The sequence below is a fragment of the Taudactylus pleione genome, unplaced genomic scaffold, assembly GCF_031769625.1.
Source record: "Taudactylus pleione unplaced genomic scaffold, aTauple2 ptg001091l, whole genome shotgun sequence".
Classification (NCBI taxonomy): domain Eukaryota; kingdom Metazoa; phylum Chordata; class Amphibia; order Anura; family Myobatrachidae; genus Taudactylus; species Taudactylus pleione.
In genome coordinates this window covers 2,315,572-2,387,660 of record NW_028285492.1, presented here as the reverse complement: position 1 = coordinate 2,387,660, position 72,089 = coordinate 2,315,572, and positions in this window count along the sequence as shown.

Here is a 72,089-nt window from a genome sequence, read left to right as displayed (position 1 = left end):
TATCATGGGCAATAACTGTTTCTTCCACTGGTGCCTGATTTACACAAACAACATCCTCATCAACAACATCCTAATTAGTGTCAGCTACACAAATATCTTGCTCATCTTGGTGCACTTCCACAGAAGCATCCTCGATTTCTATGTCAGCATGTTCACTTGCGCTTACATCATCATAAGAGGCAGAACCACCAGTCATAAATAAAGGCCAAGGCCTTAGCCTTTCCTTGCCACTTTATGTGTTGAAAGGCATATTGCCAATTTTATGTCTATCTGCAGCTAACTTTCCCTTTAATGTTTTTTTCTTTACCACTGTAAAAAAATGGTTCCTGACTTAAGCCCTGCATGCCCTTGAGCATCGGCTTTAGTAGATGATGTAGATGGACTAGTATTGTCATGACTGGTGGCACTGGCAGTAGCTCCAGCACTAGTATGTGGTTCCTGCTCTCTTCTCAACTGATCGTTCTCCATATCAACAAACACAAATGAACTGAAATGGGGTACAGCACACATGTCAATTTGTACCAATTTTAAATATTATACTGCGGTATCAATGACCTACAGTGTCACAAGATATTTTATGAATAAGAAAAGAATAACACACTGCGCTGCCACTTAGTGTCACAAGATTATTTATGAATAAGAAAAGGAAAACACACTGCGCTGCCACTTAGTGTCACAAGATTATTTATGAATAAGAATAACACTGCAATACCACTTACAGTATCACAAGATTTTTTTATGACTAAGAAAAGAATAACACACTGCGCTGCCACTTAGTGCCACAAGATTTTTTATGAATAAGAAAAGAATAACACACTGCGCTGCCACTTAGTGTCACAAGATTTTTTATGAATAAGAAAAGAATAGCACACTGCGCTACCACTTAGTGTCACAAGTTTATTTATGAATAAGAATAACACACTGTGATACCTCTTACAGTGTCACAAGATTTTTTCTGAATAAGAAAAGAATAACACACTGCGCTGCCACTTAGAGTCACAAGATTGTTTATGAATAAGAAAATAATAACACACTGCGCTGCCACTTAGTGTCACAAGATTTTTTATGAATAAGAAAAGAATAACACACTGCGCTACCACTTAGTGTCACAAGTTTATTTATGAATAAAGAATAACACACTGTACTGCCACTTACAGTGATGCCATTATGTTTTATATATAACGCATGTTATTTAGCACTTTGTTGCGGTCTTGTAGTTGGTGTGTAGACTAATCCTTTATTCACGATTGAGGAAAGAAGTGAAAAGTTGAATATTAGACTACGCTACCACTTACAGTGTCACAAGATTTTTTATGAATAAGAATAACACACTGTGCTACAACTTATAGTGTCACAATACGTGGACAATAAACGGCTGTCTGGCTGGCAGTGTCACCAAACAATAATAGTGCAGGTAAGTTGCTGACGCACACACACACAAAGTACTTTTATTTTTTTTACACTTGAACAACACAGATAGCACCCCTTTTTTATGGACAACAAAGCACCCCTGCCGAGTGCGGACAGACCACCTGCAGAGTCACAAATACATGGACGATAAACTGCGACACTGTCATCAAACAATAATAGCGCAGCTAAGTTGCTAACGCACACACACAAAAGAAAAGTACTTTAATTTTTTCTTACACTGGGGAAGAGCACCCCTAATTGACAGAGCACCCCCCTGGACAACACAGCACCACTTTATGGACTGCAGCCCTAGCTTGATGGACAGGACAACACAGCAACAGTTAATTGACAGGACAAATTAAGTGACACAGCAGCTGCAGTACCCACTGAAGGAAGCCCCCCTTTATATACTGCAGCCTAAGTCCCTTTATGGACAACACAGCAGCAGCCTTCAGCCCAAGCCCCCGACTGGACACACACACAGAGTGACTGACAGTGACTGACTACGTCTGCTAGCTTCTCTCTCCACAGCCGGAGTGAAAATAGCGCAGAGCGCGTGGACCTTTATATAATCCAAAACCCGTGGGAATCCGACAGCGGGAAGATGACCTTTTGCCTCGTTTTGAGATCCGAGTCATGCAGGAAAGCTCGAGCCACGTTCGGATCTCAGTAGAGATCTCAAGGTTCGGGTGAGTTCGGTTCTCGGAGAACCGGACCCGCTCATCTCTAATTGAAACATATGAAATGTTGTGAGTTGCTTAAATATTTTGAAAGGACAGTTACTTGGAGAAAGAGTAACAATCTGACATGAATAAGAAATACGTTTGAGAATTTTCTACTTAACAGTAGAACAGTGAGATTTGTTCTATATTTCTTATAAAATATATATCATAGTTTAAATATTAATTTTATAATAATATATTGATTAATGAATTGTAATAAATCAAACGATATGACAAATTGTCCAGAAGAGATCACATAGAGGAAGAACAGTTTGTACCACTATGTAACCTGAAAGCATTAGGACGATGGATTGAGCTATACCCTTATAGAATTCCGGTTCTGTTCTCACTGAGAATAAAAGTGGTATTGAAGTAATGTTGAACTTGTGCTTCTCGCATACATTGTATGCACTGCAGCTGATGTTTCTGGAAACAGTGATTTACCACATGAATTATTTGATTATAGTAAGTTGTTTATCCTAGGAAACTATATTTGTGATATATTATATACAAAAATTAAGATATAAATATTATATTGAAAATAATAAAAAGTGCTGATCATCAGAAAATTTATTAATATATATATAAATCAAATTCAGCTGATATTAGTGATATATAAATAAACTTCAAATATAATATATATATATATAGCTTGAGCACAAGTTAGTACAGTATATTGATAGCATATAAAAAACTCTATGCATAGGAACAGAAGCAAAGTGAAGCTTGTATATAACTGTGGGCCTGATTAAAAAATGGACGGATTTACAGAGCCGCACACAAGCAGCAGTGCATATCCGTCCATCTCAGATGTAAATACAGAAGGAGCTGTCAGACACCTTCTTGCTGCATTTGCGATCCCAGCACTGCGACTGACGTTGTTGCTTCTTTGGTCAGGCTGTGAGAGCTGAAGCTTACCGCAGCCTGATTGGGTGCTGGTCACTTAAGAGGCCAGGAATCTGCGTCATCTCTCCTGGAAAACGGAGGTGACATGCCCCCATTTCTGTAAACAGTGACCAGACAGACACGCCCCCACTCCCCTCCCCAAATGCTGCAGCATATTAATCATGCTGTGGCTTGGGGGGATCTGCGAGCAAGGCTCAGACCCCTAAACATCGGAGATGTACATTCATCGTTGGATGAACGTACAGTGCATCTCTAAATCAGGACCTGTGTTAGCAGATAATTGGTTAGTTACACATGCTCTCTATATCCAATTAGGCAGAGTAGTTTAGCTGGAATTTCCTTACATCCAGGGTTGGACTGGCCCACAGTGGTACAGGGGAAATCCCCGGTGGGTCCAATGCCTGTTGGCCCACCCCCCTCCTCTAGGTGTCAGGTTCCAGACCACAAATTATAAATTGTTACTCATTAGATCAGTGATTTCCAACCTCGGTCCTCAAGGCACACTAACAGTCCTGGTTTTAGTGATATCCAGGCTTAAGCACAGATGCTTAAATCACAATAACTACGGTACCTATGCTCAACTATGACTATCCTTAAAACCTGGACTGCTAGTGTGCCTTGAGGACTGTGTTTGGGAACCCTGCATTAGATGGGCAGTTACCAGGAAACTTGATGGGGGGCTGGTTCCCTTCTATAGAAACTACACCAAGATTTGCCCATTAGTTAGCCAAGCATCTGTGGTGGCTGGCCACACTCCCTCTGGTGGCTCACCACACCCCCTCTGGTGGTTCACCGCACCCTTTAAGCATGGGCCCCTACCACTGCATTCCACGTGGGCCCTTCATGTCCCAGACCGCCACTGCTTACATCTGTACATAGACCTTGCAAACCTGGCCAAGTATAGATATTATTATTATTATTATTAGAAAATCCAATGTACAGGCCACAGGCACACAGCATACATACAAACACACACATACATATACATAGCATACTTGCACACACATAACAACTTATCCTTCAATGTGTGGGCTCTGCTGCTAGCTGCAGACCTCCTCCACAACCCTAGGTGCCGGGCTGCTGTGCTACCGTGATCCTCGCTCTATCTCTCTCGCTCCATCTGGAAGAGCTGTGATCGCGAAGTGCTGCCTGGACACTGCCGGTTCAGCTGTCAGCGCTTCCACAACAGGTTGTATGAAAGCCACCAGACATGGAAGCACTGACAGCTGAATAGGCAGTGGCCGGGCAGTTCCGATCGTGGGTGGCCCATGGCTAGTGCAGAGACGGAGACAAAGCTGTCTCCGTCTCTGAAAAAAAAAATTTGGTCTGTCACGGGGTGTTTCTGGGTACTCAGAAGCCCCCCTGTGTGCTCCACTGTGACTAAATGCAAATGATCTGTCCAGCCCAGTCTTCAGACTATGTGATCCTGTTTGATATGTCTTTAGATACCACCATCGGTCGCACTATTGAAACTTGCACCTACCCTATTGCAGATGCATATTTTTGGTCAGAGTACGGCCTCCTATGTGATCAATGAAGAATCTGTGTACACAACAAATTTAGGCGACACGCCCAATACACTCCCATAACATTCCAGCAAGAAGGACCATCTCTGTGCATCTGAATAACCACCTCTCTGTCACCATCCAGGAACACCCAAGAATGCCCAGAACAGAGCTGTATTAAGAGATGAGGGGACCCGTGTGCATTCCCCGTCCGGGGCCCCCTACTCTCTCACCGGCGGCCGGCAGTGCACTGACCACAGCAGTAGACTCTGGAATCTAATCTGGCACTATTTCCCCACTGCGCATGCGTAAAACGCAAAGTACAACGCTGCTACATCTAACACGGGACTTTGGACAGGTAAGTATTACAAAATATGGGTGCAGGGTGTGTGATGTGGGCCCCCCCTGGGCCCAGGGACCCGTGTGAACCCATTATAAATACTCCCCTGGCCCAGGATATTTCCACTACATTGCTGATACCATGCAATCACTCAATCACAAGTGCGCCTCTGTGTGTACGCACAGTATAACGCATGCGCGGATCAGAAGCCTACCATCTGACCTGAATGGGTTCAAATAAATTATGTAGGAATATTGTGGTTTGGATTGCTCACTGGTGTTTGTTTCTGACACTGCTGACACCTGCACACAGGTATCTAACTTTAAATCCCATGGAGCCAAATTTGGTTAGGTCGTGGTGCTAAACCATGGAGGCAAAGCCATGGAAATAAGTTTTCAAGGAAGATCTAGACTTAAAATTCCCAAGCCCAGACTAGCTGCATGACAACTAAGAAATAAGGACAGGAGCAAAAGTTATCATTAAAATAGATATTTTACTTTGATAACAGGTTCACATATAGGTCAGACCACATCTCCAACCAAAACATTCAGTAATACGTCACATTCGTGATATCTTTGCGGTATGAGAGTCGTTGGACACCTGTAAGGTCCACTGGAGAAATTTTAAAGTGCTTCCACTTATCCAATTTTATATACTGTATAGAAAACAAATTCCATGGGATTTCTTCTAAATCAATAGAGTTCATAAACCTCCTTTGGCCATTACAGTGTTTGTCTGTGTCTATTTTTACAGTTACGTAGTGCAATATTAAACAAGATATTTTAACAACTTTAATAGCTGTAATAATATCTGGCTTTGTACTGATACAGTATTTATCATTACAGTTACTAACTGTAACCGCAGTGGTATGTGGCTTTGTACTGGTACAGTATTTATCATTACAGTTACTAACTGTAACTGCAGTGGTATGTGGCTTTGTACTGGTGCAGTATTTATCATTACAGTTACTAACTGTAACCACAGTGGTAGGTGGCTTTGTACTGGTACAGTATTTATCATTACAGTTACTAACTATAACCGCAGTGGTATGTGGCTTTGTACTGGTGCAGTATTTATCATTACAGTTAGTAACTGTAAATACAGTGGTATGTGGCAGAGTTGCCTACCCTCCCGATTTTCGCGGGAGTCTCCCGAATACAGGTGGGAGCTCCCGCTACCCCGTAAAGTAAGTTGAATCCCCCGCATTCCCTCTGCCCTGTCTAAAAATCCGGACAGCGCATGCGCGAGTCCGGAGGTAAAGGGGGCGGGGCCCGAGCTTAAGACGCAGGGGCGCACTCACCGGGTGCAGGGAGGCAGGAGTGTGGCTGCTGTGAGGTCTCCTGGGCACGCCTTCCCCTGCTCACAGACTGATGCTCCCAGCATTCCCTGGCCAGCCTGTGATGACAGAGGGGGGAGGAGCCGACACCGGAGGACACTGAAAACAGAGGAGCTGCCTGAGACTGTGAGTGTAGAGCTCACTGCAGCTCCTGCCACATGTATAACTCATGTCAGTGCCGTGGGGGAGGGAGGGAGATCTATTACTGTGTGTTTGTATGTGTGTGTGCGTGTGTGTGTAGTAATGTGATGTATGTGTAGTACAGTATGTGTGGGTGTAGTAATGTGATGTATGTGTAGTACAGTATGTGTGTGTAGTACAGTATGTGTGTGTAGTACAGTATGTGTGTGTGTAGTAATGTGATGTATGTGTAGTACAGTATGTGTGGGTGTAGTAATGTGATGTATGTGTAGTACAGTATGTGTGGGTGTAGCAATGTGATGTGTGTGTAGTAATGTGATGTATGTGTAGTAATGTGATGTATGTGTAGCAATGTGATGTGTGTGTGTGTAGTAATGTGATGTATGTGTAGTACAGTATGTGTGTGTGTAGTAATGTGATGTATGTGTGTGCAGTAATGTGATGTATGTGTGTGCAGTAATGTGATGTGCGTGTGTACAGTAATGTGATGTATGTGTGTGTAGTAATGTGATGTGTGTGTGTGTAGTAATGTGAAGTGTGTGTGCAGTAATGTGATGTATGTGTGTGTAGTAATGTGATGTATGTGTAGTAATGTGATGTATGTGTAGGTGTAGTAATGTGATGTATGTGTAGTAATGTGATGTATGTGTGTAGTAATGTGATGTATGTGTGTGTGTGTAGTAATGTGATGTATGTGTGTGTGTGTAGTAATGTGATGTATGTGTGGGTGTAGTAATGTGATGTGGGTGTAGTAATGTGATGTATGTGATGTGATGTATGTGTGTAGTAATGTGATGTATGTGTGTGTGTGTACTAATGTGATGTATGTGTGTGTGTAGTAATGTGATGTAATTGTGTGTGTGTGTGTGGGGAGGTGAAATCTTCATATGATGTGTGTGACTGACTGGGTGTCTGTGTGTGAGAGACTGTGTGTGTGTGTGAATCTATTCATTGGATGTGCTGAGACTGTCTGTGTGTGACTGTGTATGAGACTGTGTGTGTGTGACTGTGTGTATGAATCTATTCATGGGATGTGTATGAGACTGTGTGTGTGTGAATCTATTCATATAAATGAATGTGTGCGTCTGGGGGGGAATCTATTAATGTCAATATGGCAGGGTAGAGATGTATTAATGTCAGTGGGGGAGCTAGGGCGTCAGCTTATAGGAATATATACGCCCATAGGTGGAGTTAGACACGCCCTTTGGGTGGAGCAGACCACGCCCCCACAAAGGCGCGTCGCATTCTGCAGCCATCTACAATCTCCCTCAAAGTCATTTTCAAAAGTAGGCAAGTATGGTATGTGGCTTTGTATTAGGGGTGTGCACCGGCCACTTTTCGTGTTTTGTGTTTTGGTTTTGGATCTGGATCTTTCTTCGTGTTTTGGATCTGGATTGGTTTTGCCAAAACCACCCTTCCGTGTTTTGGATTCTGGGTTTTGTGTTTTGGATCTGTATTTTTTTTGAAAAAGCATAAAAACAGCTAAAATCACAGAATTTGTGTGTTTTTCTGCTCCTATGCTATTATTAACCTCAATAACCTTAATTTCCACTCATTTCCAGTCTATTCTGAACACATACCTCACAATAGTGTTTTTATGTCCAAAAGGTTGCACCGAGGTAGCTGGATGATGATGCTAATCGACACGAGTGGGCGGCACAAACACGTGGCCCATCTAGGAGTGACACTGCAGTGGCAGACAGGATGGCAGTTTGAAAAACTAGGCCCCAAACTGTACATAATGCAAAGAAAAAAAAGAGGTGCAAGATGGAATTGTCCTTGGGCCCTCCCACCCACCCTTATGTTGTATAAACAGGACATGCACACTTTAACAAACCAATCATTTCAGCGCCAGGGTATGCCACATGACTGTGGCTGAAATGATTGGTTCATTTGGGCCCCCACAAAACAAGCTGGCAATTAATCTGTCCCTGCACAAACTGGCTCTACGGAGGCAAGATGTCGTCCTCATCCTCCTCATCCACCAATTCCTAACCCTCTTCAGTGTTGTGTACATCCTCATCCTCACAGAGTATTAATTCGTCCCCGCTGGAATCCACCACCACAGGTCCCCCTGTACGTTCTGGAGGCTGGTCTCCCTGGAAGAGTTGATAATTCATTTTTATGAACATCATCTTCTCCACATTTTGTGGAAGCAACCTCCTACGCCTTTCACTGACAAGGTTCCCGGCTGCACTAAACACTCTTTTGGAGTACACACCGGAGGGGGGGCAACTCAGATAAAATAGAGCCAGTTTGTACAGGGGCCTCCAAATTGCCTCTTTTTCCTGCCAGTACAGGTACTGACTGTCTGACATGCCTACTTGGAAGCTGTCACCGATGTAATCCTCCACCATTCTGTCTATGGTGACAGTATCATATGCAGTGACAGTAGACAAGTCAGAAATTGTTGCCAGGTCCTTCAGTCCAGACCAGATGCCCAAACTAGGTCCTGCCTGCCCTGCATCACCACCAGCGGGTTGCTTAGGATACCTAAGTTTTTTCCTGGCAGCCCCAGTTGCGGGAGAAAATGAAGAAGGAGCTGTTAAAGTGTCACGTTCCACTTCAGCTGACAGTGTTTTCACCAGCAGGTCTTTGCACCTCTGCAGGCTTGTGTCGGCTGGAAAGAGAGACACCACATAGGCTTTAAACCTAGGATCGAGCACGGTGGCCAAAATGTAGTGGTCTGATTTCAACAGATTGACCACCCTGAACTGACTTCACGTGTGGCAAGTTCGAAGGGCAGGAGAACCTTGCACAACACGGAAATCATTCTCCACTGCGCTTGAGTCAGGTGCATACCCTCTCCTTTGCCTCTGTCATAGGTGGATTTATAGGCTTGAATGGCCTTTTGCTGCTCCTCCATCCTCTGAAGCATATAGAGGGTTGAGTTCCACCGCGTCACAGCCTCTTGCTTCAGGTGATGGCAGGGCAGGTTCATGAGTGTATGCTGGCACACCAGTCTTCAGCACGCAGTTGCTGAATGACGAAAGTGGCCAGAAATTTTTCGGGCCAACCCAAAGCGTCTCCTGCACGCCCCTGTCGCTTTTCTGAAAATTCTGCACTACCAAGTTTATTGTGTGCGCAAAACATGGGACGTGCTGGAATTTGCCCAGATGTAATGCCCGCACAATATTGGTGGCATTGTCAGACATCACAAATCCCCAGGAGAGTCTATGTGGGGTAAGCCACTGGGTGATGATTTCCCTCAGTTTCTCTAAGAGGTTGTCGGCAGTGTGCCTCTTACTGAAACCGGTGATACACAGCGTAGCCTGCCTTGGAACAAGCTGGCGTTTCTGAGATGCCGCTACTGGTGACGCTGCTGTTGTTGCTGCGTAAGGTGATACATCTACCCAGTGGGCTGTCACAGTCATATAGTCCTTAGTTTGCCCTGTTCCACTTGTCCACATGTCCATGGTTAAGTGGACATTGGGTACAACTGCATTTTTCAGGACACTGAGGACACTTTTTCTGACGTTTCTGTACAGTCTCGGTATCGCCTGCCTAGTGAAGTGGAATCTAGATGTGATTTGGAACCGGGGACACACTACCTCCAGCAATTGTCTAAATCCAACTGCACTAATGGCGGATACTGGACGCACATCTAACACCAACATAGCAGTCAAGGCCTCAGTTATACGTTTTGCTTCAGGATGACTGCTGTCGTACTTCATCCTCCTCACTAAGGACTGTTGGAGGGTCAATTGTTTAGTAAAAGTAGTGGTGTTCCTACTTCCTCTCTGGGATGGTGAATGACTCCCAGCAGCAGCAACAGCAGCAGCGGCAGCAGTAGGCGTAGCAATGCAGGATCCGTCGGAGGAATCCCGGAAAGGAGAGTCAGTCATGCCAGTGACATGGCCTGCAGGACTACTTCCGATCCTGACTAAGGAGGAAATTGACGAGAAGGGAGTTGATGGTGTGGTTTGCAGGTGCTTGGATACAACAGGACAAAGGGATTTAGGTGTCCCTGGACTGCTTACAGTCTTAGCCAAAGTTTCTGAACTTGACAGTAACTTTTTATGAAGGCGCTGCAGATGCCGTATAAGGGAGGATGTTCCTAGGTGGTTAACGTCCCTACCCCTACTTATTTCACCTTTACATATGGTACATATGGCAAGACAGTTGTTGTCCGGATTTGGATAGAAATATTGCCAGACCAAAGAGGTGGAATGTTTGGTCTTCTGCCCAGGCATGACCGTGCTTTTTCATCCCACGGACAATAACTGTCTCCCCTGGAGCCTGATTTAAACAAACCACATCACCATCAGAATCCTCCTCGCCAACTTCCTCTTCAGCGCCAGTTACACCAGTATCCTCATCCTGTTGTACTTCAACAGTGATATCTTCAATTTGCATATCAGCAAGTGGACTGTGGGTGCTCCTTTCAGCACTTGCAGGGGGCGTGCAAATGGTGGAAAGAGCCACCTCTTCCCGTCCAGTGCTGGGAAGGTCATGCATCGCAACCACCACCACACTTGGACTCTCCTTGGGGATTTGTGATATCTTCTTAGAATGCACAGTTCTTCGCTGTGCTTTTGCCAGCTTAACTTGTTTGATTTTTTTAGCGGGAGGAGTGCTTCCATTGTCATGTGAAGCTGAACCACTAGTCATGAACATAGGGAAAGACCTTAGCCGTTCCTTGCCACTCCGTGTCGTAAATGGCATATTGGCAAGTTTACGTTTCTCCTCAGATGATTTTAATGTTTTTTTTAAGGTCATTTTTCTGAACTTTGTCATTTGGGATTGTATGTGCCCTCTACTATGACATTGGGCATCGGCCTTGGCAGACGACATTGATGGCATGTTATTGTCTATGTCATGACTAGTGGCAGCAGCTTCAGCACTAGGAGGAAGTGGTTCTTGATCTTTCCCTATTTTATTTTTATCGGAGAAAGTTTGGTCCTCCATTTATGTTATATTGATATATATGTGCGGCTAAGGCGCACACAAACACAGAAAATAATTTTTTATTTTTGTTGGAGAGTAGTGCACTTTGTGGGTTACACCACCCTTTAAGAAATGGGCCAGCCGGCTCTTTACTTATGGGACACAGGCGCACGCTTGGCGCTGCTCCTTTGTTGATGCACGTGCAGCCACAGTGCACACAATTCACAAACATAGAAAATATTTTTTTATTTGGTTTGGAGTGCTCTTTGGGGGTTACAGCACCCTTTAACAGTCAATACAGCCAGCCCTTTACTTATGACACAGGCGCACGCTTGGCGCTACTTTGTTGATGCACGTGCGGCTACTGCGCACACAATTCACAAACACAAAGAAAGATATATATTTTTTTTGGAGTGCACTTTGGGAGTTACAGCACCCTTTAATGGACAAGCCAGCCGGCCCTTTACTTATGGGACACTGGCGCATGCTTGGCGCTGCTCCTATGTTGATGCATGTGCAGCCACAGTGCACACAATTCACAAACACAGAAAATATTTTTTTATTTTGTTTGGAGAGCACTTTAGGGGTTACAGCACCCTTTATCGGTCAAGCCAGCCGGCCCTTTACTTATGACACAGGCGCACACTTGGCGCTACTTTTTGATGCACGTGCGGCTACTGTGCACACAATTCACAAACAAAGAAAACATTTTTTTTTTTTGCACTTGGGGGGAGCACCCCTGATGGACAGAGCACCCCCTGGAAAACACTACAGCACCCCTTTAGGACTGGGACACTGCACAGGACTTTGGAGTGGACACAGCCCCTATGGACAACTGACTGCACAACACAGTCCAGCCAGCCCCTATGGACTTTGGAGGAGTGGACACAGCCCCTATGGACAACAGCAGCACAGCGCAGCACAGCACAACACTACACTGCACTACACTACATTACACAGCCCAGCCAGCCCTAACTCCCACCCTACCTCTTCACTGTCCACAGCCGAGTGAGAAAATGGCGCCAACACGAGTACCTTATATAGAATCCAAAACCCGCGAGACCCGGAAGGCGGGATGATGACATTTTGCCTCTTTTACAGATCCGAGTCAGGCGGGAAAAGTCGAGCCTGACTCGGATCGGTCTCGGATCGGGGTGGCTCGGGAGGGTTTGGATTTCAGAAATCCGAACCCGCTCACCCCTACTTCCAACCCCTTGCATGGTGCACAGCCGTGCATCAGAATTAGGGATGTGCGCCGGACCATTTTTGCCGGATTTGGATTTGGTTCTGATTCGTCGTCCGGCTTTGGATTTGGATTTGCCAAACTGCGGTGACTGGCTTTGGATTTGGATTTGGATTTTTTTTTACAAAAATTTACAAAAAAAAGCTAAAATCACATAAATTGGTCTTTTTGTTCTTCCTAGAGTATTATTAACCTCACTAATATTATCATTATAATATTGTTTTCAACATTATTGGCCAAAGGTTGCAGTGAGCTGACTGGTTACTAAGCGACAGAGCAGCGGCACAACGACACAGACACCACAGTATACACATCTATGACACATTGCCACACAGCAGTGAAAAGTAGTGCACCCACCCAGTGGGGTACGGCCAGCAGAATCACCGTAATTGTTTACAAAGTGGGCTACAGCCCAAGGAGTCACAGTGCACAATCTTATTCACATTACACCGCACATAGTGCCCCTGATTCACATTACACCATAAAGTAGTGTTTCTTATTTATGTTACGACACACCTTTTACACAATGCCCACAGTAGTGCCCCTTTTACACAATGCCCACAGTAGTGACCCTTTTACACAATGTCCACAGTAGTGCCCCTTTTACACAATGCCCACAGTAGTGACCCTTTTACACAATGCCCACAGTAGTGACCCTTATACACAAAGCCCACAGTAGTAATGCCCCGTATACAATGCCCACAGCAATAGTGTCCCTTACACAATGCCCCCAGCAGTGGTGTGCCTTACACAATGCCCCCAGCAGTGGTGTCCATTACACAATATCCCCAGTAGTGGTGACCCATATGCAGTCCCCTTAGTAGTAGTAGTAGGGCCCCCTATGCTGTGCCCCCAGTAGAAGTATGCCCCCCAGTAGTATGCCCCCCATTAGCAGGCCCCCAGTAGTATGTCCCCCAGTAGTATGCCCCCCCAGTAGTATGCCCCCCCAGTAGTATGACCCCATAAGCAGACCCCCAGTAGTATTCCCCCCATTAGCAGCCCCCCAGTAGTATGCTCCCCATTAGCAGGCCCCCAGTAGTATGCCCCCCATTAGCAGGCCCCCAGTAGTATGCCCCCCCAGTAGTATGCCCCCATAAGCAGGCCCCCAGTAGTATGTCCCCCATTAGCAGGCCCCCCATTAGCAGGCCCCCAGTAGTAGGCCCCCCCAGTAGTAGGACCCCCTAGTAGTATGCCCCCATAAGCAGGCACCCAGTAGTATGCCCCCCCAGTAGTAGGCCCCTCATTAGCAGGCCCCCAGTAGTGTGCCCCCCAGTAGTAGGCCCCCCCAGTAGTAGGCCCCCCATTACCAGGCCACCAGTAGTATGCCCCCCAGTATTATGCCCCCAGTAGTATGCCCCCCCAGTAGTAGCCCCCCCATTAGTAGGCCCCCAGTAGTATGTCCCCCATAAGCAGCCCCCCGTAGTATCCCCCCCAGTAGTAGGCCCCCCCAGTAGCAGGCCCCTCCATTAGCAGGCCCCCATACACACATAAAAAAAACAAACTTACCTGTATCCCCGCTCCAGCCGCCGTCCGATCTGCTGCCACGCAGATGTGGAGGGAGCCGGAAGACGGAGCTCCTGAGTGAGCTCCAGCCAGCTCCCTCCGTGCAGCAGCCAATGAGAGTCTGTGTGACTCTCATTGGCTGCTGTAACAAACACACAGCTGCCGCTGGCGACTGTGTGTTTGTTCTGTGTAGGGCAGAGCGCTATCACAGCGGTCTGCTCTACACTCGAGGAGCCCTGATGTCGGATTCTCTAGCGAGAATCCAACTTCAGGCGGGCGCCATTCGGCCCCGAACGGGGATCCGAGTCAGGCGGGGAACACCCGAAAAGGGTTCGGATGGACTCGGATCCCCTATGTTTGGAGCGGTTCGGATTCCACTGAATCCGAACCGCTCATCTCTAATCAGAATGTGCAAGGACTGAGACACCCACTTTTGCCTTTAGACATTACCATCAGACGCACCATTGGCTAGATTATACATCTAAGTATGGCCCCCAATATGAGCGATTCAGCGTCTCTGCACGCACCTACTTTCAGCAACACTCCTGTGTGTCACTCAGATAACACACCCATCATCGCAGTGATTTTATATATATATATATATATATAAGATTTAACTTCCTTGTCACTTTGCTAGGGTTGAGCTGCTAGGATTTTGTTGCAGGATCCACATGTTTGTGCTTAGAAGGGGGTGAGGGTCCTGAGGGAGGTCTTGTCTCATGGCTCCTCGTGCAGCAATTTACTGATTGTCAGGATGACAGGGAGCCGCAAGTACGGAAGCCCGGAACTTCCAAAAAGTTCTGCATGTGCGGCTTCACCTTTTCTGGAGGAGAGGATCAGGCTAAGCAGTTTAGAGCCACTTTAAAAGTGCCCGGAAATGGTTACTGGGGCACGCAAATACAAATCCTGAAAAACGACAGTGGGGTGGCACGGGTGAAACCTTCCACGCAACCCCTAATAGCTGTCCCTGCTGCAGTTTCAACCGGGCTGCCTGTCGGAGTGGGTGGGTCCGCAGAGCCTGGTCACTCGGGCTGCAGGCATGTGAACAGCTCAGGTAGGAGGGAAAGGACCATGCTGCTGCTGCTGCTGCCCAGCCCGATCGCGGCAGAGAGCTGGGCAAGCAGAGGGGTGGTTGAGGGAAGGGTGGCTGCCGGCAAGCGCAGAATCTGCAACGCTACCTGATCGGAACTGAACTCTGATCGTGGCACCTGGATCGGTACTGGGGTGGGCTGCCGGCCCCAAAAAGGCATAAAAAGGAGCCGACCCAGTGGGAAACGGCCCGGCGTCCCGGTGGCCCAATCCGGCCCTGGCTGCAAAGCATTTATGTTTTTCTAACACATTTTTTAATTAACATTATGGAGTAATTTCACTTGCCCTGTGAGTTTGTATGAGTATGTTGTACGCTGTATATCGCACTTACGGTAGCATACAAAAATCTGCGAGTGTTACAAGTCGCAGTCATGACTTGTTTCCCTCCAGCAATATACCTTAATCTTCCAGTGTTTCTCCTGGAGTCATTCCATCAGTTACTACGCAATCCGGATGCCGCAGGATGTCATGTGTGAACCACAACACAGCATGATTGGATCCTTTCCTTTTTTGTACACGCTGGTCTTTTGCAGCCTCGCCGACTATAGCATTTCTTTTTGGATCCCTCGGCTCTGTTGCATGATCTCTCTACCCACACCACCGGCTCTCAGGCCATATCCCTGGCTCACAAGCTGCACCACCGGCTCTCAAGCTGTGCCACCGGCTCTCAAAGCCGCATCACCTGCTTACTCTCAAAGCCGCATCACCTGCTTACAAGGCCTCATCATCGGCTCTCAAGCCACACCAGCTCTCAAAGCTGCATAAACTGCTCACAAGGCTGCACCACTGGCTCTCAAGCCACACCATCGGCTTGCATCGGCTCTCAAGCCACGCCACCGGCTCTCAGGCCTCATCCCCGGCTCTCAAGCAACACAACCAGCTCTCAAGCCACATCACCTGCTCATAAGGCCGCATAATTGACTCTCAAGCTACACCACTGGCTCTCAAGCCACACCGGCTCTCACAGCTGCATCACCTGCTCACAACACCGCACCACAGGCTCTCAAGCCACACTACCGTCTCTCAAGCCACACCAGCTCTCAAAGCCACACCACCTACTCACAAAGCCGCACTACCGGCTGTCCAGTTACAACACCGGCTCTCAAGCCACATCATCGGCTCTTAAACTGTACCTCCGGCTCGCAAGCCGAATCAGCTCTCAAAACCACACCATCTGCTCATCAAGCCGCTCCACTAGTTCTCAAGCTGCACCGCTGGCCCACAAGCCATGTCGGCTCTTGAAAGCCACCCCATAGGCTCTCAAAGCCACACAACTGGCTCTTTTGCCACACCATCAACATACCACTTGCATCCAAATCTTCAGCTGTATTAGTTACACCATTTCCCATCAAGCACCTACTCTCTCACATGAAACTCTGGTCTTCCTAGATATCTGTTTAAACCACTACTACTCTGAGTTTAAGTCCAGGCACCCACCTAAGTACTGGTGAATGCTATCAGTTCTAAGGGAACAACGGGTGGTTGTTACTGGTGGAAGACCTCGTTAGCTTGAGTTCTACGGAGTTTACATAGGGTGCCCTTGGAAACTGTAACAGAAAGTCTGGAGAAAGATCGGGTTGCGAGGGGGCCAGATGAGGTGTCATTGCCGGAGTATCTATGCCGTTGCAAGTTTTCCCCTTTGTGCTTAATTTATTCGACCCCTATGGGTCAGATACAATTAGCCACTGGTTACTCATTGCAGTCTGTTCCCCTGGTAAAGTGTCTCATTCAATTACAGATCCACAATTATTGGTGCAGTAATTATCATTACAGTTACAAACTGTAAATACAGTGGTATGTGGCTTTGTACTGGTACAGTATTTATCATTACAGTTACTAACTGTAACCGCAGTGGTATGTGGCTTTGACTGGTACAGTATCTATGATTGGGATGTAACCATAATACCGACCACGGGCATTCCGGCGCTCATAATGCCGGTACCGGAATCCCAACACCTGAGAGAATCACAGAGCCTGCATCCCAAACGCTGACATCCTGAAGGCATGTAACGTAGTTAGGGGGAGGGTTAGCATTAGCGGGAGGGTTAGGCACTAAGGGGAGAGGGTTAAGTTTAGGGTGTGGGGATGGTTAGGTTTAGGCAAAGGGGGGAGGGTAGGTTTAGGCACCTGAAAGGGAGGGTTAGGGGTAGGGAAAGGGGGAGGTTAGGATACTGACCAACAGTATCCTAATCCCTGTTGGGATGCCGGCTACGGGATTCTGACCGCCGGGATCACGAGCGTCAGCATCCCGTACCCATCCCCTATGATTACAGTTAATAAATGTAACTGCAGTGGTATGTGGCTTAATACTGGTACAGTATCTACCATTACAATTACTAACTTTAACTACAGAGGTGTGTGGCTTTGCACATGGGTAGGCTCCAATCCGTTCTAATGGCCTAACACGTCAGTGCACTGCTCAATGCAGATTCCCGATGTTCGGGAATCTGTGCAGGCTCCAGACACGTTCTGTGCATGTGCAGACCGGGTCGTCGAGCCCACACATAAACTGTTAGCAGACTGTCAGTGATTGACAGTCTGCTGCCATTTGGGGGTGGGGAGGGGGCGGTGATGGCCTCCGTTTCCTGAAACAGAGGCGTGTCGCCGCAGTTGGGTGGTGGGAAGAGGCCAGGATCTCCATCGGCTGTCACAGCCGGCTGGATGACCCCATGGGTCACCTTAACCAGCCGATGGTCCACAGAGTATCCGATGCTGCGTTAGACAACGCAGCTCAGATACGTAATGCAGCAAGCAGCGTTATGCCTCCTGCTGCATTAGCATTACAGCACATACGGAATAGCTAAGCTGCTTGCGAGCAGCTTAGTTATTCCGTCTGAAGCTGAATCAGGACCTAAGTACACACTCAGGGCCTGATTCAGAGCCGCTCGTAAGCGGCCGCTCGTTCGCTATGAGCGATGTTTGCACAACTGCGCATGCGTCGTAATGTGCATGCGCAAACCAGTCATTGCGGTCGGAAATCGAGCGCTCGCAAAACAGCGAGGGGCTGCTAATTTGATTGACAGAATGTACCGTTTGTGGGTGGTAACAGGGGAAGGTGCTTGAAAACGGGGGAGTGGAGATCCGAACGCAGGCGTGCCTAACGGTAAAAAGGGCGTTTAATGGGAGTGCATAATTAGTAAAGGAGCGTCATCGACCACGTCACTTGGTTGTCTTTTAGCTTGAACTGCTCACAGTGATTGCGGTAGGATAAACCTACCACAAGCACTGCGAGCAGTTCAGATGCCTTTCGATGTACCCGATTAATCTAATAAAATACCGGAGATGACGTGTGATGCGAACGGCAAAGGGGCGTCTTACAAAATAGCGAGCGCATTTTTCGTTCACTCGCTCAGACATAGAGGCGTCAACAAAACCGCAATTAGCGAGCGCTCAATTTAAATAGCCGGACCCTTTTTAGGAACGACCGTCCGCAAATAGCGTCCGGCTCTAAATCAGGCCCTCAATTACAAGCACATATAGAAAAGTATAACATATTTCTTTGAAAGGAGTCAATTTGAATATTTACAACAGACTATGGGTCATACGTACTTGCCTACCCTCACGATTTGACCGGGAGCCTCCCGAAAATCGGGTGCCGCTCTTAACCTTCTTGGAAGGCAGGCAAGTCTCCCGACCTCCGGCGACGTGTCTGCACCCCGCGCAGTTGTAAGTATAAAGCCTGGCATTTGCTCCACAATGCCATTAATATCGGCATTGTGAAGAGGGGGCGGAGCCAAGATGACGCGATCGCACTGTCACGCCCCCATGCTCCGCTCCCAATGACGAGTCGCTGCCGGGTCCCGCCCCCTTTGACCGCAACACGCCCCTCTGTAAGCCCGAAAGGAGGGAGCTAAATGTCGGCAAGTCTGCTATTGGGTCAATCCAATTAGGCACGAGTTGCGAGTTTGTTTAATGAAACTCGCAGACCTTGCACGAATGCACACACCCAAGAATTCTCCAATCACATTAAAAATGCCTATTCACGGTACTTGCAGCGGGGGTTTGAGAATTGTCAGCCAAATGTGATGTGAGAGAAGTATATGAAAAAGTGGGTTGACCATCCTTGACCCTCAAAAAACTGACAATTTTGTTTGCACTATCATACAGAAGATGGTTAGTGGACATAAGAAAAGTATTGGAAGTATTTAAACAGCATTAACCACTTGCCTGGCACGGTCGTATCAGATACGACCATACCAGACTGGGCTTTCCCTGACATGGGGTGTCATTCAGATCCGTTCACGAGCAAAGGACGCTCGCAAACGGGTCGATGTTCCCCCACTGCGCATGCGCGCGTCGGAGGGAGCTCCGTCGTGCGCATGCGCGAGACCCGGACTGCGACAGCCAAGCTGTCGCTCCGGGTCTCGCACCAAAGGGGGCGTGCTGTCGATGTTGATTGACAGCATGCCCCCTTTGGTGGGCGTGCCTGCCAGACGGAGGCGTTCCCATGGGAACGCCTACCGTCTGGAGCCGGCCCCACTGACATCACTAGTGATGTCAGTGGGAGTGATTTTGGCTCTGATAGAGCCAAAATCACTCCTGGGCTTGCGGCAGTGAGACCCTACCGCAGGGTCTCCGTCGCAAGCTCGATGGTCGCGATGGTCAAGGCCATCGCGACCATCATAATGGACGCTCGCATATGCTGTGGGTGGTCACCCACAGCTATGCGAGCGTCCAAGAGGACGCTCCATTTTTAGGGAGGAGGGCCCTGATTCAGAGCGAGCGCTCTGGTCAGAGTGTTCAGCTCTGAATCAGGCCCTTGGTCGTATCTGATACGACCAGTCAGAAATGGCCACTTGGCGGCTATGGAAAGTTAAACTTCCCACTGCCGCCTATATCAGAGAGACCTTCTGGTCCCTCTACACCCGCGGCTCCCCCTCCTTTGTGTCCCGATCACTGCTGGCCACAGTGATCGGGCACCATCAGCACCCCCCTCCCGGCGAGCTTCCATGGGCTAGCAACTTCCAGCAGCCAGGGCTTATGTAGCCGTGGCTGCTGCGGTGACCCGATCACTGTATCCGGGCTGCCAGCGGGACATCCTCCCACTGCGGCTCCGGCGACTCTGGTAGCCGCAGCGGCGACTCTGGTAGCCGCCGCTCTGCTATGTTCAGGGCCACTCCCTCCGGCCTCAGCAGCTCCTCCTCCTCCTCCCTAATTATGCCCGTTTGTATAAGGGCCAGGCCATTATATATATATACATATATATATATATATATAAAAACATATACACACATATATATATACATATATATATATATATGGAATATATTTTTTTACATATATGTATGTGTATATATATATATATATATACACACACACTGTAAGTGTGTGTATATATATTTATGTATATATATATATATATATATGTGTGTGTGTATATATATATATATATATGTGTGTATATATATATATATATAAATAATCAATAGATATCGCAGAGCCTCTGATTTGGAGTGGCAACCGACCATCGATGGTTTGTAAACCATCGATGGTCTTACTGAAAACAAGTGGTTTGCCATTGGCAACCCTCAATCGATGTTTCTGAAACATCGGCAGTTGTGGTCTACACAGATTTCCTCAACCAATCGCTAAACAATTGATGGCTTCTAACGATTGTTGAACCATCGATGGTACAGCTGTCAATGGCCATCACTGCAGTATAACATACAAATTGCTATTTTTATGGTATACTGTCTTTTAAAAAAATATTTTTTTAATATAAAATAGTGATGGATAAGTTTAAAATTATGTTCTTGACCTAATTCAATCATAAAAGAAACCGACAATTTTGGAGCGGTTTTTGGCAAAAGAATTCGTCAGTTAAGTGGTTAAATAGCTGTTTTGTTTTTTTAATTTTTTTTAAAGTAAAAACATTATAAAAAGCAAAGTTTTATTTGTTTACTTTTATATGAAGAAAACTAAAAATGCAAAAAAAAAGTAGGAAAAAAGATGCTTTTGGGATACTTTGAGGTGGCTTTAAAAAAATAAAAAAATATATATAAAAGGCAATTATTGAAAATAAAAAAATAAAATACTGTAAATTTGGGGTGCATAAAGCAAAATAGATTGATTTGGGGGTAATTTGAGGCCATTTTATAACCCCACAAAAATGAAATGTAACTATTGTACAAGGGGTTCTGCATGGTGTTCCGACATGTTAACCTTAAAATAAAGATTTTCCCTACCATATCTCAGGGAGGTGCAAACGGAAATATGCGAGTTGCTAATTGGATTGCAAAATGAATTCACAGAGAAAACAGCACCTCGCACCTAATTGGATTCACCACTATGCATCATTTAAAATTTTTCAGCCACATTGTAAGCCTGGCACATAGCACAGGTTTAGCCATCTTGCTGTGCTATAGATCAACCCTCCTGAGTATGTGTGCCAAAGTATGATATATTTGAGCAAGGGGATATACAGTAGGGCCTAATTCACTACCGTACTCAACTGTGAATGCAATAGCGATTACTCACGCAGTTCACCTGCGATAGTATGCTAATCCATTGTGATCGCAATGCCACCACTGCACTACACAAGGATGCCCACTTTACTTACCACTCATCCGTAATGTTTAGCAAGACTGCTAAACCATTGGTAGAATCGAGTACCATCGCAGCCTCACACACACTTGCACAAGCCCTGACCTTACTCAGAAATTGCTAACTTCATTGCACGCTATCAGGCCTCAGGCTGTGTAGGGCATCGCAGTGAATAATTTATGCACATCCCTTCAACAGCATTCAAAAGCACTGGCACGCCTGCGTTCAGCCGACCACCCCCCCGTCACCTCCCCCAAATGGCACTTCCTGTCAATCACTCTGCGATGGGTCTGCGTAGTCACTGCAATCGTGGTCCAGATCGCAATGGCTAGTTCGCGCACGTGCACTGCGGTTCATAGTCATTAGCTCAACAATAACAATGTTGATATTCAGAATGTTGACACGACCTTGTTGACAGTTAAAATACTGTATCAACAGGCAACATGTCAGCATTCTCAGAATGTCGACATGTGAAATGCCAACATTGGGGGAGATGTACTAAGCCTTGGAGAGAGATAAAGTGGACGGAGATAAAGTACCAACCAATCAGCTTCTAACTGTAACTTTACAGACTGTGTTTGAAAAATGACAGTTAGGGGCTGATTGGTTGGTACTTTATTTATCTTGTCTTGTTGCCAGTCTGCCCCCGCCCCGCCAGTCAGCCATCCCTCCCTTCCACCTGGATGCTGCTGACAGCTCTGCAAGTTCTGTACTGTGTGCACCCCCAGCTGATGAGGGGCAGGTAAATTAAAATTTATTTTTATGTAGGAGCCAGTGTGATTTGTTTTTTTGGGGGAGCAACAGGGGCGTATCTATAATAGAACTAAGCCAGAATCTACTGCCATACCACCCGCCATGGCACCGCAAGAGAGAGGACGGGGCCCGCATTGAGTCTCCACACGGGCCCCCTCCTCTCTTAAAACGTCCCTGTCTGTGGGGGCCAATGTATGTGTGTTTTATTTATCTGGGGCCAATGTATGTGCATTTCATTCCTGTGCCGGCAAATATATGTGAGTTTTATTCCTGTGGAGGCCAATATAATGTGTTTTGTTTCTGTGGAGGCCAATGTAGTGTGTTTTGTTCCTGTGGAGGCCAATGAAGTGTTTTGTTCCTGTGGAGGCCAATGCAATGCGTTTTGTTCCTGTGGAGGCCAATGAAGTGTGTTTTGTTCCTGTGGAGGCCAATGAAGTGTTTTGTTCCTGTGGAGGCCAATGTAGTGTGTTTTGTTCCTGTGGAGGCCAATGTAGTGTGTTTTATTCCTGTGGAGGCCAATGAAGTGTGTTTTGTTCCTGTGGAGGCCAATGTAGTGTGTTTTGTTCCTGTGGAGGCCAATGTAGTGTGTTTTGTTCCTGTGGAGGCCAATGTAATGTGTTTTGTTCCTGTGGAGGCCAATGTAGTGTGTTTTGTTCCTGTGGGGGCCAATGTAATGTGTTTTGTTCCTGTGGAGGCCAATGTAGTGTGTTTTGTTCCTGTGGAGGCCAATGTAGTGTGTTTTGTTCCTGTGGAGGCCAATGTAGTGTGTTTTGTTCCTGAAAGGCCAATGGGTGTATTTTTTTCATGTGGGAGCCAATATTCATGTTTTTCATAGGTCGCGCACGCCGCATCGCTGGATGGTGTGCCTTGGCAAGTTTAAAATCTTACGTAGTGTGCCTCAAGTTGAAAAAGTATGAAAATCACTGGGTTAGGCACTAGGGAGAAGTTAGGGTTGGGCTACAGAGGGATAGGTTAGGGTTAGGCACTAGCAGGAGGATTAAGGGTACAGATTATAGTTAGGGATAGGGGGCTGTACTTAGTGGAACACTGGCACATCAGATGACTCCGCTGGAACCGATGATCACATGACCGTTGGGACCCAGAAGCCGCCGCTGGAGATGCTCCTGCCCTGGGACCAGGTAAGTGACCACTGGGCCACCAGGGACGATATGCTAAAATTCTAAGGCCGAAACTAGGATTTTTGTCACCCGGGGCAAGACCATAATTTGGCGCCCACAAAAAAAATACAACATAAAGGATGAAAAGGGTGTGTGGTTTTGTGACACATAACTGCCCCTTATAACACATTATGCCACACATTAACGACCCTTACAACCCATTACGCCACACAGTAATTTCCCTTACAACACATTATGCCACAGTAATGCCCCTTACACATTAAGCCACAGTAATGCCCCTTATACATTATGTGACAGTAATGCCCCTTATACATTTATGCCACAGTAATGCCTCATATACATTATGCCACAGTAATGCCCCATATATATTATGCCACAGTAATGCCCCTTACACATAATGCCACAGTAATGCCCCTTATACATTATGCTACAGTAAGGCCCCTTACATATTATGCCACAGTAATGCCCCTTATACATTATGCTACAGTAAGGCCCCTTACATATTATGCCACAGTAAGTGCCCCTTTACATTATGCCATAGTAAGGCCCCTTACACATTATGCTATAGTAAGGCCTCTTTTACATTAAGCCACAGTAAGGCCCCATCTCCCTTCTCTTACCTGCCAGGGCCGTGCGGTGGGTGAGCTCGGGGTGGCGCGGGATGGGACTGCCACATGCTGGGGAACTGTCAGTACTGCTGTCATTGTAATGTGGCGCCACTTGCAAACCAATTGGAGCTCACGGACCGGCAGCCCTTGCTGATTGGCTGCCGGTCCGCAAGCACTGATTGGCTTGCGACCGGCACCACATTAGACTGACAGTGTCTCTGTGCCTCTCAAGGCCGGGATGCGGCTGCAAGCCCACAAGAGCAGCAGCCTAGCCGCCCGGTAGCCTCTCCCCGGGCACTCCCTCAAGTCCGGCCCCCAGGTCACGTGCCCCCTTAGCCCCCCCCTAGTTGCAGCCATGTATTATGTCGACATAATCGGTGTCTGTGTGATAAATGTCGACATGGTTAAAGTCAACATTATATCCCAGTTGACATTCTCATGTTGACATACAGATGTGTCCTCACATACCGCAGCCTCAGTTGTGCCAAACAGCCCCTTACAGAGCGCCATATTTTATTTGCTCAAAACGCGCATCTTATTCACCTGGATAAAACAGTGGGAAGAGACAAAACTACTTAGCTAGACCACACCTATCAATTTAATGTATGACATTTGTACATCTCTGAGAGACTGTGGGGTCTATTTACTAAGCAGTGTTAGGAGACAGAGTGAAAAGTGATAAGGTGCCAGCCACTCAGCTCCCAACTGTCATCTCACAGGCTGTGTTTGAAAAATGACAGTTAGGAGCTGATTGGCTGGCACCTTATCACTTTTCACTCTGTCTCCTAACACTGCTTAGTAAATAGACCCCTGAGTCTGAAAGTGTATAAGAAGGGCTACGATGCAACGGTCGCAGCTTTATTTCACGCCAAGTTCCGTTGTGCTTCACCTGCGACTTTGTATGTGTTTAAAATGAATTACTGTGTGATTGAGGTCACAGCCTGGTGCCTCTGGTAAGAATTAGCGTATAGTGACATTAGCGCTACAGGTATAAGTAATCACAGCGTCTTCCAGTGATCAGTGGCAAAACTGAACTTTATTGCGAAAAAAGTTTCAATAGCATAGAACAATAAAAGAAATATACCTATAATCATAAAAATAGCATAATATACAGTTCCATAAAGTGCATGTATTACAGCAGCAAATAGCCCAAATTAAAGTGCACAGATAGATAAAGCTGAAGTAAGCAATAAATACAATTACCATTGTACCATGGATAGATAAAGTGCACTGAGCTCATATAGCTCTTATTAGTCGTATAAACTAAAAAAACTATAGTCCATAGTACCATATAATGATGGTGAGTGTCAATCTGGGTTAAGGGGTTACGGACACCACCCTGGTCCAGACACTCACAGGCTTAATGGTAGGTGAAAGTTGGTAGTTACTGCACACAAGCGCCGACGCGTTTCGAGCTGTATAACACTTTATCAAGGCTTGTGTGCAGAAATGAATTAGCCCTCCTTTTAAGGCTAGCAGTGATCATGTCACCGGAAGTGGTTTTCCCATCACTTCCGGTTCGGCGATTATGAAGACAGTTCCCTTTGATGATTTCCCTCTAATTTCCTGATCGTACTCCAGTCAGGGTGAGCGGAGTGCTGGGCGTACGCTTGGTATTTTGCTGCTCGGTGTGGCTCAGTCGCGCCAGGCGTCTCTCGCCATATCGCGTGTTCAAGCTTGGGGGTATATTTACTAAAGGTCCATTTTGATCGATTTAAATCGATATTGTGTTTCTGGGGCTAAATCACACATTTACTAACAGACAATTTTTGATTTGGCTTTTGAAGTATTAGTAAATGTGTGATTTACCCGCAGTAAATAATATATTGTAAATGTACCCCTGGGTGTATGAGGATACATCTGATCATACCTAACCCTTGAGCAAGATATTGGAGAAACTGTTAAAGGCCCTGGTAGTTAACCATCAGTACAGCACAAACATTTAGCAGAATGCAGCGAGCATCCTGCCAGTCTAAGGGTACATTTGTATGATTCTGCGGCTTGATTCTTTTAGTTGAATATATCCTGAAGGGAAGTCATTGGAGACAAATCAGCTGAAAGTGAAAGCTCTGCCTTATTGCTAAAGGGGAAGAAAGGGACAGAATTTTGGCTGCAGAACAGCTAAAGCATTTCCTATACTATAGGAAGATCGACATGTGGTTTTAAATTAACTGGACATTTAATTACAGCAGCAATAGAGTGGGAACAAGTAATTATGCAACATAAGGTCCATTCTTAATTCATGCCCCCCCCCCCCCCCCTGATCTGAGGAATCCAGTTTATTTCCATAACTGTCCATAATCGATCACTATGCCAAACGCATATTGAGAGTCAATCTAAATAGTGACATGTTTTAATTCTGCAAGGATAATCGCAAGAGCAATTATTTCAGCAACTTGAGCTGAATGAACAGATAGCAAGGGACTGTTTTTAATACCTTTGGACCTCATTTATCAACAAGTTTTGTCATTCACAACGAGTGATAAAACTTGTTGCGTTTGATAATGGTGCTCCAGCCAATCAGCTCCTAACCGTCATTTTTCAAACAGATGACAGTTGGAAGCTGATTGGCTGGAGCACCATTATCATACACAGCAAGTTTTATCACTCGGGAATGAAAAAACGCGTTGATAAATGAGGTCCATATGATGAGACTATGCATCCTGATACCAAAGTAACCGGATGCGTACTATTAGGGACCTATGTATCAATGCTTGATGAGAGATACAATTGTGAGAGAAAATGTATTAACCAATCAGCTCCTAACTGTCGTTTTTCAAACACAGCCTATAAAATGTAAGTTAGGAGCTGATTGGTTAGTGCTTTATCTCTCACAATTTCCTCTCTTTTCAGTCTTTGATAAATACCCCCCTAAGACAGGAACCATCTATGTAGACTTATGTAAAGGTGTATATTTGAGATCTACAGTATGTAAGACATTGTGGCATTTTTATCAAGCTAATTTTTTTTACAGAAAAAAAGTTTCGGATAAATATATCAAACCACTGGTGTGCAGAATAGGAAAAATAATATTTGGATAGATCTCCAAGGCGCAAAGACAACCAGCTGCCACACTTGGTATAACAGAGAACCACCAAATTCGCACAAGCATATAAATAACAATCATAAATAATTACCAGACCATCGGCGCTTAGTAGTTTCACAAAATACGATAAAAGGATGTCTCAGTTTCGTTTGTCTCTCCACGGGTGGTCCTTATGTAAAAAAAACTATTGGTATCGTACTGGAAAACACTCCGATTATCTTTTCAATATCACATTGAGACGATTTTCATCTGTATGTGTTCATTATGAACTCACATGTTGCTTACATGTGGCATAGTAGGTACACTCCCGTAGAGGTATCTTTATGAATTATTCCAATGCCCCTATGTGTAATGACGTCCCAAATGTACTATACTATACACATTCAGGATAGTGGTTCACATGCATATATGTATATATTAGGGGTGAGCGGGTTCGGATTTCTGAAAGCCGAACCCTCCCGAGCCCCCCCGATCCGAGGCCAATCCGAGTCAGGCTCGACTTTTCCCGCCTGTCTCGGATCTGAAATCGAGGCAAAACGTCATCATCCTGCCTTCCGGGTCTCGCGTGTTTTGGATTCTATATAAGGTACCCGCGTCGGCGCCATTTTCTCACTCGGCTGTGGACAGTGAAGAGGGAGGGTGGGAGTTAGGGCTGGCTGGGCTGTGTAGTGTAGTGTAGTGCAGTGTAGTGTTGTGCTGTGCTGCGCTGTGCTGCTGTTGTCCATAGGGGCTGTGTCCACTACTTCAAGGTCCATAGGGGCTGGCTGGACTGTGTTGTGCAGTCAGTTGTCCATAGGGGCTGTGTCCACTCCAAAGTCTTGTGCAATGTCCCAGTCCTAAAGGGGTGCTGTAGTGTTGTCCAGGGGGTGCTCTGTCCGTCAGGGGTGCTCCCCCCAAGTGCTAAAAAATATATATTTTTCTGTGTTTATGAATTGTGTACACTGTGGCTGCACGTGCATCAACAAAGGAGCAGCGCCAAGCGTGCGCCTGTGTCCCATTAGTAAAGGGCCGGCTGGCTTGTCCATTAAAGGGTGCTGTAACCCCCAAAGTACATTCCAAACAAAAAAAAAATGTATTTTCTGTGTTTGTGAATTGTGTGCACTGTGGCTGCACGTGCATCAACAAAGGAGCAGCGCCAAGCGTGCGCCTGTGTCCCATAAGTAAAGGGCCAGCTGGCTTGTCCATTAAAGGGTGCTGTAACCCCCAAAGTACACTCCAAACAAAATAAAAAAATATATTCTGTGTTTGTGAATTGTGTGCGCAGTAGCCGCACGTGCATCAACAAAGTAGTGCCAAGCGTGCGCCTGTGTCATAAGTAAAGGGCCGGCTGGCTTGACCATTAAAGGGTGCTGTAACCCCCAAAGTACACTCAGAACCAAATAAAAAATATTTTCTGTGTTTGTGAATTGTGTGCGCAGCAGCCGCACATGCATCAACAAAGTAGTGCCAAGTGTGCGCCTGTGTCATAAGTAAAGGGCCGGCTGGCTTGACCGTTAAAGGGTGCTGTAACCCCCAAAGTACACTCCGAACAAAATAAAAAAATATTTTCTGTGTTTGTGAATTGTGTGCGCAGTAGCCGCACGTGCATCAACAAAGGAGCAGCGCCAAGCGTGCGCCTGTGTCATAAGTAAAGGGCCGGCTGGCTTGACCATTAAAGGGTGCTGTAACCCCCAAAGTACACTCCAAACAAAATAAAAAAATATTTTCTGTGTTTGTGAATTGTGTGCGCAGTAGCCGCACGTGCATCAACAAAGTAGTGCCAAGCGTGCGCCTGTGTCATAAGTAAAGGGCCGGCTGGCTTGACCATTAAAGGGTGCTGTAACCCCCAAAGTACACTCCGAACAAAATAAAAAAATATTTTCTGTGTTTGTGAATTGTGTACGCAGTAGCCGCACGTGCATCAACAAAGTAGTGCCAAGCGTGCGCCTGTGTCATAAGTAAAGGGCCGGCTGGCTTGGCCGTTAAAGGGTGCTGTAACCCACAAAGTACACTCCAGTCCAAACCAAAAAAAAAATATTTTCTGTGTTTGTGAATTGTGTGCGCAGTAGCCGCACGTGCATCAACAAAGAAGTGCCAAGCGTGCGCCTGTGTCATAAGTAAAGGGCCGGCTGGCTTGACCGTTAAAGGGTGCAGTAACCCCCAAAGTACACTCCGAACAAAATAAAAAAATATTTTCTGTGTTTGTGAATTGTGTGCGCAGTAGCCGCACGTGCATCAACAAAGTAGTGCCAAGCGTGCGCCTGTGTCATAAGTAAAGGGCCGGCTGGCTTGACCGTTAAAGGGTGCTGTAACCCCCAAAGTACACTCCGAACAAAATAAAAAAATATTTTCTGTGTTTGTGAATTGTGTACGCAGTAGCCGCACGTGCATCAACAAAGTAGTGCCAAGCGTGCGCCTGTGTCATAAGTAAAGGGCCGGCTGGCTTGACCATTAAAGGGTGCTGTAACCCACAAAGTACACTCCAGTCCAAACCAAAAAAAAATTATTTTCTGTGTTTGAATTGTGTGCGCAGTAGCCGCACGTGCATCAACAAAGTAGTGCCAAGCGTGCGCCTGTGTAATAAGTAAAGGGCCGGCTGGCTTGACCGTTAAAGGGTGCTGTAACCCCCAAAGTACACTCCGAACAAAATAAAAAAATATTTTCTGTGTTTGTGAATTGTGTGCGCAGTAGCCGCACGTGCATCAACAAAGTAGCAGCGCCAAGCGTGCGCCTGTGTCATAAGTAAAGGGCCGGCTGGCTTGACCGTTAAAGGGTGCTGTAACCCCCAAAGTACACTCCAAACCAAATAAAAAAATATTTTCTGTGTTTGTGAATTGTGTGCGCAGTAGCCGCACGTGCATCAACAAAGTAGTGCCAAGCGTGCGCCTGTGTCATAAGTAAAGGGCCGGCTGGCTTGACCATTAAAGGGTGCTGTAACCCCCAAAGTACACTCCGAACAAAATAAAAAAATATTTTCTGTGTTTGTGAATTGTGTACGCAGTAGCCGCACGTGCATCAACAAAGTAGTGCCAAGCGTGCGCCTGTGTCAAAAGTAAAGGGCCGGCTGGCTTGACCGTTAAAGGGTGCTGTAACCCACAAAGTACACTCCAGTCCAAACCAAAAAAAAAATATTTTCTGTGTTTGTGAATTGTGTGCGCAGTAGCCGCACGTGCATCAACAAAGTAGTGCCAAGCGTGCGCCTGTGTCATAAGTAAAGGGCCAGCTGGCTTGACCGTTAAAGGGTGCTGTAACCCCCAAAGTACACTCCAAACCAAATAAAAAAATATTTTCTGTGTTTGTGAATTGTGTGCACAGTAGCCGCACGTGCATCAACAAAGTAGTGCCAAGCGTGCGCCTGTGTCATAAGTAAAGGGCCGGCTGGCTTGACCGTTAAAGGGTGCTGTAACCCCCAAAGTACACTCCAAACCAAATAAAAAAATATTTTCTGTGTTTGTGAATTGTGTGCGCAGTAGCCGCACGTGCATCAACAAAGGAGCAGCGCCAAGTGTGCGCCTGTGTCATAAGTAAAGGGCCGGCTGGCTTGACCGTTAAAGGGTGCTGTAACCCCCAAAGTACACTCCAAACAAAATAAAAAAATATTTTCTGTGTTTGTGAATTGTGTGCGCAGTAGCCACACGTGCATCAACAAAGTAGTGCCAAGCGTGCGCCTGTGTCATAAGTAAAGGGCCGGCTGGCTTGACCGTTAAAGGGTGCTGTAACCCCCAAAGTACACTCCAAACAAAATAAAAAAATATTTTCTGTGTTTGTGAATTGTGTGCGCAGTAGCCACACGTGCATCAACAAAGTAGTGCCAAGCGTGCGCCTGTGTCATAAGTAAAGGGCCGGCTGGCTTGACCGTTAAAGGGTGCTGTAACCCCCAAAGTACACTCCGAACAAAATAAAAAAATATTTTCTGTGTTTGTGAATTGTGTACGCAGTAGCCGCACGTGCATCAACAAAGTAGTGCCAAGCGTGCGCCTGTGTCATAAGTAAAGGGCCGGCTGGCTTGACCATTAAAGGGTGCTGTAACCCACAAAGTACACTCCAGTCCAAACCAAAAAAAAATTATTTTCTGTGTTTGAATTGTGTGCGCAGTAGCCGCACGTGCATCAACAAAGTAGTGCCAAGCGTGCGCCTGTGTAATAAGTAAAGGGCCGGCTGGCTTGACCGTTAAAGGGTGCTGTAACCCCCAAAGTACACTCCGAACAAAATAAAAAAATATTTTCTGTGTTTGTGAATTGTGTGCGCAGTAGCCGCACGTGCATCAACAAAGTAGCAGCGCCAAGCGTGCGCCTGTGTCATAAGTAAAGGGCCGGCTGGCTTGACCGTTAAAGGGTGCTGTAACCCCCAAAGTACACTCCAAACCAAATAAAAAAATATTTTCTGTGTTTGTGAATTGTGTGCGCAGTAGCCGCACGTGCATCAACAAAGTAGTGCCAAGCGTGCGCCTGTGTCATAAGTAAAGGGCCGGCTGGCTTGACCATTAAAGGGTGCTGTAACCCCCAAAGTACACTCCGAACAAAATAAAAAAATATTTTCTGTGTTTGTGAATTGTGTACGCAGTAGCCGCACGTGCATCAACAAAGTAGTGCCAAGCGTGCGCCTGTGTCAAAAGTAAAGGGCCGGCTGGCTTGACCGTTAAAGGGTGCTGTAACCCACAAAGTACACTCCAGTCCAAACCAAAAAAAAAAATATTTTCTGTGTTTGTGAATTGTGTGCGCAGTAGCCGCACGTGCATCAACAAAGTAGTGCCAAGCGTGCGCCTGTGTCATAAGTAAAGGGCCAGCTGGCTTGACCGTTAAAGGGTGCTGTAACCCCCAAAGTACACTCCAAACCAAATAAAAAAATATTTTCTGTGTTTGTGTGCACAGTAGCCGCACGTGCATCAACAAAGTAGTGCCAAGCGTGCGCCTGTGTCATAAGTAAAGGGCCGGCTGGCTTGACCGTTAAAGGGTGCTGTAACCCCCAAAGTACACTCCAAACCAAATAAAAAATATTTTCTGTGTTTGTGAATTGTGTGCGCAGTAGCCGCACGTGCATCAACAAAGGAGCAGCGCCAAGTGTGCGCCTGTGTCATAAGTAAAGGGCCGGCTGGCTTGACCGTTAAAGGGTGCTGTAACCCCCAAAGTACACTCCAAACAAAATAAAAAAATATTTTCTGTGTTTGTGAATTGTGTGCGCAGTAGCCACACGTGCATCAACAAAGTAGTGCCAAGCGTGCGCCTGTGTCATAAGTAAAGGGCCGGCTGGCTTGACCGTTAAAGGGTGCTGTAACCCCCAAAGTACACTCCAAACCAAATAAAAAAATATTTTCTGTGTTTGTGAATTGTGTGCGCAGTAGCCACACGTGCATCAACAAAGTAGTGCCAAGCGTGCGCCTGTGTCATAAGTAAAGGGCCGGCTGGCTTGACCGTTAAAGGGTGCTGTAACCCCCAAAGTACACTCCAAACAAAATAAAAAAATATTTTCTGTGTTTGTGAATTGTGTGCGCAGTAGCCACACGTGCATCAACAAAGTAGTGCCAAGCGTGCGCCTGTGTCATAAGTAAAGGGCCGGCTGGCTTGACCGTTAAAGGGTGCTGTAACCCCCAAAGTACACTCCAAACAAAATAAAAAAATATTTTCTGTGTTTGTGAATTGTGTGCGCAGTAGCCACACGTGCATCAACAAAGTAGTGCCAAGCGTGCGCCTGTGTCATAAGTAAAGGGCCGGCTGGCTTGACCGTTAAAGGGTGCTGTAACCCACAAAGTACACTCCAAACAAAATAAAAAAATATTTTCTGTGTTTGTGAATTGTGTGCATTGTGGCTGCACGTGCATCAACAAAGGAGCAGCGCCAAGCGTGCGTCTGTGTCCCATAAGTAAAGAGCCGGCTGGCTCATTTCTTAAAGGGTGGTGTAACCCACAAAGTGCACTACTCTCCAGCAAAAATAAAAAAATATTTTCTGTGTTTGTGTGCGCCTTAGCCGCACGTATATATCAATATAACATAAATGGAGGACCAAACTTTCTCCGATAAAAATAAAATAGGGAAAGATCAAGAACCACTTCCTCCTAGTGCTGTTGCTGCTGCTCGGAGTTGTTCATCATCCCAGAGAGGAAGTAGGAACACCACTACTTTTACTAAACAATTGACCCTCCAACAGTCCCTAGCGATGAGGATGAAGTACGACAGCAGTCATCCTGAAGCAAAACGTATAACTGAGGCCTTGACTGCTATGTTGGTGTTAGACGTGCGTCCGGTATCCGCCATTAGTGCAGTGGGATTTAGACAATTGATGGAGGTAGTGTGTCCCTGGTTCCAATCCCGTCTAGATTCCACCTGCATCCTCAAAGCAGCAGCAACAAGCATGCGTCTGTCTGTTAAAGGGTGGTGTAACCCTCAAAGTGCTCCAAAAAATAAAAAACTATTTTTTTTATGTGTTTGTGACTTGTGTGCGATGTAGCCGCATGTGCATCAACACAGTAGCAGCGCCAAGCGTGCACCTATGTCATAAGTCAAGGGCCGGTTTGGACATCTGGTCCGGACTGAAGGACGTGCCAACAATTTCTGACAAGTCTACTGTCACTGCATATGATACTGTCCTCAAAGCAGCAGCGACAAGCGTGCGTCTATCTGTTAAAGGGTGGTGACACCCTCAAAGTGTGCTCCACAAACAATAAAAAAATTCTTTTTTTTCAGTCTGTGTGAAATGTGTGGGCTGTAGCCACTCCAGAATCCTTAAAGCAGCAGCGACAAGCGTGTGTCTGTCTGTTAAAGGGTGGTGACACCCTCAAAGTGCGCTCCACAAACAATAAAAAAATTCTTCTTTTTTTTTCTGTCTTTGTGAAATGTGTGGGCTGTAGCCGCACCTTCCTCCTTAAAGCAGCAACGACAAGTGTGCGTCTGTCTGTTAAAGGGTGGTGACACCCTCAAAGTGTTCTCCACAAACAATAAAAAAATTCTTCTTTTTTTTTCTGTCTTTGTGAAATGTGTGGGCTGTAGCCGCACCTGCATCCTTAAAGCAGCAGTGACAAGCGTGCGTCTGTCTGTTAAAGGGTGGTGTAACCCTCAAAGTGCGCTCCACAAACAATAAAAAAATTCTTCTTTTTTTTTCTGTCTTTGTGAAATGTGTGGGCTGTAGCCGCACCTGCATCCTTAAAGCAGCAGTGACAAGCGTGCGTCTGTCTGTTAAAGGGTGGTGTAACCCTCAAAGTGCGCTCCACAAACAATAAAAAAATTCTTATTTTTTTTCCTGTCTTTGTGAATTGAGTGGGCTGTAGCCGCACCTGCAACCTCAAAGCAGCAGTGACAAGCGTGCGTCTGTCTGTTAAAGGATTACATCGGTGACAGCATCCAAGTAGGCATGTCAGACAGTCCGTACATGTACTGGCAGGAAAAAGAGGCAATTTGGAGGCCCCTGTTCAAACTGGCTCTATTTTACCTGAGTTGCCCCCCCTCCAGTGTGCACTCCGAAAGAGTGTTTAGTGCAGCCGGGAACCTTGTCAGCAAAAGGCGGAGGAGGTTGATTCCACAAAATGTGGAGAAGATGATGTTCATAAAAATGAATTATCAACTTTTCCAGGGAGATCAGACTCCAGAACGTACAGAGGGACCTGTGGTGGTGGATTCCAGCGGGGACGAATTAATACTCTGTGAGGATGAGGATGTACACAACACTGAAGAGGGTGAGGAATCGGTGAATGAGGAGGATGAGGACGACATCTTGCCTCCGTAGAGCCAGTTTGTGTAGGGCCAGATTAATTGCCAGCTTGTTTTGTGGGGGCCCAAACGAACCAATCATTTCAGCCACAGTCATGTGGCAGACCCTGGCGCTGAAATGATTGGTTTGTTAAAGTGTGCATGTCCTGTTTATACAACATAAGGGTGGGTGGGAGGGCCCAAGGACAATTCCATCTTGCACCTCTTTTTTTTCTTTGAATTATGTACTGTTTGGGGCCTAGTTTTTCAAACTGCCATCCTGTCTGCCACTGCAGTGTCGCTCCTAGATGGGCCACGTGTTTGTGCCGCCCACTCATGTCGCTTAGCATAGTCATCCATCTACCTCGGTGCAACCTTTTGGACATAAAAACACTATTGTGAGGTGTGAGGTGTTCAGAATAAAGTGGAAATGAGTGGAAATTAAGGTTTTTGAGGTTAATAAGAGCATAGGAGCAGAAAAATCAACACATTCTGTGATTCTAGCTGTTTGTATGCTTTTTAAAAAAAAAATACAGATTCAAAACACAAAACCCAGAACCCAAAACACCGAAGGGTGGTTTTGGCAAAACCAATCCAGATCCAAAACACGAAGAAAGATCCAGATCCAAAACCAAAACACAAAACACGAAAAATGGCCGGTGCACACCCCTAGTATATATGTATTTGTGTATATATGTATATACTTACACCAATCAGGTTCTTTTAAACCCACAAAAGGTATATTTTACTCCATAGAATTTTGGTCACCATTAGTGCTTCTCAGGGCCGGCCAGCCCATTACATCAGGTATGCAGCCGCGTACGGCACCTAGCTGTAAGGGCGCCATCTCCTGCCGCTGTCCCCACAGCAGCCGGCATTACAATAAGTCAAGTCACAATGACTTATACTGTATGCCGCTGCGCTAAGCGCCGCCAGTGTTGCAGCCTGCGGCCTGAACACTGTCGGTGATTGACACTGATAGTACAGGCACAGATGGAGGGGGAGGAGGGACTGCTCTCTTTTCTCCTCAGCTCTTCCCCCCAGAGTGACATAGCCATCTTACTGGAGCCCGTGCCTGCCGGGAGGCGGAGGAGGGGTCGTGCTCTCCCCTCTTCTCTCCTCAGCTCCTCCCCTTTCCACCTTATGTTCCCCGGCTTGCTCCCCTCTTTGAAGGCTGTGCTTGGGTGGCAGGGATCTGATGTCATGATCTCGTGACCGTCCTCGGCGTTACGTCCAACGAGGAGCCACATAACTGATGACGTCAGGGTCTGCTTGGATCTAGCAACAACCTGAAGGGGCATCTAGATGCTGCTGAGGAGGCTGCCATCCACGTGCTGCACTGCAGTTGGGCCTAGGTAAGAAAATGTAAATACTGTATAATAGTCATCCACTGGCAGTCACCTTCTCTCTGTCACCCTCTCCATCACCCACTGCTGTCATCCACTCCCTGTCATCCACAGCTGTCAATCTCTCCCTGTCACCCAGTGCTGTCACCCTCTCCCTGTCATCCACAGCTGTCAATCTCTCCCTGTCACCCAGTGCTGTCACCCTCTCCCTGTCATCCACAGCTGTCATTCTCTCCCTGTCACCCAGTGCTATCATTCTCCCCCTGTCACCCAGTGCTGTCACCCTCTGCCTGTTGTCACCCTCTCCCTGTTATCCACAGCTGTCATTCTCTCCGTCACCCACTGCTTTCACCCCCTCCCTGTCACCCAGTGCTGTCACCCTCTCCCTGTCACCCAGTGCTGTCACCCTTCCCCTGTCACCCAGTGCTGTCACTCTCTCGCTGTCACCCTCTTCCTGTCATCACCCTCTCCCTGTCACCCACTGCTGTCACTCTCTCCCTGTCACCCACTGCTGTCACTCTCTCCCTGTAACCCAGTGCTGTCACCCTCTCCCTGTCACCCTCTCCCTGTAACCCAGTGCTGTCACTCTCTCCCTATCACCCTCTCCCTGTAACCCAGTGCTGTCACCCTCTCCCTGTAACCCAGTGCTGTCACCCTCTCCCTGTCACCCTCTCCCTGTAACCCAGTGCTGTCACCCTCTCCCTGTCACCCTCTCCCTGTAACCCAGTGCTGTCTTACTCTCCCTGTCACTCTCTCCCGATCACCCAGTGCTGCCACCCTCTCCTTGTCACCAAGTGCTCTCAACCTCTCCCTGTCACCCTCTTACGATCACCCAGTGATATTACCCTCTCTTTGAAAATGGATCTTTGGGTATAATTGTAGCTTAGCACCCAGGGTGGTCCTGCTGTATAAGGTCCCTATAACATTTCATACATTTTCAGGTGGGGGCCTATGTGTGTGTATTATTATTTTTCATGTGGGGGGGCTATGTGTGTGTTTTTTTTCTGCAAAGCGCTATGTGTTTTATTTTCACATGGAGGCTACTGTGCTTTATTTTTTTCATGCGGAGCTTAAGGGCTCTATTTATTAACATTATTTTTACTAAAATAAAGTGAAAAAGGGTGTTTTCACACCCTTTTCACATTATTTTAGTATCACCTAAAGTTACTAAAGGGCATTTGGAGTAGAATTCGTAAAATTCGACTCCAACCCCTAATTATCACTTATTTTTAGTAAGCAGATCGCATTTCCCATAATTGTAATGGGAAATGTGATCTGGGCAAAGTTACTAAAAATAAATTGGATAAAATACCTGGGAATGTCCTGTGATAATAACGCCACCTGGAGGTGGAGTTATCAGGGATCTTCCCCGGTTACTGGACTCCTGCTCTGCTCTAACAGGCAGAGCAGAGCCTAGAGCTGGCCCCAGTGATCAGCTGTGTGGTCTAAACAGACCACAAGCTGATACACTGATAGAAAAGAAAAAAAAAACTAGTAAAAACAAAAAAAACTTACCAGAGTCCAGGGACCGGAGATCGGTGCTCTGGTGATGTCCTCCCTCCGGTCAGCTGGGCTCCCATCCTGCACTGTGGCCTAGTCATCAGCTGACCGGGTCCCAGTGCAGGATGGGATGTCAGCTGACCGGAGCAACGGATGACATAACCAGAGCACCAATCATTGGAGGTAAGTGTAATAAAGGGAGGGGGAGTCGCGGGGGGGGGGGAGGAAGGTCGCGATTGCGGCGGTGGGGCTTAGTGGCGGCCGGTCGGCACATGCGCGTGCACTTATCATGGTATTTTTTGCATACAGTGATAAGTGTGTGGAGGGGAGTCGCAGGGACAGAAGCTTTGTCGCAAGTAAATCCCTGTGATAATGGCTGAATTCAAAATGCCCTATGTGTTTTATTATTTTCAGGTGGGGGCCTATGTGTGTTTTATTATTTTCAGGTGTGAGCCTATATGTGTGTAAATATTTTCATGTGGGGGCCTATATGTGTTTTTTTTCTGCAAAGCGCTATGTGTTTTACTTTCACATGGATGCTAATATGTTTTATTTTTTTCATGCAGAGCCTATGTGGTTTTTATTTATTATGTGGGGCTTCCCACAGTGAGGGTTAATGTTTGTGTCTTTTTTTCCCCTTTTGGGGCCATTGTTATTATTACTAAGGATTCTGTATGGTCTGATGCAAGAGAAAGTCCATGTGCGGTGACGCCATGAGTTACTGCAGTCGGTTACACCAACCCTAGTGATGCCACTGAGTATAGTATTAAATTATAACCATACAGTACATCCGGAAAGTAGTCACAGCGCTTCCCTTTTTCCACATTTTGTTATGTTACAGCCTTATTTCAAATTGGAATAAATACATTTTTGTCCTCAAAATTCTACACACAATACCCCATAATGACAACGTGTAAAACGTTTTTTTGATATTTTTGCAAATGTAATAAAAAAAACAACTAAGAAATCACATAAGTATCTACAGCCTTTGCAATGAAGCTCAAAATTGAGCTCAGGTGCATCCTGTTTCCACTGATCATCCTTGAGCTGTTCCTTCAGCTTAATTGGAGTCTACCAGTGGTAAATTCAGTTGTTTGGACATGATTTTGAAAGGCATACACCTTTCTATATAAGGTCCCACACTTGACAGTGCATGCACAAACCAAGCATGAAGTCCAAGGAATTGTCTGTAGACCTCCGAGACAGGATTGTCTCGAGGCAGGAATCTGGGGAAGGGTACAGAAAAATATCTGCTGCTTTGAAGGTCCCAATGAGCACAGTGGCCTCCATCATCCATTAATGGAAGAAGTTTGGAACCACTATGACTTTTCCTAGAGTTGTCCGGCTGTCTAAACTGAGTGATTATGGGAGAAGGGCCCTAGTTAGGAAGGTGACCAAGAGCCCGATGTCCACTCTGTCAGAGCTACAGCATTCCTCTGTGGAGAGAGGAGAACCTTCCAGAAGGACAACCATCTCTGCAGCAATCCACCAATTAGTCCTGTATGGTAGAGTGACCAGACAGAAGCCACTTCTTAGTAAAAAGCACATGGCAGCCCGCCTGGAGTTTCCCAAAATGCACCACGAGAAACAAAAGATTGAACTCTTTGGCATCAATGCCAGGCATTGTGTTTGGAGGATACCAGGCACCACTCATCACCAGGCCAAAACTATCCCTACAGTGAAGCATGGTGGTGGCAGCATCAGGCTGTGGGGATGTTTTTCAGTGGCTGGAACTGGGAGACTAGTCAGGATAGAGGGAAAGATGAATGCAGCAATGTACAGAGACATCCTGGATGAAAATCTGCTCCTGAGCGCTCTTGACTTCAGACTGGGGCGATAGTTCATCTTTCAGCAGGACAACGACCCTAAGCACACAGCTAAGATATCAAAGGAGTGGCCTCAGGACAACTCTGTGAATGTCCTTGAGTGGCCCAGCCAGAACCCAGACTTGAATCCGATTGAACATCTCTGTAGAGATCTGAAAATGGCAGTGCACCGAAGCTTCCCATCCAACCTGATGGAGCTTGAGAGGTTCTGCAAAGAGGAATGGGCAAAACTGCCCAAAGATAGGTGTGCCAGGCTTGTGGCATCATATTCAAAAAGATTTGAGGCTGTAATTGCTGCCAAAGGTGCATCAACAAAGTATTGAGCAAAGACTGTGAATACTTACTGTATATACATGTGATTTCTTAGGGTTTTTTAATTAAATTTGCAAAAATCTCAAAAAAACTTTTTACATGTTGTCATTATGGGGTATTGTGTGTAGAATTTTGAGGACAAAAATGAATTTATTTCCATTTTGGAATAAGGCTGTAACATAACAAAATGTGGAAAAAGTGAAGCGCTGTGAATACTTTCCGGATGCACTGTATGTGTAGGTCTTTTGTTCTACAGATTAACTTTTGTAATTGTTACATCATTAGATGTACTTCCGATATTTCACACACTGAAATATGAGGGTTTATTTCACCAAGGGGCTCCAAAATCTATATCCGCTTACCAAAAAATTAGGCTTGGGTCGGCCCTGGTGCTTCTCCACCTCTACATCACCAGAGTGTGTGTTAACAACAGGTGCTTACATCAAGCTTCAGACCCTCCATCATGACCCGTTCCACCAGGTACAAAATGCTCTGCTCCTGGACTTCTCACCTAATATACAGCCACCTGTGCTGAAACACCTGTCTCATCAATTACCTAGTTCAACACAGGTGACTGCGATCATAAATTAGTTGGGAAGCCCAGGAGCAGAGCAATTTGTACCTGGTGGAACGGGTCATGTTCGAGGGTAGGAAGTTTACTTAAAAATACTCAGGATCTCTGCACATCAAGGTATCTTTTATGCGAGTTTCATCCTATCCTCAGGAGTTAGACAGACTCCATATTTAAAGAAATGCAGGGGGATTTCATGGTGTAGTAATTTAAAAATAATTTATTTAACTCCAAAAGATAAAGTTAAAAAGGGTGCACTAATACCAGATCTGCAGAAGCGCTCCTGGTCACCACAATACACGGATGTCCGGACATCCAAATGGCGCTCAGGATCAAGTTCCCAAATTGGTACACAGTGCCACACCACCGCTGCCTGACTAACGTGTTTCTACGCCAACTGGCATTTTCTTCAAGGTATGGTAGTGGCGGTTCAGTGAGTCTCTTAAGTCCCTATTCAGGAAGTAACAAGACTTCCGATATTTGTGTCCATTAGTGTCCACAGTCAATAAAGTTAATCAAATTTACATTCCACAGATACCCTCATGCGTTCCAGAGTGGTTCCAATGGAGAAAAAACATTCAGTTCTTCACAATCCTTAAAGTGCAGTGCAGAATAATACCCCTTTTACACCGGAGCTAAAACCCAGGTTATTGCAGGGTTAACCCGGGCAGCTCCCTGGTGTAAAAGAGGAGAGGGTTGGATCGCTGGGTCAAGTGACCCGGCAATCCAACCCAGGTAAATAGCAGGGTTTAACATGGGCGTAGCCCGTGAAACCCTGCTGTGAGAACAGCGCACTCCGGGTCACGATGACCTGGAGTGCGCTGCTAGCCGGCCGATTGGTCCGGCTTCGGTGGCGCTTGGAGATGACGTCATCTCCAAGTGTCCACTTTCATGCCGAGAAAGCTGGGTCTATGCAGACACGACTCCGGTGTGAGCGGCGCCGACTCGGGAATATCCCGAGTCGGCGCCGGCTAAATTCCGTGTCTGATCCGGATAGGAACTCTGTTCCAACTCCGGGTCATACTCGGAATTTTGGTGGAAATATAACACTCCATAGTTAATCTGCAATCATTAATAAATCAGGTTTAAAAGTAATTCAGTGTTCAGATGTTTTCCTCTGACATAGATGTTAACATCAACCCTAAATATATATATATATATATATAGAACACAGGGGGATTGACTATGGGCGACAGTTCCGCTTATTTATAAAAAGTGGTTTTATGTAAACAATATAAATCCCATACCCAGTTTTATGGGATAAACATAAAGTGCAAAGGTGCCAATCAAATAAGGTGCATGATAATAACACTAAGAAGACATAAATCCGTGAGAATAAAATATATAAATCCGGATAAAATTTAAAACATAATTTAATTCAGGGATTTTAAAAACATAAGCATGATAAAACTGCTAAGCAGGAGAAGTTCACTCAATGAATAGCCAGTGCAACAATAACTAAGATAGGAGATAAATATTGAGAAAATAAAAAAATCTAAAAAATACAAATAAAAATAAATAGGCTTATCTGGGCCTGATTCAGACCCACTCGCGAGCGGCTGTCCGCTCGCAAGTGGGTCGATGTTATGGACTGAGCATGCGCACGACGGAGGGAGCTCCGTCGTGCGCATGCGCCAGACGCGACGAGCGAAGGAAAGTCCTTCGCTCGTTGTGTCCGATCAAAGGGGGAGTGCTGTCAATGTTGATTGACAGCACGCCCCCTTTGGTAGGCGTGCCGGGGGCGTGCCTCCCTGACGGGGGCGTTCCCACGGGAACGCCTCCCGTCAAAAGCCGGCCCACTGACATCACTAGTGATGTCAGTGGGAGTGATTTTGGCTCTGATAGAGCCAAAATCACTCCGAAGCTTGCGGTTGAAAACCTCAACCGCAGGCTCCGGCTCGCAATTTCGATGGTCGCGATGGTCTCGACCATCGCGGCCATCAAAATGCACGCTCGTATAGCCTGTGGGTGGTGACCCACAGCTATACGAGCGTCCAGAAGGACGCTCCATTTTCATGGAGGCCGGCCCTCATTCAGAGCGTGCGCTCTGCTCAGAGCGTACGGCTCTGATTGAGGGCCTCTGAGTCAAGGTAAAGGTTATTTGTGGGACAAAGAGAGAATAACCCAACGCGTTTCGTCTGCTGACTTCTTCATGGGGATGAAGGTTGTGGTGTAATGTCCACCTGTTTATACCCCTTCATAACTCATTAGTGACAATTACTTCCAGGTTCAAGGTTCAACTGTGCTTCCTATTGGCATCAGTAAGCTCTGCAATATCTTTTGATACTTTTGTAGCTACAGTATAATAGTTTTTTCCCTGGATGCAGTCATTAAACCACAAACTTTCACAAATACTTCAGATGTCTCTAGCTGAGCTCTCCTGTGATTCCAGCACTAATAGGCACTCGTAGCAGAGGAATCACCGCCCCCTTCCAGTCTGCTCCTCCCGTGCTACTATCACCCGGCAGCCGCTGCTTTGTCTCCAGATGACCGCGGTCCTTCAGGCAAAGTCTCCGGCGTAGCTCTGCTTCCTATTCTCTGCCCCTCAGGACTCGAGCGGCAGAGAATAGGAAGCAGAGCTACGCCGGAGACTTTGCCTGAAGGACCGCAGTGATAAAGGATGAGTATCTAGGCCTTTTTTAATATTTCTAATATGCTCTGATAGTCGTACCTTCATTTGTCTAGTGGTACGACCTACATATATAAAGTTACATGAGCAGTAACTAGTATTACATGTTATAAATTCTAAGATTTTATGCAGTGTTCCAGATATCTTCTCCAGTAATTCCCATCTGGCAGAGTACCGCACTGTAGGGATCATGCAATTGATCTCTACAGTGCTTTAACGTGTTTTGCTATTCAGCAAAGGAAAAAGCGTTAAATTACCCTAAAAATATTTACTTGATATAACGCCATCTCAGAATGGCATTGTATGAAGAAATTACTTAAATTTGCCCGAAAACTGTAGGGACAGAGGGCAATTTTCCCATAAGTCCCTGTGGATCTTAGAACTCCTCCCAGTCTCTATCCCTGCTTTGTGGTGACCGCTGAGGGTAAGTACATCTCCAGCCTGTCATAACTACCTAAATTGATTGACGTGTGTACACAGACTTTGTATTATTAGTATTAATCTGTATACATGTATATTTATGTGCTTTTATATTTAAAATGTATATATAAATTTTAAATATAAAAGCACATAAATATACATGTATATAGACTAATATAAAGACTATGTACACATGTCAATCAATTTAGGCAGTTTTGACTGGCTCTAGAGCATATTTGCCTACTTTTAAAAAGCATTTCAGGGAGATTGTGAAAGCAACACCTAAGAGCATGGCGCTAAAGTGGACGTATACTGCTACAGTACATGTGAGAGATACTTCCGCCTCTTGAAAAAGCTGCCGGTGTGCGGAGAAACTAGTTGAGGACATGGACCACTTGTGAGAGCTGAACTCAATTGCTGCCGCAGACTCATCCCTTGGGACTACTTCCATATATCTCTCCCGCTCACACATCATACACACAGCTGAAGCCCCGCGTGACCCGCGCAGCCTCCTGAGAGTGAGACACTCGGAGGACTGCGGATGGATTTCTCCCTCAGGATAGACTGTGGTTTTGTGTGCAATATATATTTTTCATGCTGCTGGAGTTGGAGCTACCATCATCTGCAAGCCGCTGGAGTGGTGGGAGTAAGTACAGCGGAGGACTGAGTTCTCTCATTCCGCATTATTACATTGGAGGCACACATTCACAAGCGCATTGTGGAACATTGGCCCTCATTCAGACCCACTCGCGAGCGGCTGTCCGCTCGCAAGTGGGTCGATGGTCCCCACTGCGCATGCGCACGATGGAGGGAGCTCCGTCGTGCGCATGCGTGAGACCCGATGAGCGAAGGACTTTCCTTCGCTCGGAGTGTCTCATCAAAGGGGGCGTGCTGTCGATGGTGACCACCCACAGCTATAGCGAGCGGTCAAGACCATCGCCACCATCGGGCTTGCGACAAGACCCTTGTGGTAGGGTCTCGTTGCCGCAAGCCCTGGAGTGCTTTCGGCTCTATCAGAGCCGAGAGCACTCCCACTGATGTCAGTGGGGCCGGCCCTAGATGGTAGGCGTTCCCATGGGAACGTTTCCGTCTGGGCAGCCACGCCCCCGGCATGCCCACCAAAGGGGGCGTGCTGTCACTCACCATCGACAGCACGCCCCCTTTGTAGCGAGACCCATAGCAACGGATCTCACGCATGCGCACGACGGAGCTGCCTCCGTCATGCACACTGGGCCAACATTGACCCGCTTGCGAGCTCTCAGCGCTCACGAGCGGGTCTGAATCAGGCCCACTGTCAGCTACTTCGTTTTATTGGGCCATTCAGCTTTCAATTCATTCCTGCATGAAAATTTTTTTCTCAGTTATTCAGAACATTGCTGCTAACTGGGTCATTTTCACTTGGCTCATTGAAGCACCAGAGCTCAGCTGTTCAATCCATCAATTTGAGAATAACAGAGATATTTTATTGTGATTGTTTGTCTTTTAATTGTGATTTTGTGATTCATTTGAAGACATGTTATTCATTTAAATACATACTATGTGTATAGAATCTTCTTATACTCCCGGGAGTTTTATTGATATTTTTGAAAGTTTACATATACTGATATTTGAGCCTTTAATAAAGGTGGTTTATAAATACACTCCCTGATATGTGTTTTTAGACGCCGCCTACTTTTTTTGTGTATTTCTTTATTGTTGCTGGAAGTGTGGCAAAAACTTCCTGTGGGCATGCTGCAATCTATACAAGGAGGGGGGCACACCATTACTGGCGCTTGGGCTATCTATCTTTTCTAGAGCATATTTGCCTACTTTTGAAAAAGCATTTCAGGGAGGTTGTGAAAGCAACACCTATGAGCACGGCGCTAAAGTGGACGTGTACTGCTACAGTACATGTGAGAGGCGTGTCATAATACTGACTTACATCCAAATGTAAATGAGCCCCAAAGCAGTTAGGAAGATCTATTTGTTGAAAACACACTGATACTTTTAGCAAAATGCAGCCATAAGGATCATTGGCCCTCATTCAGAGCCACTCGCAAACAGCAGTACGCTCGTTGCGTTCCGATGTTGACTAACCGCGCATGCGTTGGTGTAACATTGCGCATGTGCGTACGGCAGATTGCAAGCTTTTTTGGTCTCGTTCGTCAAATAGCGTACAGGAAGTGACCTGTCAAATGTGATTGACAGAACAGGGCGTTTTTGGGTGTTGACGGGGGTGGAGATGGAAAAACGCAGGCGTGGCGAGGCGTTTTTGGGGCGTACATACATTAGCAAATGCGAGCGTAAAATGTGTTCGGACCGACTCATACGTCACTGGATGATCCTCTTTCCCTTCAAAATGCTCGCACAGCTTAGGGTCTGGATTACTCGACCACATTGGCGATGGCCTTCTCCTCCGTCCCGGGACTCCTTGATGTTGTTGCGATTAATTGCGGGAGGGCTGAAAAGCAATTAGTGTTGGATTGAAAACCGGCTTGGTATGTGTTTGGAAATCAGTTTTTTGGGATAGCACAAAACCGTACGCAGGTGGAAATCAGAGCTGCTAATGTCAGGATGACACAATCAATTTGCGTACATTTGTGAGGGTTTATTTTGCCCTCAATTTGGTGGTTAGGGCCTATTGTAACAATAATGTCATCATGTTTTAATTTTCGCACCATTTTATTTTTGCCTCTTGAATTTGCCTCGTTATATGATTTTTTAAACGTTCCTTAAAGAGCCCTTTTTTTTTTTTTTTCCAGTTTTTGCCTTTTGGTCCAGGATTCAATTTAACCCATTTGTACAATAATTTCACAATCCAATGTCAGATTTTTTGTTTCAATTTATTGCTCAAACAAAATAAAAAAAAATTAAAAATTTCTGATCATCTTTTTTTGCCAAAGATATGTCCCAAAATCAAACAAATTGGCCCAACATAACTGTTGACATAAACATACAAAAAAAATGTAAAAACATTTCACAAGAAAGGAGAGGGAAGTTTTGACCAGAAAGGAATATGAGCCAAGCACAGAAGGATTGTGGGAAAAGTCACCATTGCTGTCATCGTTTTTTCACCCGTTTGGATGGGGGAGGGAGGGCGCCAGACCGGGTCCGGGATGTCATCGGGCTGGCCTGTCCAGAGGCAGATGTTGTGGCCTCTGGACTAGGCACAGGGCTAGGCACATTTGGAGGATTGGCTGATGTTGTGCCAGAGGTGGAGGATCCTGATGTTCCGGCAGGAAGGGAGGTCGGCTCCACCATGTGCTGGCGAACGAGCTGCTCCAGGGCATTGGCGATGCGGATGTTGGCCCTGGTATTTTCCGCCAGGGCCTTACCAATGGTCACGTTGGCTGCAGCATTTTGCTCCAGGGCCTCAGCCACCCGTAGCAGACTGGCGTCCATCCTCTGCAGAATCTCCGTATGGAAATCCGATTTGAAATTGAGTTCTGTGAGGAGGGACACTGCCTGCGAGGGGGATTGCCCTGGACTGGCTTCTGCAGGGTCCTCAGCCGGATGTACTGGTTCCTCCCCTGCCGAGCCAGCAGAAATTCGGCGGCCAAGGCTCCCCTCTGGAACAGACTCATCCGCCTGTGTCTCTGTTAGGAAAAAACAGAAAAGCCTCACATTAGAATCTACATATTGGCACAATAACATTTCATAGTTGATAACATCCAAAGATTTACCTGGGACAACATGAGGAGCCGCAAAGTCTGGCATGTCCGTATCCATGTTGGACACGCCAAACACCTCCACAGGCTGCACACACCCCTGTGCCAGCTCTTCTAAATCGGTCAACTCCAATGACACAGGGGTGGGACCCCCACCTGTCCCCCTTGCATGCCTAGCCCTGTCCGCGATTTTTTGCTTTAGGCGATATTTGAAGTCGCCCCATCTGTGGGAAAAAATGGAAGCCATTATCCTTTTGTTTAAAATGGTGTTTGTTTTTAGGGGGGGCAAGTGTTTACTTACCGCCGTTTGACATCCCGGGCTAGACGGACATAATCACCCACCCTATTGACAGCAACGGCTACCTCTTCCCACATTCTCCCCTTCTGGCTTAGACTCATATTCCTGTCTGCCTGTGGCAGGATGTCCACACACTTCTGTATCAAAACCTCCATCTCCTTTCTTGTGAAATGTGGCTGCCTTTTTTTTTTGGCAGCTTTGGCCGGAATACTGGGCCCGGCAGCCTCTTCCATGTCATCCTCCTCACCTATTTGTGTAAATATTCAGATTTCTCAAAATCACAACTTGCCCAATCTTATGTTTCAAATAACTCATTGATACAAAATGCATGAAAGACTTACCGCCTGACTCTTGGGCATTGTTTCCCTGGTCTGTCGCCATGTCTGAGGTCCAATCCAGAAATACCCCAGAATTTTAATGTGTTTTCGTGACGTATTTATACATGCGTCCTTATTTTGCGGCCGCATCATTGATTGTGCGTTCCTATGATCCCTCCTTAATTTGTGCGGGAAACGAAACACTATTTATGGCTTGGTGTGTCTCGAGTCGAGGTTGCGTTTTTGGATTGTTGGAGGATACCTTGGCTGGAGTTTATTGTTTGCGTATAAAGGAGTTGGCGGTTGGAGATTATTTTGTTTGGTAGATTTGCGTTTTTATTTTCCGTTCTTTTTTTTGTTTTTTATTTTTTTTACCTCGTTTCTTGATTTGGTAAGTTTTGTGAAGTCTAACTTTTGATCAATTGTTGTTTCATTGTGTTTCTTCATTTTTGTAAATTTTTGTATATTTTAGCTTTTGATTAATTTCGGACCCAAAGACCTTTTGATTTGGACTCTTATATATTTGCTCTTGGTAAGTCCATTTTTTATCTTGTATTTGTGAACTAATTAGCGCATTTTCACAGTTTGTATAGTGACTTGTATTTGCGAACTAATTAGCGCATTTTTACTACTTACTATTGTGACTTGTATTTGCGAACTAATTAGCGCATTTTTACTACTTACTATTGTGACTTGTATTTGCGAACTAATTAGCGCATTTTTAATACTTACTATTGTGACTTGTATTTGCGAACTAATTAGCGCATTTTTACTACTTACTATTGTGACTTGTATTTGCGAACTAATTAGCGCATTTTTAATACTTACTATTGTGACTTGTATTTGCGAACTAATTAGCGCATTTTGAATACTTACTATTGTGACTTGTATTTGCGAACTAATTTGCGCATTTTTAAAAGCTTATTAATATTTTTTTTTTTTTTGAGGTTGCCCTTTCGCTTTTTGGGCAAACATTTCAACCCATTTTGATGTACTGTGTGCAATGTCGTTTTGCTCTTTTGCCAAATGTGTGTTTCGCATATTTTAAGTTTGGTCTATCACTAAATTTAGAAACAAAAATGCACAGAGTGACATTTTTCAAATAATTTTTGTGTTTAATTTCAGTTTGGACGTATCATGACAATACCCCGGCATGTAAGCAGCAATGGATGGTATCATCAAGCTAAGTTGTTTTGAATTTTCTTTTGGGGTGGGTCCAAAGCCTTACATTACAATCTTGCCATTTCAGGTTGATCAAGGGCGGATTGTTCTGGCCATGCTCCCGGAAGCCGACCAACCTCAATCTCGTCCCAGGCGTAGGCATCGTAGGTGTGCAAGGCCCCAGATATTTCGAACACGTGTCACCCTTTTTGGAATGCCCGATGATGAGGTTTTAAGACGCTACCGTCTTCCTCCCAAATCATCATAGACACTCTCTCATTAATAGAGAGTGATCTGGAGCGGCAAATTGACAGTCCTACAGCAATACCACCACTTACGCAATTTATGGCGGTGTTACATTTCTGTGCCTCAGGATCGTTTCAAACAACGGTGGGAATAGTGGCAGGCATCTCACAATCCTCCTTTTCCCGGATCCTGAGGGCAGTGATGGAGGCACTTTTCAAGCACCTCCATCATTTTATTCAAATGCCTTTGGATATGGGTGCCCTTAGTGTGGCCAAGGCCAATTTTTACCAAATAGCTGGCTTTCCACACATCATAGGGGTTGTGGATGGTACTCACATACCACTTCAGCCTCCAGCCCGACTGGAGGCCATATTTAGAAACAGGAAACACTATCACTCCCTGAATGTAATGGTGGTATGTGATGCCTCCCTCCAGATCCTGTCCCTGAATGCAAAATTACCAGGAAGTGCACATGACTCCTTCGTCATCCGGCAATCAGGGATATGGCACAAATTAAACAACCTACAAGCTGGTGATGCGTGGCTTCTGGGTAAGTGGAGACCTTTAGTACATAACAATGTTAAGCTTGATACACAGTGATCCTGATGTTGTCTATTCTTTTTCACAGGAGACAGTGGATACCCTTGCATGCCCTGGCTGCTCACTCCTTACTTGGCTCCCACACCAGGTCCACAAAGTGAGTTTAATACCGCACTTACAGCCACCAGGCAAGTGGTGGAGCGCTGTATCGGCCTCTTAAAAGGCCGATTCAGATGCCTCCACCGCTCTGGTGGCGAGCTCATGTATTTGCCGGATATGGTTTCGAAAATTGTGGTCCTGTGTGGGATCTTTCACAACATCGCCATAAGGAGTGGTGTTCCAATGCAGCCAGAGGATGCCTTACCTGAGGATGGCCCCCCCGAGGTTGGTTGGAGGTCAGTATGTGGGGGGGCCATACGCGATGATGTGGTGGCCCGATATTTTAGGTAATTATTGATCAAACAACAGTGTGTATACCCAATGTGTGACGGTTTTTTAACGTTCATCTTTTGTTATATTAATTCTTGCACCATCTTCTGTTTGTTTGCATAATCTTTGGCACTCCCACGATGACTACTTCCTGCTACCCTTCAAAAACCTTTCTGTGGAAACTTCGGGAATATATTCTGACACCAATATTGCAACGCCATATTTGTGAAATCATGTGGGCATGGACCTTCGTCAACCAGTTCTTGATTTGTTGTGTGTTTGTTTATTGTTTTTGGTATGTGGAGTTTTTCTGATTATCACTGTGTGTTTTGTTTGTGAGTGACCACTTTGTATTTTGATTTCTGTTGTGAATAAATATTTGGAGAGTGTAATTTGTTTCCTTTTTGGGCACGTTAGAAGCAAGTGTAAACAAAATCCCAAACGTTAATTTTACCTAAGGGGTAACCCAGTAATGAAGCAAGTGGAGCTAAAATGTAATATGTTTTCGGGGTACTAACCAACACAACAAGGAATCGTGTACAATCAGTTGCCTTCGTAAGATTGTCCTAAGCAGTTTGGCCACCAAATAGGAACCTGAAAAATGGTGTAAACTATCATGTTGACCACCACAAAAAAGGAAAATGACATTGGTACTGGGAGGTGTTTCTTGTGCCTGTTTGCATTCAAAATACAACACACAATCTGTAGTGAGTTTCTGGGGCAAACCTTGCTTGAAGAGTCTACTTATGTCAGTGTAAAGAATCTTGGATTTACTCCAAACGCATGAGACAGAGCTTGATTTTAAACATATTTATTAAGAAACAATTTAAACATTTTAAAAAAAAAAAATTAATTCCGAAGGAGGACCAACAGATGGTCAAGGGCCTGCATTAGCCCGGTGACCTGCTCCCGCATACGGCCCACACAATTCTCAATCTGTTCCCGACGCCTCTGTTCCTCTGTGGGTGACAAAAGTTTGGGGATTAATAAATCGATAATGAAGCAACATTGTCAAAAAACAAGCAAACAAAAACTTACAAGCTTGTGGGCCAAAAATACATTACACGGATAAAACCCAGAAGCCCAAAATGTCGTATGCCAAAAATACAAGGGCCCTCAAAAAAGGCACACAGGTGTGATATGTGTATGGTGACATCAGCAGGAACAGGTAAAGACAACCCCCAAAAATACCCTAAGGCGAAAAAAAAAAAAAAAAAATGGGGACGACACATGATTACATACAAACAGTTTGTGGTGTCCAAAATAAACTTTAAAAACATGCCGTTCTCCAAAACGAGAGAGCCAGAAGCCACTCCCTGGACCACCTTGGAGGTGGCTACATTCCCCAACCCGAGGGGCATGGTGTTTTCGCCATCCTGGGAGGGGGTATTTGGAGGAGGGACGGATGGAGGAGAGGGGGAATTGGGCTGGAGGGGAAGTAGGGCAGAAATTTCGGCCACAGGGTCTGGGGAGGAGGGGGGAATAGAGGAATTGGGGGTTGGAGAGAGGGGCCGGGACCAGCGTCTTGTGTGGCGATGCCGCCGTAGTGTTTGCTGTGCCCCTAAAAAATGACCAAAAAATTGTTGTTAGTTTCAACAGGAAACAAAAAAAAAAAAAAAAAATATAGGACAGAGATGAAAACATGCACATGCAGATATGACTACAATGACTCAATAGGACAGACATGAAAACATGCACATGCAGATATGACTACAATGACTCAATAGGACAGACATGAAAACATGCACACGCAGTTAGGGCCCACAAGATAAACTTGAAAACCACAGTCCAGAATATTTTTAATAAAGCACCACAAAAAAATTTGATTGGCTAATGTATTTGGGAAATTAACAGGACAAATTCTATTGGTTAGTGTATGAGTCATGTGTTCGACAGGGCCACAAATCTCTGGAGAGTTATGATTGGCTTGATGCAGTGACATGCGTAAGCAAATTTAAATAAAGAAATGAACCACAGAAAAATTGTGGGGAGACAAACAAATAGAACAATTGTTTAATTGGGGCTAACATGTCTTTTGAACAATAAAAGCGAAGGTTTCAGCCGTACGTATTCTGCGAGCAAATACAAACACGGACAAGATTAAAGTTTATTGCATTGTGTTGAAAAAAAAAAAACAATTAAGCTAATTGATACATTGATTGGCATGATACGATTGAGGGAGGTAGGCCGAAAAAACGAGCAGGTAATCGGAATCTGACAGTCCCACTTCCGGTTTGTACTTGTGCGTGCGTACCCTTCAAGCCATTTCGGGGATGTACGCTCGCTATTTGGCACGCTCGTTAGTCAGAGGAGGGGTCGCCTGAGTTTGGGGCGGATTTTTAGCTGCGTAGGAAAAAACGAGCGAGTGCTTGAATTTAAATATTTTTTTACGTACGGCGAACGTGCGTACGCCCACTTGCGAGTGGGTCTGAATGAGGGCCATTGTGCCTTACAACCAATGCAGGGAAATTATACAAATGATCTCTTTTGAATGTATACAGTATATCTTTTTTTTTTTTTTAAATATAACAGCTTCATAATGGGGGTTAAGGTGCAATCAGGGAGATTACTAGACTCTTCAGGGAGTCAGAGAGATTGCTACTATTTCAGGGAGTCTGCCTGACAATCAGGGAGAGTTGGCAAGTAAAGTATGCTCTAGAGTGACTTAAGGCCCCCATACATGAGCAATTGATTGCAGCAATCGTGCAATTTGCAATCGATTGTGTATAAAAATCTTTCCCTTTTTCAATCGATTGTGGCAAATCTGCAATCTGCAATCTATTGAAAAGGGGAAAGATTTTTATACACATACGATTGTAAATTGCACGATTGCTGCAATCAATTGCTGATGTATGGGGGCCTTTACCCGTCGGCGGTCGCGGCAAAGCAGGGGCGGAGACTAAATCACAAGCGCATGATTGAGCGTGCGCAGAAGCAGAAACAGAAGGTATTGTTTTCGTAATCCCGCATACAATGCCTTCTGCAACATTGCAGGGACAGTGGACCTCATTCAGAGTCTCTCGCTAGCTCTGTGCGCTCACAAGCGGTCCGATGGTTTGCATACGTGCATGCGCACGCTTCATTTTGCGCGTGCGCGAACTACTCTGTGCAATCGCAGGACTCTCGCTCGCCCAGCAAAGACAGCCCACTGAAATGAGTGACAGGAGAGGCCATTTGTGGGTGGTAACAGGGGCAGGACACTAATAACGGGGGAGTGGAGGTGCGAACGCAGGCGTGCCTGAGTGTTTCAACGCCGTTTTAGAGGCGTGCATAATTAACACGCAGTGTCATAGTACACGTCACATGCCTGTTTTTTACACTGAAGTCCTCCCAGTGCTTGCGGTAGGGTAAGGCAACCACAAGCGCTGCGATCGCTTCCGATTGTCCTCGATGTACCAATGTTTTAATACACTTCCTGGAGATGACGTGTGCTGCTGGGCGGCTCTGCCTGTGCGATTGGGCGTACGCTGGCCGCTCGCTAAGATATGGTGGCCGTGTTTATGCCGTGGCGAGCGAATGCTTCCCGTGGCATCACTTTGACAAATTTGCATACGCTGGGTGCGAGCGATCGCATCTAGCGAGAGACTCTGAATGAGGTCCAGTGTGTTAATGTAACCGCTGTCCCTGCTTAAAATAATTTCTGAATAGCATACATAAAATGTAATAATTCATAAAAAATCATGACTATGTTGCCTGATAATATCCTGGGCAACATCGTCACTGTTGCTGAATAGAACCCTAAATCTTCAGCACAAATGCTTAAGGAACTGCAGTGAGGAATCTAAAACAATTGAGGATGAAAGTTTGACAGTTACAGCACCTGCTGTAACTCTGCTCTGTACTGCCACAGGGAGATAAGCCAGCTGCTATAGAATCTAGTGATAAGCTGCAGTTAGGAATGGAACAGTACTTATCTCCATGATGATGTACAAGTTCGCCTAATGCAAATCCATCCCTCTCCTGAACTATGTGAAGTATTGGTATAACCAGTTAGCTCCCTGGTGTTTATACATGTCGGATAATGCAAAAGTTGGACAATGGAAACAGAGGGGGTCATTCAGACCCGCTCGCGAGCGCAGGACGCTCGCAAGCGGGTCGATGTTGCCCCACTGCGCATGCGCACGACGGAGGCAGCTCCGTCGTGCGCATGTGCGAGACCCGGATAGCGACGGTCTCTCCGTCGCTCCGGGTCTCGTACCAAAGGGGGCGTGCTGTCGTAGGGTCTACCGTAGGGTCTCCATCGCGACCGTCATCGTGGACGCTCGCATAAGTTGTGGGTGGTAACCCACAGCTATGCGAGCGTCCATAAGGCCGCTCCATTTTCATGTAGGAGGGCCCTGATTTAGAGCGAGCGAGAGCGTCCGGCTCTGAATCATGCCCAGAATCCAGAACTTATTGAGGTCATCAGCTATCAGGTCGGGGAAAGTTGTGTGTGCTTTAAAAACAGTCTGGTTCCCGAACACAGAGACATATTTTTCTCCCTTTTGTATTATTATGGCCTAAATAATGCATTTCGGGCAAGACTAAAGTCTAGCTTTGGATGGTTTATGTCCCTTCTGCAGATGGAGAGTACTATAAGTAGTTACTGCCCTGTAAGTCAGGAACGTAACTGACTTCAAAAGCACTGCTAGAGAAAAGTACTTATAAATCAAGTGATGTTTGTATTCTGTTATAGAGAAAAAATATTCCACTTGCAAACGCTAATGGATAGAAAGCACATATTGCAAAGACTGGGTTCACCTGCAGTCACTGTCCTTCCTGCAACATGTTTCAGATGGGTTCCTTCTACAGTCATCAATAGAACATTTTACTAGAATTCAGGTATATTTATTTATTTATTTACAGTTTCTTATAAAGCACAACATATTCCGTTGCACTTTACAATTGGAAACATTGAACAAAACTGGGTAATAACAGACAGACGTATAGGTAGGAAGGCCCTGCTCACAAGATATAAGGACCAATTTACTAAGCCCTGGAGAGAAATAAAGTGGATGGAGATAAAGGCCCTGATTCAGAGCCGGACGCTCTGACCAGAGCGCTCGCTCTGAACCAGGGCCCTCCTCCATTAATATGGAGCGTCCTCCTTGACGCTCGTATAGCTGTGGGTCACCACCCACAGCATATACGAGCGTGCAAAAAGATGGTCGCGATGGTCTTGACCATCGCGACCATCGGACTTGCGAGGGAAACCCTGCGGTCGGGTTTCCCAGCCGCAAGGCCAGGAGTGATTTTGGCTCTATCAGAGCCAAAATCACTCCCACTGACATCACTAGTGATGTCAGTGGGGCCGGCTTCAGACGGTAGGCGTTCCCATGGGAACGCCTCCGTCTGGCAGGCACGCCCCCGGCACACCCACCAAAGGGGGCGTGCTGTCAATCAACATCGACAGCACGCCCCCTTTGGTGCGAGACCCGGAGCGATGGAAAGTCCTTCGCTCGCTGGGTCTCGCGCATGCGCAGTGGGGATCATCGACCCACTTGCGAGCGTACTGCCGCTCGCGAGTGGGTCTGAATGACCCCCAAAGTACCAATCATCTCCTGTCATTTTTCAAACACAACTTGTAAAGTGACATTTAGGAGCTGATTGGTTGGTACTTTATCTCTGTCTACTTTATCTCTCTTCAAGGTTTAGAACATAGGCCCAGAGCTGCCATCAAAAATTGTGGGGCCCGGTACCGACAAGAAAGGCACTCCCCTCCCACTGAGGCATGGGGCAGAGCCGTAGATAATGTGGGTGAAGGTATTTCAGGGGAGGGTCATCAATTGGTGCATAAACAGTTTAAAAGATTTTCACACAGAAAACCAGAATCTATGCTAAGTAATAGAAAAAGCAATGCTGATTCTCCCTCTCTCTATAAATAAAAGAAAAGCCTTGCATCCACATAAAATACATTGAAATAGCCAGACTCACATAAAAAGCCAGAAGGAAGGGGAACTGCAGGACAGGAAGGGCTGGACCTATTGGGGGCACAGGGATGGCTAGACATGGAGGAGGAGGGTGGCACAGGGCAGGCAAGGCTGGACATTACTGGGGGGGCAGGGCATGGAAGGCTGGAGAAAGGGGGGTACAGGGATGGGAAGAGTGGACTTGGGTGGCACAGGGCAGGAAAGTCTGGTCGGACTAGGGGGCAATGGGCAAGCAGGCTGGCTGGACTAGGGGGTGGCAAGCAGGGAAGGCTGGCTGGACTAGGGGGAAGGCACAGGGCAAGTTTCTGGCACTACATACCTGGTTTCTTCTGCCAGGCATGCAGAAAAAGCGCCGGCTGCATTTCTGGAGAGAGAAGGGGCCTGGGAGGCAGTGGTACTGGCAGCCATGGAGAAAGAGCCGTAATTGGCTCACAGCCAGCTCCATATTTCTAATGCCGCCAATGCTGTTTCTCCCTGGCTCCCCCCCCCACTGATGACGGCCCTGCCTTTGGCTGTATGTGGTACCCCACCAGCAGAGGCGGATTTAGACCTCATGGAGCCCTAAGGAAGCCGCACACACACATTGCCCTCATAAACGCATATACACACACATACACTGCCCCCCATAGTTTCACACACACACGGCCCCCATAGCTGCACACACACATACACTGCCCCCATAGCCACATACATATACACACTCTGCCCCCATAGCCGCATACATACACACACTGCCCCTATACAGTAGCTGCACGCACACACACACACACACACACACACACACACACACTGCCTTACGGACACAGACACTCCTTACTGATACGGACACCCCTTACTGACAGATACCACTTTCTGACACAGACCCCTTACTGACACTGATACAGACACACTTACTGACACAGACAAAGATACTGACACACCGTACTGACACAGGCACCACTTACTGACACAAACACAGTTACTGACAAACCCCGCTAACAGACACACTTACATACACAGACAGCTCTTACTGACATAGATACCCCCTTACTGACAGATAACACTTACTGACAAATACACACTGACACAAACACACTTATTGACACAGATACCACATACTGAAAGATACCCCTGACACCACTTCATGGCACATTATCATACATACTTACTGACAGGCACCCCTTACTGACACAGATACAACTTACTGCCACAGATACCCCTTACGGACACAAACACACTTACTGACACAGATACAACTTACTGATTCAGACACCACTTCCTGACTGATAACCCTTACTGGCACATTATTCACACGCACTCACTGACATTGATACCACTTAGTGACACACACTTACAGACACTGACACCACTTACTGACACATACTTACAGACTTTGACACCACTTACTGACATAATTTACTAGCACTTACTGACACACACATTAACTGACACCACTTATTGAAATCATTCACTGACACACTTATTAATTTATTATACATTCACCCAGCACAAGAAGACAGTCTTCATATGTTTGCAGCAAACTGGCAGCCAGGGAGAAAGAGGTGAGCATCAGCGGCATAAAAAGTATAGATCCGACCACGAGCCAATCGCAGCTCGCGGAGCGGAAGCCAATCAGGAGTGGCCGCTCCTTATTGACTGCCATTCCACGAGCTGAGATTGGCTCACGGCTGTCACGCCTGTAACTGAGGGGTTGAAAGTAGAGGTCCAAAGTTGGGGAAGAAATCGGAGGCGAGGGGCCTGAATATATGATCTCATCCACAGGGTTTGGACGTTAACGAGACCCTATCAATGGTGCGGAGTCTAACCTGCTGGGAGGTATTCACCAGTGACTCCTACCAATCAGGATATGGGTTTTAGCTGCACCCAGCAAGCAGGTCGCTGTCCTTTGATCTGGTATCCAAATCTCGTGGGAATAGAGACTCATACAAACGGTGGCCCGAGGAATATGCCTCCTAAGAGGCACAACTACACCAGGAACTGGTACATGAGGTGCCCACAGGTAGAGGTGTGTAGACGCACTATTGCGCAGAAGGATGGCTCCTTGATATAGGTCACAGGCAGTGGTGGTATGACGCAATGTTGCTCCGGAAGGAGACGCTAACTTGCACACAGGCTGAGATGGTATGACGCACTGTTGCTCCGGAAGGTCATCCTACGTTGCACACAGGCTGAGGTGGTATGACGCACTGTTGCTCCGGAAGGTCATCCTAAGTTGCACACAGGCTGAGGTGGTATGATGCACTGTTGCTCCGGAAGGTCATCCTAAGTTGCACACAGGCTGAGGTGGTATGACGCACTGTTGCTCCGGAAGGTCATCCTAAGTTGCACACAGGCTGAGGTGGTATGACGCACTGTTGCTCCGAAAGGTCATCCTAAGTTGCACAGAGGCTGAGGTGGTATGACGCACTGTTGCGCTAAAGGTAGCACAGGATTTATACACAGGCTGAGGTGTTATGATGCAGTGTTGCGCTAAAGGTAGCACAGAGTTTGCACACAGGCTGAGATGTTGCAGAGCTGGCTAGCTGGCAGAGATGGTAATACTGCATTGCACACAGGCTGAGGTGAAATGACACACTGTTGCACTGAAGATAGCACAGGGTTAGCACTCTGGCAGAGCTGGTCAAACGCACTAGAGAAGACACAGAGGAAATCTGAGATGAACATGGAACGAGGACACAGCTAGAATACACTAGGAATGACAAACATTGTTCAGGCAACTTCCTGGAGTTCTGGAGCCAAATATATACCCATAGGTAGCAGCTAATAGGAGGACAGCGTCAGCTGACCGAAACCATGCTACCATTGGTAGCAATACTGGCCCTGATTCAGAGCCGGACGCTCTGAATCAGGGCCGTCCCTCCTCCTTTTTGGAGCGGCCTCCTGGCTGCTCGCATAACTGTGGGTGACCACCCACAGCTACAGCGAGTGGCCGAAATGATGGTCGCGATAGTCAAGACCATCGCGACCATCGGGCTTGCGACGCAAGCATGTGGTAGGGTCTCGCTGCCGCAAGCCCTGGAGTGCTTTTGGCTCTATCAGAGCCAAAAGCACTCCCACTGACATCACTAGTGATGTCAGTGGGGCCGGCCCCAGACGGTAGGCGTTCTCATGGGAATGCCTCCGTCTGGGCAGCCATGCCCCCGGCATGCCCACCAAAGGGGGCGTGCTGTCAATCACCATCGACAGCACGCCCCATTTGGTGCGAGACCCATAACAACGGCTTGGCCATCGTTATTCGGGTCTCGCGCATGCGCACGACGGAGCCGCCTCCATCGCGCGCATTGCACTTGGGCAACATCGACCCGATTGCGAGCGCTCAGCGCTCACGAGCGGGTCTGATTCAGGCCCACTGTCACATGAGAAAGGACTGTCATGGCAGCGCCCATGACGGAAACTCCCATCTCCGAACCACAAGGCCTCCCATGGAATCCTATAGCACCTAAGGCAGAATTGTCAGGGCATCCCCCGCCGCTGTACCAGATGTCTGACCACATGAGAAGTCAGGGAAAGCCGGCGCAGAGGTAAGAGACGGACGATCCTAGGCTGAACCCTGACACCTGCCTTCTTCATATTTCTAATGCAGCAGATGCTTGCCTATTTCTCCTTGGCTACTGCTGCCCACCACAGCCACCTGGGCCCCCTCTCTCTCCGGACCCGGGACTGGAGTCCCGTCAGTCCCTCCTTGATGGCAGCCCTGCAAGACCCCATAGTCAGTCCACCCTGGATACAATTAGACAGCTAGCATAATGGATTATTAGTTAGTAGTTACAATGAAACGATTAACAAAATGAAGCACCTGCATCAAATTAGTATTGAACAAAGAGATTGAAGTAAAACCACTAAATAAAAATGTATTTTGTGAATAAAGTTTTAAAATTTGACAAATTAAACAATCTATCGCCTTAACAGGTGTCCATGGTCGATGTGTCAGTGTAACTAAATCTGAAGTGTGTATGGTCAACATTTTGTACATTGGAGAAAGACTGATATATATAATGTGTGTTTTTATTTTGATATTTTTATGTTCGTAACTATGGACCTCATTCAGAGGCGGTCGTTAGTTGCAAGTGGTCGCACTGAATCAGGGCGGCCGCTTGCATCCTGAATGGCCGCCTCCTTGTCGATCGTTAAAGCTGCGGGTTACCACCCACAGCTTAACAACCGACCAGGTTGATGGTCGCGATGGTGATCACCATCGCGACCATCGGGGCTTATGACCAGACCCTAAGGTTGGGTCTGGGCACTCGTAAGCTCCAGGGAGCTTTCTGCTCTGATGGAGCAGGAAGCTCCCCACTGACATCAGTGATGATGTCAGTGCGGCCGCCCACAAAACGGTAGGCGTTCGTAAAGGAACGCCTCCGATTTGGAAACCACCCCCCGGCTCACCTACCAAACGGGGGCAGCTGTCGATCAACAGCCACCCCTTTGGTAACGAGCTCCGGAGCGACAGAGTTTCTCTGTCGCTCCGGGGCTTGCGCACACGCAGTGCGGCCGCTGCGTGTGCGCAGGCTAAACCATCGAGTCGGTTACGAGCGCATCGGCGCTCGTGACCAACTCTGAATGAGGTCCTATGTTCTTTGGGTGTTCTTACCTACACTTTAATCATGGTCATCATCGATTATTGCTGGGGCACATCTGGACTGTCATACAGATACAACATACATGAGTACAATAAGCAAACATAATAGACAAAGGGCCTGATTCAGACCCGGTCGCTATCTGCATACGCTTGCTGAATGCTTATGCAAATTTGTTAAAGTGACACCACGGGAAGCGAACGCTCGCCAAGGCAAAAGTACGCCCACCATGTCTCAGCGAGCGGCCACTTTGTGTATGCGTACACCCAATTGCACAGGCAGAGCCGCCCACCAGCAACACGTCATCTCCAGGAAGTGTATTAAAACATTGGTACATCGAGCACCATCGATGTGAACGCAGTGCTTGAGGTAGCTTTACCCTACCGCAAGCATTGCGAGGAAATCAGTGTAAAAAAAAGGCATGTGACGTGTACTATGACGCTGCCTGTTATTTATGCACGCCTCTAAAATGGCATTGAAACACTCAGGCACGCCTGCGTTCGCATCTCCAACCCCCCGTTATTAGTGTCCTGCCCCTGTAACCACCCACAAACGGCCTCTCCTCTCACTCACTGGGCTGCCTTTGCTGGGCGAGCAAGAGGGATGCGATCGCAGTGTGTAGTTCGCGCACGCGCAGAACAAAGCATGCGCGTAAGCAGAACATCGGGCCACTTGCGAACGTACAGCGCGAGCGAGCGGCTCTGAATCAGGCCCAAAAATATGATTCATAATAACAGCACATACGTGGTTATGATTGTGGGGTACACAAGGAAATGAGTCATGCGTGAGAAACTACAACTAGCACATATGCTGGCATGAAGTCCTTCTATGCTTAGATCTACAACTGTGTGATAACCAATATTTTTGTTTACTCATGTTGTGAATTTTCTACAGTATACTCTATACAAATATATCTTATAATGTGGCAATTCAAGCAAATACATATTCTTGCACACTTACACATTGCACACTTACATAAAAAGGTTCCCTAGCATTAAGGTTAATATTCAAGGTTTATTCATTATTAATTCTGTAATGAAGACTGTATTTAAGATCTCAGGTTTAGTACATGATAAGCAGACCGTGTTTGGTGCTATTCTAAACCACTGTTTATTTGCAGACTTCTGGTTCCATCGGCAAGGAGATCGCAGCAGGCATTCGCAAGATATGAATTATAGGTTAGAATGTATCTCTGTATGTAGTGTCTATTGATTAGTTAAAACAGACACAAAGAAGCAGTTGGATGCTGAACTGTTACAATACAAACTGACCTATGAACTGCATCGTCACAGGAGAACCAGGAACAAGAACCAATGGGATTATGCCAACTTGTTCTATTGTATTGACTATCTCTGCAAGGGTTTAATTGCAAGCTCCCTGAACCTGCTAGTCAGTCATCATATTCTTTCTGTTGATGGAGACTTCACCTTTGATGCCGGAAATCTGGATCCAGAGAGCCTGCGTTATGTATTGACTGTACCTTGTTTATGCATAATCTTTTGCGCTAATTGTATTTAGATCACAGCATGTAACTATCTGCTTTTTGGTGAATAATATCTTTTTGTGCTTTGGAAACACAATCAAAGTCTGGAAAGCAATTATTTCTTGTGCGACCTATAACGCAATTTAGCGACATTTAGAGTGTATAGATAGGTAGGAATCAATAGATGGGGGCTCATAGTGAAATCACGCTATCATTCACATGGTAACACACAGTTATCGATCTCAGCAAAAGGGTGGAGGCGCCATACGCAGGAAAGAACACTTTGTGCCTTCGAATGCCTGCTACCACTTTGTTGCTGAGAGACCACTATCCGTTATTGTGTGAGTTCAAGGAGCGCTGATTAGAATCCAGGGACAAGGGAGGAAAAAGTTTGTTTTCCTTCGTTGATAAAATTTCATGTTAAAAGGGGAAGTCGCACAATAGCGTAAGGGTAATAATACATTTTGTGTAGCGGTCGCATTATTGTGTATGCGACTAGTCGCACAATAGTGTATACGTATTTCCTGTATTGCTGCCGTGTGTTTAAACAAAGCCATTGAGATTGCATTGTGATATTGATAGCGTGATAGCATTGTTTTAAATATCTTAGACAGTGTTGCCATATCTGGGAAAACATTTATTTTTCTGCGCAGGAAAAAGGTTTGTAACAGTGAACATGTGTTGGTAGGGGTAACATGTTTCCTAGCTAGGGGCATCGTAGGACCCTTAGGGGCTAGGCGCCTGGTGTCGGCCTAGTGGCTCAGTAGTAGAAACCGAAGTCTATACACATAAGCAGGTGTAGTTGTTGTTTTGTTGTAGGTATCGGCTCTCAGTGTGATCGCAGCATCCAGTGATCAGTTGTGGCATATTGTGATTGTGAACTGAGTAGTGGTGGATGAAATCACTGAAAAGGGTAGGTGTTATTGGAATGCTTAAATTCTAGCAGTGCTTAGGTGCGTGGAAGCAGCCTGGTTATTCTTCCATAGGTGTGTGGGCGCAACCTGTTAATATCGTCCACAGGTAAGTGAAAGTAGCCTTGACATTCTGTCACCGATTTAAATCTCTATTGAAAAGTTTAGTGTTATTTTCCCAAGATGGGAGCCAAGCAAACGGTAGAGATGTTAGATGATGTGCTGCTCTTGGAAGCGCCAATTGGTTCGGCACGACATATTATGCATACTAAGGACTGTACGTATGCAACTATGTACTGTGATGTATGGTTTAACATGACGAGAATGAGTGTGAAACCGTTTCCCAGAAGTGGCAGCTTTGATAAGTTTATTGAACAATGTCCGAGATAGCATCTGTATGGTGCACTCTCAAAAGAAAAAGATAAAGTTAATGACTGTTTAAAGTATGGCAGCACGAGGGGAACATGTGGCTTAGCGGTGGGCACATGATGCAAACTAGCGTCACGCTCATGCCACAAAAGAGCGTGCACACACGGCAAGGTAGTGTTGCCAAAGGGAATGTCAGTAGTTCACGCGCACCACCTCCGCCCTATGCGGATGGGGGTAAAGGTACAGTCAATCTCAAAAATCATTAAAAAAAAATCGTAATAAGTAACTTATACCCTGATTTAAGTCACCCACAGGAAAATGTAATTATAGATGATGATGAATCCATCGTAAATTTAGCCATTGCCAAAGCTGTTAATCTGCAACCAGCAGGGGCAGCAGTTGAAACCGGTGAGAGTAGTGGAGAGAGCGTGGCAGGAGGGGGAATATTATTAGCACTCAAAGAGTAAGTCCAGCAATAATAAAAAAAAAATGTGTTTTAAGTCACCTCTAGGACATTGCACCTATAAGGAAATGTAATAAGTATATGCAAGCCTCAAGTCATCAAGTGTCCTTGTTTACAGTAAACATTGAGATTAAGAACTGAAGCACACTGACCCCTGCAGTATATCTGCAGTGAAACTATACAGGGAATGTTTTTAAAGCAATGGATCTGATATGTAGATGATTTATTGTTGTACTCTGATTTTGTTTATGTCATGTTTAATAATACTAAACTGTCGTGCTTCATTTCTCATAAACAGGGCACAAGATTGCAAAGGACAAACTACAGCCATGCCAGACCAGGGTCAAATACTTGGGACTTTGTCTAAACCCAGGGGCTACAACATTACTGTTAACAGCTGTTCCAATAACAGGGCAGACGAAGCTGCAAAAAGGGGCAGCGGGTTTAAGAATAAATATGATGGTTGATCAAAGGGTGGTTTTTCAAACTGGTGATATGCAGAAATGAATTGAGATGCAAAATTTGTGTTCCATTCAGGAAAAGGCAGTCTGGAGATCAAAAGGATTTGAGCCAGAGTCCTCTGGACTCTGGAGAGATGAACAAGGTAAGCCAGTGGCTCCCAAGGCATATTACCCAAGCTTGGCTGAGGCAGCGCACGATCTGACTCTGACCTGCTTGAGGAAAAACATTGGGAAAACAATACTGTCCGAGTCATCACACATCTCTCCGACAGACGGACCTTTTCAGGTAATACAAATTGATTTCATCCAATTATCACTCTGCAGGAATCTTAAGTATGTATTAGTTTGTGCAGATGTGTTTTCTAATTGGCTAAGAGGCATATCCAGCTGCCACTAATACTGCTGTATTCACTGACAAAAAGGCTGTACAGTAGTTTGTATTCAGATATGGTATCCTTAGAATTATTGAAAGTGATAGGGGTACTCATTTCACAGGTGATGTCTTCCAGAACATGTGTTAAGTTGATGGGTAATAATAGCGTCAGGACCACCCCCAGGCCGCCTCTTAATCTGTCCCCCTTTGAGATACTGTTCGGTAAGCAACCTCATTTGATTGTAAGTCCACAGGATGATTTAAAGGGTAATAACGAGGTTACTGTGAGCTACTGTATCTTATAAAAATGAGTAAGCAATTGAAACAACAACAGCAGAAATTTTAAATATTGTCACCTGATATGCCTGAGACAAACTGTCATGATGTTGAATCTGGAGAATATGTAATGATCCATAATTTCTTGCATTCAGGTTGTTTGACTGATCGTTGGGAAGGACCGTATCAGGTGCTGCTGACAAGTACGACATTTGTGAAAGTAGCCGAGAGAGATACCTGTGTCCATTCCAGCCACTGCAGAAAGGTTAATCACCCGGAGGAGATACAATGTGCAATCGAGGCAGATAATGTGGACCTGTCGATTGCGAGCCTGTTCCGGGAGAGTTGCTGACTGCAGTGGAACACCTGAGCTAGAGAAATATACAGACCACTATTCTAGCAATGGAGTGGCGGACTGTGATTATGGGGGGGTCTTTCTTCCTGGGTTTTTCTCATTATAGTTTGTCTTGGGATGTCTCATTTCTGTGATGGAGACACGAGGATGGAGAGGGGAGCTGATGGTGATATCAATGGAGTGGAGTTGGGAGAAGGAGCAATACAGTCACAAGGGCGGTACCTGACCAAACCCAGTAGAGTAATTGTTAAGAGATCTGTTATTCTGGAAACTCAGAGACAGTGTGAGGGTCTATCATCTGAGTATTATTGTATGTGTGAATTTTGTGGGTCCGTAGTCGCTGAGAGATGCATCCAACGGTGCCAGCCTAAGTATAACCAGCATTGGGGTGGGTATCATTTAGAGGATTATCATACTATGGTGGGCAAAGTTTTAAACCAGAATGACTGTTGGGTGTGTACTCAAGTGCCTCAGGGATAGCATAATGTAGGGTTAGTGCCGTTTCCATTAAATGTCTCTAAGGTTTTAGAATTACAACAAGGGAAGACGCTGGATGGAAAATTTCTTAACACCAAGCCACCTCATTTTACTCCACCAGTACCAAGTAGATAAATCACTTTTATGTTTGAACATCACCAACTCTTATAAACCAGGAAGTTGGGAGGTGACTGGGAATAATCAGACGATGACCTTCTCACTAAGAGCTGATTATGAGCCTATAAATTTTGAAATGTTATGCACAATTAGATGAAATGGGAGACACTTCCGATATCGGTATATACTAAGTTCCACCAAAGAAATGGTTGGTAGGGTACCAGAAGGGTATTGTGCCAAGGTTTTACAACCAGAAACATGTGTTAGCCAGATGGGAGAACCTGAGGTAAGATCATTTGCTAGGGAAAAGTGTTGGATGATCATGATGCATTCTATTCCTTATGTTCTCCCTAATGATGTATATTTTATATGTGGTAGAAAAGCATATAAGTGGCTCTCTCCGAGTTCCGAAGGTTTGTGTTATCTGGGAAGAGTACTCCCAGAGGTTATGACCTTTACACATGGTGAAATGCTTGGTATTCATAAAAACACACCATCACCATATCTTCACACACAGTATGAACATAGAGACAAAAGAAATATGATATCTGGTGATGTACATAAAGCCACACAATTGATTAGTGAAACTACTGGCTTTCAAGTTTTAGTCACGTTGGATCCCACCAGGATCACTCGGGGTACACAAAATTTTAGATATATCCAAGATCTTGCTAAATTAATAGATAATATCATCAAGATGTATGATGACACGTTTAGGTATACAGGTAGGGAGTTACAAGCTTAGAAGAAAGAACTTGTGCAACATAGGCTAGTGTTAAATTATTTAACAGCTGTCACTGGAGGGTATTGTGTAACTTTGGCCACCCAATTTGGTGTAAAGTGTTGCACATATATTACAAATGATACTAGTGACCCCAAGGAGGTGATAGACCGGAAGATGGACGAAATTCTGCAGCTGAAAAGGGAATTTTGTAGGAACCATAATGCTTCAGTGGCTGAAGTAGAGGAAAAGGTAAAAGAGTGGTTCTCTTGGTTGAACCATGTAAAATGGTTCTCCAGTCTAGGAAAGTGGGTCCAGGAGTTGGTTTGTAGTGTAGGTAAACTCCTGATTCTCATAGTGGTTGTCATCTTAGTAATTGGCTTATGTGTCAGGTGTGTTTCTACTGTGATGAAGTGTGGAAAAGGTACTTCTAAAACTAACAGGGAGAATGAAATCATGATGGTGGTTAGTAGCAATAATATGGATACCAAGGTAAATGACACACTGTATTTCAATCCTGAACTAGAGTGTACAATCAAGTGATTGCTTAGGATTGGTCATGTATGATACAATATTGCAAATGTTCCTTTAAACATCCTAGTTAATGTAGTCTCCATTTCCCCCACTCCACTCTTATAGGTTCGATGAGATCCCACATCCTGCCCATGGTCCCGTATAGTTCCGCTGAGTGCGTATAAGGGTTGTTTTACCCCTTCCCGAGGCACATTACTAACGGTTGAATGACCTAACTGTGTCATACTGTATAGGACATTAGATAATAATTTATTATGCATGACTAACTAGGATAAAATTGTGATAGCGTCTTGTTTGCTATCAAAGGGTGGACTGTCGAAGTCACATAAATGCATGCGACCGCAATTCAACTGTTATCGGACGATTTGGTCGTCCGCTGTCTGATTTATGATGGTACAATCCATGATGCACCATTGTGTGCGCACGCACCCAGTGTGCGCATGTATCCACACATTCGCACAACACTAAATAGCGAATAATATACAACACTCACACTGACAAACACAATATTCATGCAAGGTTTAGTTAGTAATGAGAAACAGCTTCTGTATACATGTCTAAGAAAAGTAATTAAAAAATATATACACCAGGATACTGTGAGTGTTTTACATATAAATTGAGAAGCCCCGCATACAGACAAGTATGGCTGTGGCAATTGCAATATAACCCAGACACTGATATGCACAATTGAGTTTGTCTGAATGAGAAGTTAGGAACAATGGTCGGAGGTTTGCTTAAGAAGTACTGACAAGTGTATTCTAAATAGGCAGAGGAAAACCTTTGAATTAGCTATAAGACGAAATGGCAATGGCAGTCAGCTTGGGGTCTCCACCCTGCTTGAAAGTGAACCTCACTGCTTGTAACACCTTGCACTGTAGCTTTAAAATATGTTTTAAAAAGGGATAATATATATATTAAATCCATCATAAATACACTGAATTGCATAACACACACACATAGACTTACATGCATAACACACACATAGACTTACATGCATACACACATTAAATAAAACATATAAATATACCAAAGCACAAAACACATAAAAGCACCACACACATTAGCGAAACTATGCAATATTCTTACACTTACACATTGCACACTTACATGAAAAGGTTCCCTAGAATTAAGGTTAATATTAAAGTTTTATTCATTATTAATTATGTAATGAAGCGACTGTATTTAAGATCTCAGGTTTAGTACATGATAAGCAGATCGTGTTTGGTGCCATTCTAAACCACTGTTTATTTGGAGACTTCTGGTTCCATCGGCAAGGAGATCGCAGCAGGCATTCGCAAGATATGAATTATAGGTTAGAATGTATCTCTGTATGTAGTGTCTATTGATTAGTTAAAACAGACACAAAGAAGCAGTTGGATGCTGAACTGTTACAATACAAACTGACCTATGAACTGCATCGTCACAGGAGAACCAGGAACAAGAACCAATGGGATTATGCCAACTTGTTCTATTGTATTGACTATCTCTGCAAGGGTTTATATGCAAGCTCCCTGAACCTGCTAGTCAGTCATCATATTCTTTCTGTTGACGGAGGCTTCACCTTTGAAGCCGGAAATCTGGATCCACTGCGCCTGCGTAATGTATTGACTTTACCTTGTTTATGTATAATCTTTTGCGCTAATTGTATTTAGATCACAGCATGTAACTATCTTTTTGGTGAATAATATCTTTTTGTGCTTTGGAAACACAATCAAAGTCTGGAAAGCAATTATTTCTTGTGTGACCTATAACGCTATTTAGAGTGTATAGATAGGTAGGAATCAATACGACACAGCCATAAAACCTGCACTAAAGACACCGCTGGCACCCCCGCACTGCCTACATCACCGGTACCCTTCACTAAGGACACTGCCAGCACCGCCATTCCATGTACTGAGGACGCCGTCAGCAACCCCGCTCTGCCGACACTGCTGTCACAGTACGTGTACTATTGGTGTATCCAACCCACACTGTATAACACACTGTATACGTGTTGGAAATTAGAAACTGAACTGCCATATGATAGTGCCGCCCACTGTGTCACTTAGCTTAGTCAGCCAGCTAGCTGGATGCAACCTTTTGGCCTTAACTAGATGAAGCAAATAATATTGTGAGGTGGTCAAAATTGATTGGAAATTACTGGAAATAAATGTTATTGAGGTCAATTATACTGTAGCAATAAAAATAGGCCCATTTTATGTGATTTTAGCTGTTTTTATGATTTTTTAATAAAAAATCCAGATCCAAAACCAAAACACGAAAACAAAACACGGAGGTGAAGTTTTTGGAAAACCAATCCAGATACAAAACCAGGGGAGATCCAGATCCAAAACCAAAACACAAGGGTCGGCGCACATCTCTAATATATATATGTAAGAGATTTCTTTTTTATGCTATTTCATTTGTCTGTCAAGAATTCCTGTGTTATAATTGTCTCCACGGGACTACCTGGAGAATTACATAGCATTATAAATCTGATTATTGCAGCCCATTTAATTATATTTGGTTCTATTGCATTTAATATCAGGAACACTGTACAGGGGTGGCCATCCCACACTGAAGATACATTCTAGTGGAGATTTAATCCTGTGATCACAAATCAGTGTTGCATTAATGCCAGGAGTGTAGTGGGGGTGGAGCATGTGCTTTAAAATATGTTTTTATTTCACTTTTTGTATTATCTTTCAATCTCTTTTATATTGGGGGAGATGCTTGAAGCCCTGGAGAGTGATAAAGTGGTGAGTGATAAAGTACCAACCATTCAGCTCCTAACTGTCATTTTTCAGACACTGCCTGTAAACTGACAGTTAGAAGCTGATTGGTTGGTACTTTATCACTGTCCATTTTATCACTCTCCAAGGATTAGTGCATCTCTCCCTAATCTTTTGCATTACTTATTTAATTTAATATTATTGTAGTGCACATATTTAATGAAATAAATTGCTAAATTGTACCTCCTATATTGTAACCCATTATGGTAATTGCTGTAGAATGAATTTATCCATAACATCTAACCCTAGAAGGTAGTGACAGCAGGTTAAACCAGACTTCGCAGTATATACTTTCTATCTGTTCATGCTTGTGAGTGCAATCTTTATTTACTATAATAAAAAGCAAACATCACTTGATTTATGAGTGCTTTGCTCTAGCAATTTTGCAGCTAGATTTTAAGCTGCAATTTTTTTAAAGGGAAAACCCAGCACCGTGGTAGGAAGATGCAATAAGGTAATATCAGGACATACTGTATATATACTGTAGGGCCAGAGAAGGAACCAGAACACAGCTCAACTACAGTAAAGTAAGTAAACACAAAGCTCTCATATCTTGTACACAGAGATAAGTATTTTTCGCATATTGAGGTAATGTGATGACTTTATCCTGAGCGTGAGCAATACAAATCTTATCTACTTTGTGTGACTGTTTGGGCCACAAACATGGGAGTTCTGCATTTAAAATGTCTTGCTGTATCTATGCTAATTTTGGTGGAAGAGGTGCAAAGTTAAAACAGCTAATACAAAGTTTTAATTTTAGCATGTTGCTTCCAAAAATACTTGTACTAGAACAGTAATATACACATCCCAACTTAAAAAGCAGGAAGTCTTTTCTAGGCAAATGCATAGGTTATGGGCGTAATTATCTGAAATTGGATGGGTGTAGGTCAGGGCCGGCCCTAGCCCAAATTTTTTGGTAAGCAAGTATATTTTTTGGCGCCCCCCTATGCAGTGCCCCTTTTACAGTGCCACCGGTAGTGATCCCCCCTGTGCAGTGCCCCTTGAGCCCCCAGTATTATTCCCCTTATATAGTGCCCCCATTAGTAGTCCCCCTATGCAGTGCCCCCAGTAGTGGTACCCCCTATGCAGTGCCCCTTTTACAGTGCCCCCGTTAGTGGTCCCCCCTGTGCAGTGCCCCTTGTGCCCCCAGTAGTATTCCCCTTAAATAGTGCCCCAGTAGTACTCCCCCCCTATGCAGTGCCCCCAGTAGTGGTACCCACTATGCAGTGCCCTTTATATAGTGCCCCCAGTAGTGGTCCCCCCCTTGTAGTGCCCGTAGTAGTAATCCCCCCTTGTAGTGCCCCCAGTAGTATTCCTCCCCCCTTGTAGTGCCCCCAGTAGTAATCCCTCCCCTTGTATTGAACCTAGTAGTAATCCCACCCTGTAGTGCCCCCAGTAGTATTACCCCCTGTAGTATTCCCCCCTAGTAATCCCCCTTGTAGTGCCCCCCAGTAGTATTACCCCCTGTAGTGTCCCCAGTAGTATTCCCCCCTAGTAATCCCCCCTTGTAGTGCCCCCCAGTAGTATTACCCCCTGTAGTGTCCCCAGTAGTATTCCCCCTAGTAATTCCCCCTTGTAATGCCCCCCAGTAGTATTACCCCCTGTAGTGTCCCCAGTAGTATTCCCCCCTAGTAATCCCCCCTTGTAGTGCCCCCCAGTAGAATTACCCCCTGTAGTGTCCCCAGTAGTATTCCCCCCCTAGTAATCCCCCCTTGTAGTGCCCCCCAGTAGAATTACCCCCTGTAGTGTCCCCAGTAGTATTTCCCCCCCTAGTAATCCCCCCTTGTAGTGCCCCCCAGTAGAATTACCCCCTGTAGTGTCCCCAGTAGTATTTCCCCCACTAGTAATCCCCCCTTGTAGTGCCCCCCAGTAGCATTACCCCCTGTAGTGTCCCCAGTAGTATTCCCCCCCTAGTAATCCCCCCTTGTAGTGCCCCCAGTAGTATTACCCCCTGTAGTGTCCCCAGTAGTATTCCCCCTAGTAATTCCCCCTTGTAATGCCCCCCAGTAGTATTACCCCCTGTAGTGTCCCCAGTAGTATTCCCCCCTAGTAATCCCCCCTTGTAGTGCCCCCCAGTAGAATTAGCCCCTGTAGTGTCCCCAGTAGTATTCCCCCCTTGTAGTGCCCCCCAGTAGAATTACCCCCTGTAGTGTCCCCAGTAGTATTTCCCCCCTAGTAATCCCCCCTTGTAGTGCCCCCCAGTAGCATTACCCCCTGTAGT